Raw genomic sequence first — 66,932 nt, forward strand, 5'->3', positions numbered from 1 at the left:
CCAGCTTATTTTGGTTTTGCTTTTCATTTTGGTTTCACACCACGACACACAAATCAAGTATTAATGAGCAATGTGCGTCAGAAAAGAAGGCAGGGAAGTTTGTTTCCAGTTTAGAGTGCCAAGGAGAAAAATGTGGGTTTACTGTGATGATGTGTCTGTTTACACTAAGTGCAAATAGCCCACCTTGTTGGCAGAGGCCATTTACACTAACTCCTCCCAACATTGTCTGATTGAGCCAGGAAAACTGCTAAAGAAACCTGTCTGATAACAGAAGCGGTGGTGTAGAGAGTAAGGCAGGTGGTGTGAGCTTTTGTCACGACCGAGTTCGAGTTTACCTTTTTCCAGACTCATTCATCTCACTTTTTTACCATCACACATCAGCTCAGAGAGGCATTTATTTTAAATAAAAATGAAGAAAATATTGGAAATAAAGTGCCTAACGGGTAGAGTGAGGGCTTTAAGGACAGGGACAATAAGGCAGCATCCAATGAGCTTCTTCCCGGGTTGGTAACATCACAAACCCCAAAATTTACATAAACCCCGCCCCCGAGAACACACAACAAAGGGGGCGGGGCCATGTTGGGCTGCTTTAGAGAAGAGGAAGAGTTGTTCACTGCAAAAAATGCTGTTCTTACTTAGAATTTTTGTCTTGTTTTTAGTCAAAATATCTTAAAGTTCTTAAATCAAGAAGCGATTTCTTGACAAGTACAAATTATTTTCTTGTTTTCAGGAAAAATAAATCAAAATTGAGTACTTTTTTCCTTAAAACAAGCAAAATAATCTGCCAATGGGGTAAGCAAAATAATCTTAGCCCAAACTGAAAACAAGATTATATATCTTATTCTTGGTTTGAAATAAGATTATTTTGCTTACCCCATTGGCAGATTATTTTGCTTGTTTTAAGGAAAGACTTACTTAATTTTGACTTATTTTTCCTGAAAACAAGAAAATAATTTGTACTTGTCAAGAAAATGCTTTAAGATATTTTCACTAGAAACAAAACAAAAAATCTAAGTAAGAACAGCATTTTTTGCAGTGTTGTAGTAGAGGGTTGTTGTCATGCTGTCATTTTATGCCGGACTGCTTCACAAACGAGGATCAATTCAACACTAAAGATGAACATGACGGCACATGCTAGTGGATGAGTTGAATCAACTCCACAGCAACTACATCAATTTATCCACTAAACATTCAGAAACGTCTAAAAGTTCTAACTTCTTCCATAGTCTCTCCATCAGTGTCGACTCCGGTTTGAACAATGTAAGGCTGAACACTTTCTTAATTTTGGCTGCGTGAGATTCTCCAGCTTTGTTGTTGCTGAGCTGTTAAAGCTCCGCCCTCTTCTGGAAAGGGGGCGGGAGCAGCAGCTCATTTGCATTTAAAGGGACACACACAAAAGCGGCGTGTTTTTGCTCACACACAAATAGAGGCAAATTTAACAAGCTATAATAAATGATCTGTGGGGGATTTTGAGCTGAAACTTCACAGACACATTCTGGAGACACCAGAGACTTATATTACATCTTGTAAAAGGGACATTATAGGTTCTCTTTAATATATATAATCATATAGACTGGATATGTTGTTATAATTTCATACCGTTTTATAATAGGTGCATATAGTATCTGCCACTATATGCACTAAGTATAAATAGCATCTAACTACTATTTACAGGTTCTCATTATTATTCTATTCTATTCATAACTTTTCCTCCAACATAAAGTGTTTCTGAAACATGAAACATCTCTCAACTATCTCCTGTGACCTCACAATGCTGGTTGGATTGATGTAGTTTAGAAAGTAGGGTGCCATGAAACAAGTAATGTAGTATGTGTGTTGGGTCAACAGCAGACTTGGCAACATATAAACTGTGCATCCCCTTGATGGCAGTTTTGTCCTCTGTTTGCTATCAAAGAGCCAGTCCTAACTAAGTCTCAGTCTTTCTGTGGGCCTGCTGGAAGCTCTGTGCTGCTTGGGCCATCATGTCCTTGTAGAATTGCAAGTCTTCTTTCTTTTCCTTCAAGGTGTTCCTCAGAGTGGTTCTCAAGTTTTCATTTTCTTCTAGTTGCAGTGCCAACCTGCATGGACAAGATACCAGTGCATTTATTTACAGGTCTGGAACAATCAGTTTGCTTGAGCAAGCATCACTATTACAACTCTTCATATGGAACATGATTCCCAAATAGTGTTGCTAGTTTAGGAAAATGGGCTATTATGTTCTACGCCAGTGTTTCCCGACCCTGTTGCTGGAGGCTCACCAGCAGCACACATTTTGGACGTCTCCTTCATCTGATCCATCCATTTCAGGACTTGGAGTCTCTACTAACGATCTGATGAGTTGAATCAGGAGTATTTAATTAGGAAGAGTTTAAAAATGTGTATTGTTCGTGTCCCTGCAGGAAATGTTGATAAAACTTTCAGATACTAATTAGACCGCAGCTCATTCAGCTCAGCGCAGCATATTTTACTGTAAATATCTCTTACAATCAGGGCAAAATGTGTCAACAAATTGAGCATTTCTGTGTTCTAGGTAATGTGACAGTTCCGACAGAGATCTTTAAGTACTAAAATGAGGTTGCGTGTGAATATTAATGTTAATTTCATCAGATTTGTTTTTAAATTTAGTCTTAGTCCTGTGTCAAATGCACTTTTTATCATATTTAGTCGATGAACATTCATAGCTTACATGTTAAAGAAATTAACATGAGCTGCATGATTCTGGATAAATTGAGAATCAGGATTCTCCCACGATTCTATGTTAATTGCTGTAGTCTATTTAAAATGTTTAATCTGAATGAATTTTTTTTTTTATTTAAAAAATCAGATTGAGTTAATGATTCAATGACTCACTCATAAAGACTTCACTTATTTCATTACTAGATGAATCAGTGTTTTTGAACGAATCTCTTGAATAAATGGTTCAATGACAAATACATTTTTTACATATACATTTTAAGTCACTTGTTTCCACCTACTGGTGTAACGATGTAATTGATACAATTATCTGAAGCACCAGGTTACTTTCAAAAGGTGATTTGCTCTATTTTGATCACTAACGTAGACATCACTGTTTATAAACTATAAACTTTTATACAGTACTTTTGTGATAATATGAATATTCACTTTGATTTTGTCATAGACACAGGCAAGAGATGAGATCGATTGGGTGATCACGATCTTTTAACGAATAATCGTGCAGCTCTAATTAACACTAGTGAATATTTTAACATTCAGGAACAAAAGACGTACTGTGCTTTGAGTTCACTTAGTTGAGCATCACGGCTGACCGCAGAGAGGCTTCTGGGAGACGAGCCCTCCTGTTTCTCAGGGAGACTCAGAGTGCTGCCCGAGCTTCCTACATCAATAGAAGAAAATACAATGGATTTCAGTCTGAGATGGCTAGTTAATCAGATATTCTATGGACCTAAAACTGGTTTTAGTGACACTCCTAAACCATGAAAAACATGATTATGCTAGTTTCAGTCTATATGAGGCCATACAGAACCTGTTCTGCTCCGAAGCATTGCTTCTTTCCTTGAGTCCAGTTTGGCTTTCTCCAGCTGCTGCTCCAGTGAGACTGAACGCTGCCGTTCTTGTCTGAGTTTCTGCTCCGCTTCTACACACTGGCGCTTGGCCTCTTCTTCCCTGTAGACCAAATTAAGACCATTAAATGATATAAAGTGTAGCCGTCCATTACAGCAATTACATGTGTAATTCTGTTTAGCTAGCATCAACAAACAGAATTACACAAATAATGACTTTTTAAACAGTCGTGCCATGGTGAAGTTAGAGAAGCATATGCTGTACTGTTTTTAGTATTTTATGTGCTCTAAATGTATGATTCCAACATAATGACATAATAACATGAATATATGCCTTTATTTAGATGCATTATCTTTAAGTCGTTACGCTTGTTACCTGTTAGTTTTCTTAATGATTTTAAAAATCTTTTATTAGTTTATAAGGCGTCACATGAACACTTTCACCAGATGACTTAAATAGCTCTATTTGTAAAGAATGATTCATTCTAGAATGATTTTGTAGGGAAGTGAATCTGCATAGACAATAATAAACAAATTAAAGAATAGGTAAATACAACAGAACAAAGATACAAATGAAATAAACAGCACTTTATGTTTTTCAGGTAAGTCTAACAGTATTCAGGTACAGAAATTGAATAATCAAATGCAAAATAACACATAATCTTCACTGTATAAATGAACAGCGTTGGATAAGTTACTCTAAAAAAGTAATTCATTACAAGCTACTAATTAGCCATGTGTATTGAAACACACTGAAGCTAAATTTCCCCAGGGGGACAATAACACTCAATACAATAATTACATCTTCAACAGTGTAATTAGATTACTGTACTAATTACTCTCTCAAAAAAGTATGCCATTACTTATCACTAATTACTTTCTAAATCCCATATCACCCTCAACCAGATAAACGATACTTTTACTTTTTCAAAGTAAAATAATGAAATTACAGTAACAGTTTGCATCCAACATTGCAAATTAAATATAAATAATCTTTGTTAAAGCTACAAAAGTGATTTTCTCTTTGATGATTAACATTAGTCACACATCAGCAGCAGGTTTATTAGGCTGCTGTCACTTTAAGACCGAATGCACGGATCTAATATACTGACACACATGCACTTTCTTTCTCAACTGTTTACATTCTACGAGGATGGGTATTTTGGCATAATTGTGTGTATGTGTCTGTTCAAGCACAAAAAGGTTTGAGAACGGAATTTGGTGTTCATGTGCTGTCTGAGATGCAGCTGTGTGTGTGCATAGAAAACAGTGTGTGAGTTCTGAATTCAGTTCTCTTTCGCTTCTTGTGCTTTTTGTGTCCTTTCACTCAATGATGGTTAAACTTTTCAATTGATCCACGAATCATATGCGTTCCAAACGGGTGGGCCTGGTCTGTACAGAACTACGATCCCTATTTAATCCAAAAATATACTTCGGCCAAAAAAGAAAAAAAAAATACATACATTTCAATGATTTCAAAGCATTACATGTTTTCAGCTCTTTTTTGTTTTTTGTTTGTTCCAAAATATCTATGTATAATTTAAAAAGTAATTTATTAAATGTGAAAAATCTGGTTTGCAAAGAGCTCACTTCTTTTTATTTATATGCCATTTTCCTAATAAAATAAACAAATCTGTTGTTCTTTTGCGGAAGAGGATTAAGGCCAAGCAATAATATAAAAATAAAACCATCTCGAGATTAAAGTTGTTAAATTTAGAGAAAAAAGTCGAGATAAAATGTTGAGAATAAACTCGTTAAATTACGAGAAAAAACTTGTTACATTTCGAGAAAAAAGTCAAGAGAAAATGTTGAGAATAAACTCGTCAAATTACGAGAAAAAACTCGAGATAAAATGTTGAGAATAAAGTCATTAAATTATGCCAAAAAAGTCTTTTAGACTAAATTACTAGAAAAAATTTGGTAAATTACTTGAAAAATGGCGTTAAATTTCAAGAAAAAAGTCGATATAAAATGTTGAGAATAAAGTCATGAAATTATGAGAAAAAAGTCGTTAAATAACGAGAACAAATTCGTTAAATTACGAGAAAAATTTTGTTAAATTACTAGAAAAAAGTTGTTAAATTACGAGAAAATATTCGTTAAATCATGAGAAAAATGGCATTAAATTTCGAGAAAAAAGTCTAAATAAAATGTTGAGAATAAAGTCATTAAATTATGAGAAAAAAGTCATTAAATAACGAGAACAAATTTGTTAAATTACGAGAAAAAATTGGTTAAATTACTAGAAAAAAGTCATTAAATTACGAGAACAAATTCGTTAAATTATGAGAAAAATGGCATTATATTTTGAGAAAAAAGTCGAAATAAAATGTTGAGAATAAAGTCATTAAATTATGAGAATAAAGTCTTTAAATTACAAATTTGTTCTAGAATTTAACGACTTTTTTCTTGTAATTTAATGACTTTATTCTCAACATTTTATCTCAACTTTTTTCTCGAAATTTAACAACTTTAATCTCGAGATGGTTTTATTTTTTTATTATTGCTTGGCCCTAATCCTCTTCCGTATTCTTTAAAGTTATCATAAAAAAAAATAAATAAAAAAAAAAGCACATCAGATACACAAATTCATATCATACACTCCGGTTTTCTATTGATATAGATTTCTAAATCTTTCCAAAATATTCTTGAGTAGATACCGTAAGAAAACATATGTGAAATAGTTTATTTTTCCTCCCACAAAATTCACAGTTATGTAAAATATTGAGTTTGCTTAACAGGGTAAAGTCTATGAAGTATTTTGTAAGACACTTCCTTAATTTTGTTATTGACAAAAAACTTATTTTGCAGTTTCCGTGCTTTGTCCCAAGAGATATTACCAAATACAGAAGACCAAAGAAATCTTGCTGCAGGAAAAGACACAGAACAGAGAGAATTTCTTATAATATTATTTCTACACTGATGTTTCAAAACATCAACATTATCAATGTAAATATTTCCACAAGGATTATCCATGTTGATTTCCACTGAACTAGTGATCATTAAAGGTAACGTCACAATCTTTGGAATCGTGTCAAGAACAATAGCAAAGTCTCTTGGTTTAATTGGTAATTTTTCAAGAGATTCAGTATATGACAATAAATATCCATTGGAATTAACTAATTGCCTTACTAAAATAATCCCTTCATTGAATAAAGTATAATTGAATAGTGATTTTTTTTTTAAATAGTATGTCTTTATTATTCCAAATGAAATAATTGTGCGGTGAGAAATTGTGCTTGTACCGCTTTCCATGTTAGCCGGGCTTGTCTGTGAAAACTGAAAATTTAATTTTGTCAACAGAAAAATATTGAATGCTTTATAAAAATCAATAAATAAAATAAAACTACCATCAATAATCTAGTCAAATATTGTTCCTGATTGGCCATGAAGCCAAACTCGATTAATTTTGTCTAAAACTTGCTTCATTCTTCCAGCAAAAATCATTGCAAACAACTTACTGTAATTACTGAGCAAACTAATTTTGTCCTTATTAGGTTTGGGAATCAATGTTATGACCCTGTGTTTTAATGAAGTGGGCAATTCACCTTTTTGTATTGCTTCTACAAATACTAATAATAGAAAGGGTGAAAGATCTCAGAAAAGGTCTTATTAAAATTCTCCTGTCATTGCCTGGAGATTGATTGTTTTGATAATGCACTCTATTGATGTCCATTTTTATCACACACACTCTGAAAGTTCAGGTCTGTTTTTCTGGTGTCACTGTCAAAGCTTTTAAAAAAGTATCAATGTTGGAAGTAACCAATCTTTTATATTTTGCTTACAATTTTCCTTGGTTAATGGTTGCCAAGTGAAGATGTTTTTTAGAAAGTTATAATTTGAATGTCTATAAATTGTGTCCTACCTGGTTTGCTGTATTTTGCTCAGCTCCAGCAGTCTGTCTCTCTCCACACTCGCAGCTTGATAAAGAGCCTTATACTCCGCACACTGGGCCTGGAGTGACGGGATTTTAGCAGCACACTCTGGACAGGCCGCTTGAGCATCTCTGAAATAGTACAATGCTTTCACTCATGTTAGACAGCAGGAAGTGTGTGTGTGAAATTCAGTGCAGGACAGGACTTAAAAATAGACTTCTATTGTAAATGTACTACTGTAAATCTATGTAAAATGTGTTTGAGGTGGTCTCTCACTGTCCCAAATCAAAAGATCACACCATCTCTATGTCTCAAGTCCTTCCTTGAATGCAAGTCAGTGGGACTTTTTCATGCGAAAGGTATATATTATACATTTAGTAAAGTAATAGCATATCTCTCCTCATCAAGGTCAGGTTCATTATACAGGGCCCTAATAAATAACTGAAATGGATAGACTAATAGAAATGAAAACACAAATATTAAAGATAAAAAGACAGAAACCAAAAATGGTTTGCTCAGAAATCTGATGACAAGAAAGAAAATCACAGTTTATTTATTGTTGTGGACTATTGGCCAGATTTACTAAACAGGGCAAATGAGCGTGAGACTGCAATCCCATAAAAGCTCTGTCAGGAGGGTAAAATTGTGCAGCTGATCTACTGAAAATGAGCAAATGAAAGAACACAGACGCAGCAGCTCATTTCTATAAAGACCAACACAATCTCGATCAGCGTGAATAAGCACAGAGCCGATGATAATCAGGTGCAGGTGATCTACTAACAACACAGAGGCAGCAAATTAAAAATAGCGTGGCTTGGCAAACGATGTGTTTAAATAACATCTTCCTCTGGCCTTCCAAATAAATGAACACGAGTGAGAATATTCTCTGTCCTCTCTCACACGCTCTCTGATCTCTGCGCTTCCTCCTCCTACAGCTGCTGTCGCAGCACGTCAAGAGCTAAATGGCTTAAGACATGCTCTTTTGGGGCATTAAAAAAGCAAAAATACCATTTATCTCCTATAAATTTTCATCTGAAAGGGACATGTTTAGTAAATCCTGACAGTAGTGTTTTAACGCCAAATAAGGGTTTGTGCTGAAACAAGCCGTTTACATGACACCGTTTTCAACAAAAAACAGAAACGTTTTTATGCGTTTTGGCCGTTCATTTACACGACAATGGCATTTTGGTTGTATGAAAACACAAACTTTTGAAAACGGGTTTCAAAGTGTTTTTGAAAACGTTAACATTCATCTCTGTGTAAACTACAAAAACGGTCATGCACATGCGAGTTACATATTCAGTCGCCAAGTGACATCGCCATCTACTGGCCAGTCATGCATAATACAGCGATTTTAGTCGTTTTTGTGGATCTGTGTGAAAGTGGATCATTTAGACAACCTTGTTGTCTGTATGTGGAAAATGCAAAGGAAAAACTTTCTGCTTTTATTACATCATTGTCATCATTTTTTCTTGGTTATACAGATGTTAAAGGGTTAATTCACCCAAAAATGAAAATGATGTCATTAATGACTCACCCTCATGTCGTTTCAAACCCGTAAGACCTCCGTTCATCTTCAGAACACAGTTTAAGATATTTTAGATTTAGTCCGAGAGCTTTCTGTCCCTCCATTGAAAATGTATGTACGGTAGACTGTCCATGTCCAGAAAGGTAATAAAAACATCATCAAAGTAGTCCATGTGACATCAGAGGGTTAGTTAGAATTTGTTGAAGCATCGAAAATACATTCTGGTCCAAAAATAACAAAAACTACGACTTTATTCAGCATTGTCTTCTCTTCCGGAATCTTTTCCACTGAACTGATTCCACTGAATCCTTTCATCTGTCGGCGTTGGTAATGCACTTTGCATTATGACATGAGGGTAAGTCCTTAAAGGTCCCGTTTTTCGTGGTTTTTTGAAGCTTTGATTGTGTTTATTGTGTGCAATATAACATGTGTTCATGTTTCGCGTGTAAAAAAACACAGTATTTTTCACATAATTTACTTATCTGTATACCGCTGTTTCCACTGTCATAAAAACAGGCTGATGACTTCCTTCTTCTATGAAGTCCCTCCTTCAGAAATACGTAACGAGTTCTGATTGTGCCAGCGGTTCCTGTGTTGCTATTCGACAGCAGTTTAGCGAACCTTGCCTGGAAAGGTCACGCCTCTTACCATAAAGTGGAGATGCATGCGCTCAGTGTTATTGTAAACATGTCTTTAATTTTACCCTATCAATTTGAGCCGGAATCAGACCCAGTGATTGGACTGCGGGATGAAAATAACAGCGTTTTGACGACATGGCGACAAACACACTCTACAAACGCAACTCTTGTGTATTCCTGTGGGCGGAGGTTAGTCTAAAAACTGTTTTAGTGACGTCATTAAAGAAGGAAGCAGAAGGATGTAGTCCAAACTGGCCGTTCGATGTAGGCGACTTCTGTTAAATAAAATATCTCGCTTGGCATTGAACTTTGAGCTTTAAAATTTTACAGATTTTATTTATACTCTAACAACAACATTACACACTAACTAAAGTTTGAAACATGGGATCACGAAGAACGGGACCTTTAATGACAGAATTTTTATTTTTGGGTGAACTAACCCTTTAAGGAAACTTTCCATTTTCTCATTCTTCAAACATAATGGGAACGTTACTTTTGAATGTTCTTTGAACGTTCTGAAACATGTAGTAACATTTAAAAAACGTTAGACGAACATCCAACTAAAACATTTTAGAAAATAAAGTTCCAAGAACGATGTACAAATAAAGTTTTTGTGCTAACATTTTGAAAACATTAAAGTCCCCACAAAATCAAAATGGACGTTTTTTGTCTCTTAGTATGAATATGTTAGCCTTACTCTTATATATAAAGCTAGTGTGCTCCAAAACAATGACAAGATTCACATTTAGAAGATATATATTATAAGCGTTCAAAACTTCCACCAATATGAATCAATGATTTTGATGACATCACTCTGCACTTCAGCTTCCCATCAGATTTTCTGACCAATCAAATGCTCTCTAGAATCTAAAGCGTCCCGCCCCCCAACATTATAAATAGACGCTGAAGCTGTTAGCAAAAGTCAAATGTTAGCAAAAGTTCAGAGTTCGCAGGGAAATCTGGCCCTAAGAATGTCAATACCTGGCAGAGTTGCTGTTGTCTTGTCGTGATGTCAAAGGACTGGTGTTAAGTTGGCTTTTACTCTCCGACTGCTTCTGCACCGGACACACAAAACGTGCGTAAGCATGAGAAAGAAAACGCTGATGCTGATCTGATCAGATGTGTCATACCATGAGGGCGAGCTGTTGGATCTCCCGCTCCAGCTCTTTGACCTTGTTCTCCTTCTCTGACACCATGAGTTTGAGCTGCTGGATGAGGGAGGCGTGTTGCTGGGCCTCGTTGTGCAGCTGCCTCTCCAGGCCCTGCTGAGCCTCCTCACGCTGGGACCCTTTCTGGCTGAGATGACCGAACATGGCCTGCCACTTCGACTGTTGCTTCTGTCGGAAGAGGGAGTCAGAGATTAACCCAGCATAAAATACTCAATAGCATCATTTGTCTGTTTAGGATTTCATGTTCTTTATGTAGACCAGTCAGTAGTTTATATATTCTGTATTGGGTATCAATTACCAATAATGCGTCGACCAGCTCATCATCATGTTTGCCCTTATCCAGCAGAGTGCTGATCTGGCTCTTCAGGGCTTTGATTTCTGTGCTCAACACTTTGTTCCTGGCTTTGGATCCCTCCAGTTTCTTCTTTATGTCTGAGTTCTCTTCAAGCAGAACTTCATAATCCATAGTAAGCTTCTGAAAAGACACAAAATGTGGATAATGTGGAAAGTTATGACATAATCAGGCCCATAAAGATGTTTAATCAATGTGCACAACCTCCAGTGCCTCCTTCCTCTCCCTCTCTTTGTGACGGATGTGGCTGAGGTTTCTGTCTTGTGTCTTCGGTAAGCCTCCCATTCTCGAGATCTCCTCTTCAAGGCCTTGATCACATAGCTGTTTCCTGTGAGATGATTGGCTGAGCTGTTGTTCCAGGTCTCGCACCTTCAGCGTATAAAATGTTTACAGAGGACCTATTAAGATTTATTGTGTAATGTTGTTGCTCCCATATTTTCTAATTATATCTCCCAAGTGTACATGCTACCAGGGCCTAGAATTAAAGGTGCACTATGTAATATTTTCTGTCCACTAAAGGTTGCTAGAGACCTATTCAAAACAAAAGCGTAGCTTAATGACGGCAAGTTTGAGCGAGGAATCTTGGGACATGTGGTCTCCATCTCAACGGCTCAGGAAGAAATCATGTTCATGGATGCGATTATTAACGTTACTGTAGTATGAAGAAGAGCAGGAGTGAGTGTTGTGGAGCTGAACGAGGAGCTGGAGCGATTGATCAACACACGCCTCACGAGCAGCGGGACTTTTATTATGACACAGTCGCCGGCGCCGCTGCCACTTTTCCGGTCATGAGTATGAGGTAACGCAGCTCTGTTTATCATATTAGATACATTTGAGAGTGTTGAAAATTATGTTATAATGTTACTCTGTGCGTTCGCCCGGCGGCTGCTGTGCTGTGATTTTGCTATGTTAGCTACTTGACAAAATAGTGTTTTTCTCTGAGGCATGGTAAAGCATGGTACTCGCAATAAGACTAAACGTGTTGAGCTATATAACAACAATTAGTTTTCTGTCTATAAATATAAATAAACAGTTATTCTCTTGTCTATTAAAACATGTAAATATTAAAGCGTCTCTGGTGTTTCCATGGTTTCTACAAAATAAAAGTGGAAATCGAGGGTAACGCGGGTATGACGCCATTGACAGGCGACTCCTCACACGTCCCAGAGCCTTGGGTAAAATTGCAATTTTCTCACGATTTACAATTAGTTGCAAACATTTGGGATATTGAAAGTACTCAAGTGAACAAAATATATAACACTGGCCTAGTGGTTTTTGGATATTTTACTGCAAAATTCGTAGATATTGCACCTTTAACACTCGTCACGCACCAAATGCGGTGTCACTCGCCAGTTGGCCGGTAACATTTTTATGAATTTTAGTGGACAAATTCACATAAAATTATGTCAAAAAATAGCAAGTACCCTAGTAAAGGTAGTCTTTTATGTCTTAAGTGAACATAAACAGTTGAGAAAGTAAATGCATGTGCACCAGTATCAGTATATTAGATCCGTGCATTCGCTTTTAAAGTGACAGCAGCCTAATATTCCTGCTGCTGTTTGTGTTTTTAATGTTAATCAAACAAACGACCAAGAAAAAAATCACTCTCTGCTCTTGACTGAATAACTTTTGTAACTCTAATAAGGATTAATTAATAAGGATGTTTAATTTATACAGTGAAGACTATGCAAAAAACCTGTCGATCAATTAAAAGTCGTCAGTTGACTCACTCTGTTCTGAAGGCCGAGGATCTGCTGAGAACGGCCTCTCCAGCCTCCCGGGGTACACAGTATCTGCTGAATATTGACGTCCTCACCCACCTCACAGCTCAACACCTGACAAAACACCTGAACTAGATCATGTTGTCCACTCTAAATAACTCAAGCACAAACCTCGTTGAGCACAAACCTTGTGAGCTATTTTTAACTCTTGTTTTAAGGTCTGGATCTGGTTGCGGTATTCAGTCATTTTGAGTTGGGCTGCAGATAGTTTCTCCTGCAGTGATTTCACTACTGGGCTGTTCTGCACAAAAACACATTGAAAGTCATTTGAAAACAGTTACCAGTGTCTAATCATGCAGCGAATGAGTGATGACACAAAATTACCTCAAGACAGTCGTTCACAGTCCTTGAAGTCTGCTTTTTGTTTGTCGTCTTTGCAGGATTAAGTAACAGTGTGGCCTGAAGCTAATAAGAAGATATTGAGGAAATGCCACATTGACCAAAACAGCTTTCAAGTAAACAGTTCTGTTTCTTCTTTACCTCTTTCTCCAGTTCTTTGACCCGATTGTTAGCTTGTTTAGTTTTGGTCTTCTCTCGCTCTATTTCAGCAGCTAATTCTCGATTCTTTTTTGACAGTTCCACGATCTTGGTTGCCGCTGCATCTCCTGCCAAACCAGCAGTACCTTGAGGGAAAAAAGGATTGTCACACTCATTATATAACAGACAGATATTCAGTGGACCTCTAAAACTATTCGGGCACTTAATGCATGAAAAACATGATATGACAAGCAACATTTCACAAGATACATTTTGTTATATATATAACTCTTCAAAAATTGTGGATCAGAAAGATTTCAATTTTTTCTTTTAAGAAATAATATCTTTATTCATCAAGGATCAGGATAATTATCATTAACTAAAACTATTTAAATATTAGTTTAAATACTTGCACTAAAATTAGAAACGTTCCCTTGGCTAAAATAAGTTGAAATACTAAAATTATTAATTGGAAATAAATAAAAATTAATTAAACTAAAATTAACTTGAAAACTAAAAATATGAAAATAAAACCATAAAACTAAAAAACTGTCAATAATGCATTAAATTGATTTAAAGTAATGTTAAATACATTTGAACTGAAATGAAAATAAATTAAACTAGAATTAACTTGAAAATTAAAAATATAAAAATAAAAGTCAATTCAAATATTAATAAAACTACAATAAAAACTAAAAAAGTCAATAATTCATTAAATTGATCAAAAGTGACAGTAAAGACATTTCTACTGAAATAAAAATAAATTAAACTAAAATTAACTTGAAAATTAAAAATATAAAAGTAAATTCAAATATTAATAAAACTATAATAAAAACTAAAAAAAACCTCAATAATGTCATAAATTGATCAAAAGTGGCAGTAAAGACATTTAAACTGAAATAAAAATAAATTAAACTAAAATTAACTTGAAAATTAAAAATATAAAATAAAATAAAATTAAAATGTTAATAAAACTATAATAAAAACTAAAATAACTGCCAATAATGCATTACATTGATCAAAAGTGACAGTAAATACATTTATAATGTTACAAAACTTTTTTTAATGCTTTTCTTTTAAATTTTCTATTCATCAAAGAATCTTGAAAAATAAAATGTCTGACGGTTTCCAAAAAGATATGAAGCAGCACAACTGTTTTCATCAGAAATGTTTCTTGAGCATCAAATCATCATATCAGAATGATTTCTGAAGGATCATGTGACAATGACGACTGGAGTAATGATCCTGAAAATTCAGCTTTGATCACAGGAATAAATAACTTTTTACAATATATTCACATAGAAATTTTAAACTGTAATATTTCACTGTTTTACTGTATTTTTGATCAAATAAATGCAGCCTTGGTGAGCAGAAAAGACTTCTTTCAAAAACACAATAAAATGCTAGTACTAGTAAAAATATACTGACTACATACAGCCACCTTAGTCAAGGACACTAGAAAAGCTTTATTTTCATTTGTTTGCAGATTCCAAATACAATGACATTCATATACTTTTAATATCCACTGTATATACATCAACCTCACAAACAATAATGCACTGTTTACCTGCTAAAGCCAGCCTCTCCTCCTCTCTCTTCTTCTTCAGGTGTTTTATCTCAAAGTCTTTCTCACTCAGCAGTTTGTGGAGTCGGCCGTTCTCGTCTCTCAGCTCCCTCAGACGATCATGCAACTGTTCGTTTTCATTCTGGATCACTCTGAATTAAAGTACAATTCATATTTTTTATAACACATGATAAATATGTGGTTGATCGGATTTGAAGTTGTCTGCAAAGGTACACTACACCACCTCTCCATGTGGACAGCATTTGCAGAGCAGTGCAAGATGAGCATTTGTGGTTAAAAAGTATATACGTTTTTATTTTTTTAGAAAATGATCAATGTTTATTTTAGATAAGAGTCTTATTCCTCATCTGGGATCATGTAAAGCTCTTTGAAGCTGCACTTTAACTGACATTTGGACCTTCAACCCGTTGGTAACTAGTCCAGTCTATTGTAAGTCACACTGTCTGCTAAATTCCCTTTGAATAATTAAATCAGGTCTCATTTCTGGCATGATGAACTGTGCTGTTGACCTGAAAGGATCTAGTTCTGGTAATGACCATAGTAATTATATTTGTGACAGCAGCACTGTGAACTCACCTTGCGTTGAACAGATCCATCACGTCCCCGTCCTCTTCCATGAGGTTGATATTGTCCAGGCTGCTGAGAGGAGAAGTCTTCTCTGTGTCCGTCCGTTTCATCTCCAGTCTCCTCCGGATGCGCAGCACCTGTTGCTCCTGAAGAGTCTGAAACTGAAGCCTCAGGTGCTCCTTTATCTCCTCACTGTCTCCATCCATCACTGAGACATCAGAGATGACAAAAAACAGCATGAAAGCCTGTGTATGAACATTATAGATGATTAAATGAGGATACAGATGAGACAAACACATCTGGAGTGGTTTTTAAAGCACTGAATGTCTATCAAAATGTATTTTCCTCATCTATTTTCATTCATTTTATATTTGTATTGATTTTTATGTCGTTCTTTACTCTGTGTTTGTTTAAAGCACTATGAGCTCAGCTGTATTGTGCTAGTTGCAAATAAAATGCAATTATTTTTATCACTATCAGCTTCCATGCATCATGTGTATAATATTAGAGCAAGATCAATGTCGATTATTTGGGACAAATTAACGTTTGATCTTCATCATACAAACTCTTAAACTCAAGCAGTCAGTTTAAGACTTACCAGACGAATTTAGTACGATTTCCGTCAACCTATTTGGGAATTTATATGGTTTTAAGTCATTTTATAAAAATACAAAGATATTAAGAAATATGCTGAAGGATTCGCGAGGTGTTTTCCGTCCATTTGTATACGCGACCGTCTCCGTGGAAACGCGTCGCCAGGAAGCGCGTGCAGAGACGCGTTTGATGACCTCCGGAGAGTCGCGGGACATCTGAGGCTGTTTCTCAAGACTGGATTTTCCAGAGTAATAACTGGACAGAAGAACACGAGGATGCAAAGTCTATCTCTGCCCATTCCTGCACATGTTTAAGAAGCGGGACAGCAGCACCACCCAGTGCACGATATTATTGCATCACAGATGACATAAACTCTTAAAACATTTGTTATATTTATCTATATCTTTATTTTACCGTGTGTATTTGTGTAAATGAGTTTGTATGTGTACTTAATGTTATCTATGCTTATATAAAAAGGCCAATAAGCCAAACATTTTTTCCAAACAACATTTTCCGTGAAATGATTCATTATGCATTATGCAAATCCGTAAAATCTCTTTTGTTCTAATGGGAAAATTATTCCTTAAAGGGATAGGTCACCCATAAACACAATCAGAGATGTATTTGGGTCATTGACGAATAAGGTTTTTAAAAGTGTAAAAAAAAAAAACAAAAAAAAAACGGAGATATTTAATTAATTTTGTTAAGTGTTAAAAATGAGATTTAAAAATTGTTTTTATAATCAATTATCACTGCTTTTGTCATTTTTTACAAGATGGAAAAAATTTGTCACCAAAAAAAGTCATTTGGTTTAACCAAAATTTCGGTTTTACCGAATGACGATATTTTCAAACAATGCTAACAGGCTTGATATCTAGCTAACTAGCAAAAGAACAGTAGTTGCGTCCCAAATGACGCACTATACACTATGCACTTATATACTATGTACTTGTGCACTATGCACTCATCCATGTAGTGCGTGAATTGTATAAGGTTATTTTGTCATTTAACAACGGAGTCTGATCCTCCCTTCCCCTCCACTACGTGAATAAAGCTGCGACAGTCGAGTGCACAAAGTGTCCAACATTCCACACTTCGTTTTTTCCGTTAATTTAGTGCATCATCCGGGAATTTAAAGTGCACTTTTTCTTTTTGGAATTTTCTGTGTTAACGCACTACTCGCACTATTTGTACTTAAAAACATCATAAAATAGTGCACAAGTACGCGAATGATGCACCTAATCAAACATTTTATATTTAGTACAAGTTTTTAAAATATTACAACATTTTCCATGTTTTATAGCGGCTGCACCGAATGACCTGATGTTTTGGGACATTTTTCAAATAGTTAAAAGAGAGTTAGTTACTTTGCTTTATGACCATGTGGTCCTTTGTAGGTGTCTGAATAATGTCACATCCTGTCACATGATACAGACTCCATGACTTGATCTAAAATGGTCCCTTTATATTGGTTACGCCGAATGACATCAATGCAATTAATTTTTCCGGACATTATAATCTAAAATAATTAGCTTTCGCCAGACGACCGTACGCATACTGCGCCAAATGAGTAGCGATGTATGACGCAGGATGTAGGAATAGCGTAAGTAGACAGTTTAACAAATACGGCTAGGCAATAAACTCAAGATCCTCTCATATTTCTCTTTAAAATTTCACATTTTAGACTTCTAATATGAGACCGGTGTTTTGTTTTGCTCTATCCTCTGCGCTTCAGCGTTTGTCATTGCGTCGGGTCAAAATCACTTTGTTTCAGAAGGTCTTTATTAACCCCCTGGAGCCGTATGGATTATTTTTTATGATGGATGGATGGATGCATCTATTTTGGGATTCAAAACACGCCCCCGTTCACTACCATTATAAATCTTAAGAGAGCCAGGATATTTTTAAATATATCTCTGATTGTGTTCATATACACCTAGGATGGCTTGAGGGTGAGTAAATCATGGGATAATTTTCATTTTCGGGTGAACTATCCCTTTAATAACTTATCAAATTATGAAAGGACCATTGTTGATTGTTTGGTGTCTAAACAACATAAGGGGGGGGTAAAGTGTTGCATAGTTCCCTAGTGTTACAGAGATATTGTAATATGCCAGAAGTGCAAAAAAGCAATTTAAATTAAATAACTGATCCACCGATATAACGCCATTATCAAACCAATATTTAAGAAAAAAAGATTTGTGTTTATATAAGATGTCCTTGTTGTTCCATTTGGACACACAAACCGGATCTGAACACAATGTGGGAGTCAATCATTTTAGATCAGATTCCAATTGGATATACACAAATAATCGGATTTGGACTGACAGTGTGACGTAAACATATGAACAAAAAACAGAACTAAATGTTTTTGTTTCTATCCTCGTTTAAGTTTTCATCAAAGTGCAAACCATGAACTGTGTTGTTTTTAGCAGCCTTCCACACTGCTTCCCTGAATCTCTTGATGGTGAAAACTTGAGGCCTTGACTCGTTCAGGCACTTGGTGCCCAAATTGTGCATGACATCAATCACATCTGGCATCTGATTTCTTTTCTTGCAGTAACACCTCCTGACAGATTCATTTCTTTGCGAACGTTATTGTTCTCCACTTCTGGGATGCCATGAAGTTCTCATATCTCTACCCATCTTTCAGTACAGTTAGTCTTTCCTTACAGGTCCTTGATTTCTTCATGTGTTTCTTCATGGATTCTGCTCTTAATCAGATTGGCATATTTGGTATATGACATATGCTCATCCAACTTCAGGTTGCCTACAGAAATTGAAAAGTGTAGTTTTTTTAGTTATTGGAGGCATACTTTATGTTAAGGGAAGCAGAGGAAATTCTTCTTTGTTGTCCAGGTTGTGAATCACACAATTTTGTATTTTCTAACTCGAAAGATCTCATCTTGGCCTGTCCCATGTGTTACATTATGTGTATCTACTCCAGTCTGCTTGTTAAGCGAGAGCCGTGAGGGAACGGTGCGAGGCCAGTGACGCGAGTGATAATGAGCTTCAGCTGCGTGTTGCACCGGTCTCGAGTCTCTCACGGAGGAGCTCCGGAAGCATAAAATGGGAGCGACGACAGTGAAGGATGAGAGAGGACCAGGCCTAGACTTTAATTTATGTTTTGTTATGTTTGTGTGTGTGTCCATGAGGAACTGCCGGCATTTTACTTTCATTTTGTATTTGTTTATTTTTAATTAAAGTTATGTTGAACGTTTGCCAGTTCCCGCCTCCTTCTTCCCATATCTACAAACTTTACTACAGTATCAAATATGGTTTCCAAGTCCAAACTTACAGAATACCAAATTTCAACAGCTGTTCATGAGCATAATTTACTTATAGCTCACATTTAAACTTTTAAAAACTCACACACTACAGTCTCCTGGCTCACGGTGTCCCAGACAACCATATTTTAGTGCTCCATTATACTTTTTAGGATATTGCAATTCATGAAAGGGAAGTTCCCTTGTCCTGTGTCTCCATTTCAAAAGAAGTGCACTATATTTGTCTAAAATATGTGTAATTTTCCAGTGGGCCTGACTTAGAATCCTTGGGGAAACACATTGTTCACATTTGTGTTCGATTATCATTCCTGGTTATCAGAGATGTGTAATCCATCTCATTATCCATCATAAACTGTCTATTAAAAGTACCTTTGATACTAGCAATATCATTTCCTGAGATATGATTCAGTTGCTCAGAACCTAGTCCAAGTCTGATTGTGTTACTCATCTCCTCCATTCCCAACATCACCCATCTCAACCTAACTATGTCAAAACTGCCATTACTGTCTGATTTGTACAATGGATGGTGCTAGTTTATATGTAGTTTGTTATAAGTATTTCACATTGTTTTGTGTGTCTCCTGTGCTTTAGTCTTATACTTGTTATCACTCCAGAGCAGGATTAGTGGTGCTTTTGCACTGTGAAATGATGCAGTGCTAGAATGTTACTTAGTAACCAACATCCAATCACATGTCTCATATTCACATGCTTTGGACAGTCACTGAAATACTGCACGTTGTATAAACAATCGTTTCAGGGTAAAATGTCAAATAGTAACAGATGTGACAATTTAAGTTAAGACGAGACATTTCATTTATACCAAATTGTCCAAAAAGTCCATTCAGGATAAACTTGACAGCAGTCGGCAAACTTTAATATGAGGATGTGCAACGCCTTTATGTAAACAGTGCATCACAAATGGAGATGAGCATTTGAGTGTGCAGTTAAATTATAATCTATAGCACCATCTACTGTTAAAAACTAAACTCAGAATCAATTTGGGATGCATGTGGAAAATATCAGAAACGATCCATGAATCGCAATGCATCGGTATATTGTCCCAGCCATATAAACACGTCTTGTGCTGCGTTCGTCCAATCAGTCAACATTGACACCACAAGTACGCAAATAAAAACATTAATCCAGGATTTAGGAATGTAAAGTGTGAAACATCAGTTTATGGATACCCAGGATTAATTGTTAACATAAATAGGCCCCTCATCTGCCACAAATACTGCTAGAGAATGACTGTAGCCGCCGACTCTCTTCTACTTTCAAGGCGAGGTGCTCGGCATCTCAAACGAACATACAGATTGGAAAGATTACTCGCTTGAAGTCAGGAGAGAAGCTTCTTCTTCATCTTCCGGTGGTGATGATCACACAGTGTTTGCTGTCTTTATTGCAGATGAAGTTGGTTAGATGTATTGACAATGATGTCAGCATTTGTCAAATAAATAGATGTTCATTCAATACTTGTATTAAGCAGTAGCTACAAGAATAAAGTTGAACAGAATAACCCTATATATGTAAAAGAAAGAAGAATGAAAAAACTAAATGAAAACAGCACATACCAGGAACCAAACATACAAAACAAAACAGATAATCTCCTCCCTCGCTCCCACCCTAGGGATCAAATCATGCCACACTAATGAGGCGGTCAATGCCACAGAAATACTCAACCTTTGCTATCAAGATTAATGGAGAAAGGGAAACTAAATCTAATTAAAATGATCCGATTTGTAATGAAACAAAAAGTAATGAATTAGTATCTTAACCATTTCTTCCAACCAAAGTGTAACAGATGGGATTTCTGTCTTTTTCCAGAACCTTAGAATAAGTTTCTTTGCCACAATACGTCCATAGGACAGAAACTGTTGTTGACCTTTTTGAATTGAAGTGAGTTTATGAAAAATTCAAAATATCACCAGAAATGGATCAATCTCTAATATACCATGTAAAATATCTGACAGAATTTCAAATATATCAGTCCAGAATCTAATTAACTTAAAACAGAGAACATAATATGCAAGAGATTGACTTCATCAATCTGACATTTATGCAATGTTACTAAGCCACCATTTACGAACTTGAGCTTGCTTATGTGATCACTTTCTATTTTCCTCATTTGTTTGGCAGCAATTGTTGTACTTTTCTTTTCACCTAATTCAAAACATTTTAGTTGTGCAAATAGGAATCCCCTAAAAAAAATGGTCTGAAAAAAAAAAGTTCTTGTTATTCCAATTTATGTGGCCATTAAACAATAGGCTACTGCATATTTTACATAAAATGTTAATCAACTTTAATGCCATATAGTTTTACCTCAATAGTTGTACCCCAATTCACCCTTCGTCAGGAGTTTGAATGACAGCTGATCTGACCAATCATAATGCAGAATCCACCATTTTGTCCTACAAACAAACCAGACAAGAGTTTGATTAACATCAGTGGAATTTAATTTGAAAATGGTGTATTAACATTTTTACACGATTTAAACAACATACCTACTGATGTTCATTCCTGTTTATTACACGTTATAGCTAAAAGATGATCGGTCCATGTGCCGCTTGAACAGAGGCACTACAATCTTAAAGAGACACACAAACTTCAACTTTTTGAAGCACTTGACAGGCAAACGTCCCCCAGTCATGTTTTTTCAACTTTACTTTGAAATAAGGGTTACATATATATTTTTAAATTAAGAGTTTAAGTAATAGTATATACATTTACTTATTCTCTTAGACATATAATACAATTTATTGTGATACTTTTTTTTAATGTCTAAAACAATTCAATTTATGTCCCTCAGACACCAGTCCAGCCTGTTATATTGGTGCTACTTGCCCTTTAAAATCTTGAGAGTATTCCCAAAGTCACATGACTTGCTGGAAGTGACAATGTAAATGTGAAATATTTGGTCAGGATTATTAGGTTATACTAGCCTGAGTATGACCAGTGTGTTTTATGATGTCACCTGTTGGAGTTTGGGTTCCTTGCCGCTGTCGCCTTTGGCTTGCTTAGTCGGGGACACTTGACATTTGACTTGACATTTGATATTCAACAGTATTCTTGACCTTTATTCATCAGTGCTTTGATCTGCCTGCATTGACACTATTCTTTAAGAGCTGCTGTGCAGCAAAAATTATGTACCAGTTATCACTGTAAAGCTGCTGTGACAATCTGCATTGTAAAAAGTGCTATATAAATAAAGGTGACTGACTTGACTATGATAAGACAGACATTTTCTTCCTCTGACAAGAGTAAAAATAGTTGTTTAAAAATGTTTTCAACGAACCTTCTCAGTCCAAAAGCAGTACTTATAACTTATTTGTTCGTTCAGCCAGCAGGGGGTGCAAAAAGACACTGTCCTTTGGATAAGATGTTGAACTGCTGGCCTTGAGTCTCTACAAATCTCAAGGTGTATTAGTCACTGCTGACTGACGTTTCTGATCAGTGTCTTATTCACTCGTTGTCTTGTGAAATAAACCTGATTAAATGTAATAAACAGAGATGGAGAGAGAGCTGTTGGACATTAATCTGCAGTTGCTGGATCTGACCGGCTGTTTCAGGACTTCATAAGCCATGATGAAATCTAAATGATCTAATAAGGCAATGTCTGTCAGAACAGTGACTTACGCAAAATTCACTCATTCCTGGAATACAGAAGCCTGTAATAAATTTCCCTAAGTGTGCTAATGGTACATTCCATTCAAACCTGTTTAAACTTTCCCATATAATTTGTTCAGTATACCATTACCTAAGAAAATCCTTCCTGTCCTATAATATAAAAAAATAATCAAGAAATCCTAATGTGATGTGTCAGATTAAAGATTTCTGTCTCTGCTCTTGTTTAGCTTTCGAATTAAACCTGGCATTGTAAACTACAAATATTGTTAGAACTGCTCATGCAGTTTCCTTTTAAGTCACTTTGGATAAAAGTATTTGTGTGAAAACGTCAGAACATTTGGCAGTCTGACCAAATAATGTTTTAACAAGGTGAATAAGGTTCATTTACACTGTTTTCTCCACTGTTTTTCTGTTTCTGATTTTAACTGAATAATGACCGTTTATTATTCTTTTTAGAGCTGCTTTATTGCAGAGTTGAATTCTGTGAAGAAAATGTGTATTGTATTGTATAGGCCTAAGTAAGGGATAATCCACAACTAGCTGTGCATTAAATGATTATAATGTATGACATGGAATGCATTCAAATGATTTAATACACAGCTAGCCACCATAGGCCTCCATAGACAGCAATAACACACCCTTTTTCAATGCCCAGACAGCTACTAAAGATGTATTTAAAACAGTTCAAGTTACTACAGCGTTTCAACCTTAATATTAAAAAGTGACGATAAAATAGCAATCACTAGATGTTGTTGAATAAAGTCGCTATTTTGTTTTTTGCGCACAAAAAGCATTCTCATCACTTTATAATATTAAGGTTGAACCATGTAGTCACATGAAAATGTCTTTAATAGCTTTCTGGGCATTGAAAAATAGTGTTATTGCTGTCAATAGAGGCCTCGTGAGTCATCAGATTTCATCAAAAATATCTTAATTTGTGTTCTGAAGGTGAACAAAGGTCTTACGGGTGTGGAACGACATGAGGGTGTGTAATTACTGACTGAATTTTCATTTTTGTGTGAACCCTTTAAACTTGTAACTTCCTGTGCATTGAATGGTTTTCATGCACACCTTCCAGCCAATCAGAATCGAGTATTCAAGGATTCACTGCATTTTGTAATGTGATACTATAGTAATATGCCCTGCACAACTTGGCTACATAATAGGGCATCCTGGAATCTACACAAAATCGGCATCTCATCTACAGTAGTCAACATTTGAAGTGGACCAAAAATATTCATCAAAGTTGTCCTAACAATTTTGGTTTTGATCCACTTCAAATGTTGACTAATGTATATGGAAAATCTGCATACTGTATACAAACTAATAAACATCACAGAACAAGAGCGCGAACACACACAAACATCTCAGATCGTACACATGAGTCTGAAATAAAAAGTCTTTATTGGAATTACAATATTTTTATTGGCAAAGATAAACAGAGCTGTAGCTGAGATCCTCAAAATATAAGTCACTCTAAAGGTATAATATTATGAGTTTTATTTGAAATATGAAACAGAAGGTGCAATAGTTTTTTCAATAAATCAATCAATCAATCTACAAAAGAACACACAACTCTCGTTCATTCCTTCCACTCACACACACAGACAAACTTTAAAATGACCGAGCAAACATGTGAGAGAGTTGGATCAACTCCTGAATATTCTTTAAAACTAGTACAATAAATAATTTAGCGGTGGCGAAGTCCCCTCATTGTTTTCTGTGCGTTATACATTTCACAGATATTACTAGAATGATGGTTCATTGAAGGTTGTTGTCCTGGAATTTAGTCTGCTTAAATGATACAAGAACAAATCTTGAATGAATGACAAGGTACGAAGGTCTTAACACCACACCTTTCTCTGAAACCTCGACATAAGAGCAGCAGCCTTCAACATAATTCAATCAAAACATTCAAAAACAACCATTTCATACTGTGTTCATCAGTTTGATACCGATGTGATACATAAATAGTAGTTGGCAGATACAAAAATAGCTACTTTTCCATCCCTTAAAATGTTTCTCAAACAAGCCAGGCAACATAATGGATACACTAACCTCTTTACTGAGATTTATTTAATGTTTAAATAGGAAACAGTGTAAAGAAATGAAAAAAAAAAAAAAGTCCTAAATTATGTCAGCAATAAATAAAAAAAAAATTGACACCTTAATGTGAGGCAGTATTAAGGATATCTAAGGAATCAAACACATTTCTCTTTACTTTTCCACTGCCTTCTGCTCCAAAGCTTTCTGCGCTTGAGCTGGTTTCAGAACGTACTCTTTGTACATGGAGTAGATCACTCCTGCCGACAAAAACACAAAACATGCCTTTAAACCAGGGTTTTATTACACAGGCAGGGTCTGTGTGATTGAGAGCATCACCTTACCTAAAGTCATGGCTCCCACCACAAAACCCTGCGCCGCCACACGCATGTGAATCAGGTGCACGGACATCTTCGTGTCTCCTCGACTCTTCATCTTGTACAGCCTGTACGCCACAATGCCGAAGAACCCGGCCATCCCTGAACAGACAGCGAGAGATCGTACGATGAATGAAACAGCTGGGTTGACGTCAAATGTGTGCATTTTCTTAATTTAATACAGAGATACTGTGAGCGAGCGACAGGTTAGGATGTTTAAAAGAGTTTACCTATAGGGACAAATGGATTCTCTTTGGCTTTTCTCATGAACTTGGATTCATTGTCTTCGTATTCCATGACGGTCATCTTGACTAAATGGGAACAATTACAAAACATGATTAGATGTCATAAATGAAAGGACATTCTCTGATTCTGTACACAGACAAGTGTTATTAAAGGTGCCCTAGAATTGAAAATTGAATTTAGCTCAGCATAGTTGAATAATTAGAGTTCAGTACATGGAAATGACATACAGTGAGTCTCAAACATCATTGTTTCCTCATTCTTATGTAAATTTGATTTGTGCAAAAGACCTCTGAAGAACAGGTGAATCTCCACATAACACCGACTGTTACGCAACAGTCGGGAATCGGGATCATTAATATGTACGACCCTAATATTTGCATATGCCAGCCCATGTTCAAAGCATTAGACAAGCCAGTATTAACGTCTGGATCTGTGCACAGCTGAATCATCAGACTAGGTAAGCAAGCAAGAACAACAGCGAAAAATGGCAGATGGAGCAATAATAACTGACATGATCCATGATATCATGATATTTTTAGTGATATTTGTAAATTGTCACAATTGGGATGTAGCAAGGGTAGGGTTTTTTTGAATGTGTGGTTTAAGTGATGTTGTGTAAGACATGATTGTTGCAAACATGGAAAATATACTGTGATGCAAGAAAAATTTCAGACGTTCTGACAATAAAGTATTATATCATATCATATAAAATAAATAATATACTTGCATGATCTGATATGCTGCATGACAAACACTTTGTAAAGATCCATTTGAGGGTTACATTAGCTGTGTGAACTTTGTTTATGTAAAGTATTATAGAGTTGCGAGCTCGGGGGCGGGGAGCGCGAGCATTTAAAGGGGACGCACACAGAATCAGCGCATTTTTAATTATGCCCCCCAAAAAATTGAATAATAAAAAAATCTATGGGGTATTTTAAGCTGAAACTTCACAGACACATTCAGGGACACCTTGGACTTATATTACATCTTGTAAAAAAGCGTTCTATGGCACCTTTAAAACATTTAATATGTTAAATTCTAATAATAAATGGCCAAATATCCATAATATTGAAGACACACATATATCCGCCAAATAATCAAAAGCTAATCACCAATTCCAAATTATTAAATTAAATTCCAACTGATCTGTTCAATAGTTCTTGAAGACACACATATTAATAGATTGGAATGTCATCATCTCCGACCATTATAAAAGAAGAAGAACTCGTGACTTTGTCAAAAGTCCTTCTCAAGGAAATCAATCAGCATGGTTCACCAGTAAAAGTGATACTCGTGTCATGTTATATATGAAGGTCAAACGACACACATAGGTCATTTAAAAAGCGACTTTATATGGTTTTACTTAGATAACTAGTGTTTATGTGTAATAAAATGTAAACAGCCATGACAGCTTTTTCTAGATCTTTTTTTTTTTTTTTTTATCAGCTTCAATTAAACAAGATGCGCCATTTCCTCAATAGATAGTTTAGAGATTTCTCTCTGAAAACACACAAAATGTCGTCCTATGGTATTTTAACATAATATATATACAAGCAAAATATTCATATATTAAATAAAATGTCTAACATACCTTTTCTTGTAGTTTTCTGCTGCACAATGGAGTTAAACTGCTCTTCTCTTGCCGGTTGAACGTCTGTACGTGACTGACAGCGTGATGGGAACACTATGATGTAACATTTCTTACGTCAAAGTGACGTACTGTACCGGCAATTCGTTTTACAAAATAAAAGTCGTCAAAAAAATGACTGTTCAGCGTAAACAACCAGAACAATACGTTTTGTAGCTATATATTGTATATTGTATATATTTTTAATCCCAAAATAAATTGAAAAAAATGTAAAATATTGAGAAACCCAACACGTAATTATTTTATGTTTTTATGAAATTGTGTATATTCCATCTGAAATTTTATTTTGAAGAAGTCGAAGAAGATGTTCCTTCTCAGTGAGGGGGCGTGTCTACGGGCGTGACCCTCGCGTGCTGTGCGTCTGAGTTCAGGCGAGTTCAAAGCGTGATTACAGCCTGTATTTTACATTCTGTCTTCAGGAAAGGGCGTTTATCTTTGTCCCAACTTGTCCTTTATTTTTACGTAAATTTTTATTTGTTAAAATAAATTCACATTAGGTTGTGTAACTTATTTATATTTATAAATATGATCAAAATAAGTGGTATTTCAATGTATTCGCTTGTATGAGGTATTTTCCTGTCGAACACTATTTACTGCAGTTCTGCTGCATCAGCTGCCTTCTGTTCAATCACTGCACATGATGTTTTATTTTTTCCAGTTTTACTATTGATGTAATAATCGGGGTTAAATACATAAAGAGACAGGCATCTGTATGTATGTGTTGTCTGAACTGAAATATGACTAAATATTCAGTGTTATTTACAACATGAACAGTCGCTATATGACTGTATATATAGTTTATATATAGTTTGAAGCTGAGTCATCGTGAGTCATGACTGTACGCTGTGATACATGCTAGTACACAACGCGTAACAATAAATGTATTAAATATTACTGTGACCTTACATGTAACATAATGTAAGCATGCGTTATGTTATGTTAACATATATGGTATATACTGTATGTTGACATACAATATATTAGTAAGGATGATTCAGCCAAATTGAAGGATGCAAGTCATGGTGAAAACCAAAGCAAAACAGGTTGTGCCAACTCTCGCTGTCTCTAGCTATACATCATCATATAAATCTAGACATACATCATTTAAATAATACAAGCTGGAACTGGAATTTACTCTCTGCGATTCATGTGCATGGTCTAAAATATACAACAAATAAATAAGTGTATTAACTAACTCTTCATGGATTCACACAAAATAACAGCTATTCATGACCGAGACTAGTGGAACACACTTTGCTTGGAGTAAACATGGATTTTTGTCATGAACAATTTAAATATTTGAGGTTGCATTTGATTCCCCACACATTGATGTTATCCAGACACATGCAACAAGTGTCCAAAACATTTGTCTTTAATTAACTGCTTCTGCTATTCTAAAACAAGATCAGCAGTATGTTGTATTGATAGACTAAAACAATACATAAAGATTATATAGGCCTATTAGATATATTACGCATTTAAGAATAAACATGCACACACTTTTTGAGCATGGACAGCTAACTTACAAAGATTTTCATATTCTTCATACTCTCTGTTTTGGTCAGTTCATTAGTGACAGAAACCATTACCCAAATAATTGGGTGCCAATAATTGTGGCCAATGTGAACAAAAGAAAAACATTTATTTCATAATGAGATTTTCCCCCTACTTTCAATTGTTTTACTTCAATGAAAAGATAGAATTTTGTGAAATCCTTGAATTAAAGATTAAAAGGATAAACAATATAGACTTATTTTCACAGCCGCCTTTGATCATATTTAACAAGGGTGCCAATAATTCTGGAGTTGACTGTATAAGGCCTTTTTTATAAACTTATTAAATGAAAGCATCATCTTTTATGTAAAATCCCTACATTTAAGTCCATAAATGTAATTAAAAACTATAGAGATGTTACCAATCAAATAAAACCCAGTATAAACAAAATTAATTTGCACCACTGAAGTTGTGCAGAAGATGCATCTGAAATGCTTTATGTTTTATTTTAAGGTGTCCTTACACTAAATTATACATTAAAGTAGCCTGAGTAATATTGGGTTAGGATTAGAGCGTGGTTTAGGGTTTCTTGTATGTAATTACACACAATTTATCCTAATTACTGTAATAAGGACATACTGTAAAATGAAGTGTTACAATGCTTTTTATTTACATTATTTAATGCAAAAGTTTGTCTTAATGCATTTACACATGCTGTCATAATACTCACCAGTCAATCAGACCTCAAATGCACTGCCAAAAATGCAAACTTTTTCTAAGGGGAGAATCTTTACCCTACAAACTTTTTGTAAAGTGTTGCTAGCATAAATTACAACCCGACTCTAATATACATGGGTCTGCTTTCATATTCGGAAGAAAGGAGTGAAGAGTAAAAATGAATTTCAAATGTGATGCTATAAGAAGACTTTGAAACCATAATAAGTAACCAAGATAATGGCAGTTTATATTTTAATAGTTTTTATTGTTTAAATTGCTCCATATAAACACAATCACATCAAATATTCATTCATTAAAAGCAAATCTCAAAATATATGATTTCTACTTTGAAATTAGTAGATCCATTTCGATACAAAGTCAGCAGACGATTTAGATAAAAACAGTACTTGTTTCCTAATGTAGCGTTTTTATATGACTAACATTAGCCGCTTTCCCTCCGTCAGGCCAAACTGTCCTCATTGCTTAACCGTGCCGATCCGGCCCAGCCATACGGCTTAATTTTCCACTCTGGGGCTGATAACGGAGCTCTTTGTGATGTAATACAAATGAGTCGGTCGCTGCATTAAACAAGAGTTTACAGATGATATGAGCTGTAAATAGCATTCGCGTTATGGAGGATGATCAAATATTTACAGAGAAAATGGCAGCCAGGCAACAGAAAGTGACCAAACCTGAGTGGCAATGTCACCATACGTATACTACCAGCACGGTTAGCCAACAGTACTAAGAATTCTGGGCCGAGAATGGTTTTTAATCGTGCCATGCCATACCAGGCTCAAGTGGAAATACAACTGGAACTGTTCTTCAGCCCAATGGTGGAAAAGCAGCTATTGGCTCTATGCTGTATTGCTAGAAGTGTCTGCTACAGTAAATGAATACATGTGAATGTAATGTAAAATGTAAATAAACATGCAAATGAAAACAATCTCAAATACCGAATAAACAAAATAAGAAATAATGAAAACACTGTTAAATGTCATGACAAATCTAAAATTCCCCTTGTGTAAATAATGAAAAATACCATTAATCTAAAAGACATATTAAACTCCCAAGAAAACTGATCAATGCTAGTAAAAGTGAAAGAAGATGTCAATCTACGTTCTGTATCCCAAACCCATACTGAAATACTCTTGAATATAAAATCATACTTAAATTTAAATTGTACATACTAAGCATAGGAATCATGACTAACTGTATAGCTAAGATGAGATGTAGCTGTAAGAAACAGAGGAGGTGTAGTCGACACTGCCTCTGCGTGATCCACTTCTTGAGCCAGTGCGAGATCCTGCTCTGGACCCTGTGCGAGAGCTTGGTCCTGACAACACGTTGTAGGGGCTGCTTATGCCTTTAGAAGACATAGAAGTAGCCTGGAGAATCTTCATGCCATTGTTCTCCTCCACCATGCAGTTATCCATGGCCTCTTTGTATGAGATCTTAAGTTTGGTTTTAGGGCAGGTAAGGTTCTTAATGTAGTTCCTTGTATCCTGCAGCTTTTGAGCCCCTTTGCCATCAAGCCATCCTCGTCGTATGGACTCCTCAATGCTGACCCGGCGGCCAGTTTCTGGATCTACAAGTCCACCTGTCAGGTACTGGAACTCCAGAAACCTCTGCCCTGCCTCATAAGGCAACCATTTTTCCTTCATGGCCTCGGCAGCAGAAAGTCTCCTCTTGGTCTTCACATCTTCAAAACCTGCATAAGCCTTCTGTGCTGGTTTTAGCTTGACAGCCATGTCTTCATCAATAATGCTTTGTTGTACAGCATCATTCAGAGAGAGTCTCTGGCCAGTGGAAGGATTGACAATTCCTCCGGTGCAAACCTGGGCTTCCAAGAGCCGCTGAGCGGTGATGTTGTCCACTATTCCACGTCGTTGTGCCTCAGGGATGGTTATCTTCTCTAGGGTCTCTGTATCAAAAATGGCTCCCACTGGGCTCTGGTCATCAAAAATATCAGTCGGAGGGGAGAGTGTAATGGATACACTGGCAAATCGTTTGCGGACAGTTGGAGATGATGGCGCGATCTGCGTGGGACTACTGCAAGTAGCAACATCCTCAGGACTGCTGGAGCAGATGGCAAGCTCCGAACTACTGCTTTTACTTGTGATCATAGCTGCAAACTCAGTGAGTGTCACGGTCCCTGCACGGTACTTGTCAAAGGTTTGTTTATCTATGACTCCCCTATTTAGGCACTCTTGAATGTCATACTGCATTCCAGTTTTGCGATCAACAACAAGCAAACGCTTGTGTCCATCAGATGTTTCGATAGTGATCTCTTCCCACTCACACTCTTGTTCGGAAAGCTCCAGAAAAGTGTCATAGTCGATTAACTCTCGATGGAAGGCTTCTCGAACGGTCATCTCTTTGCCATTGTCAGGGTCTACAATCACCACTCTCCTCTTGCGCAGTGTGTTCTTTTGAGATGTTGTCTGCTTCGGCTTCTGCTTGTCCTTCAAAGGCAAAAGGATAAGCCCAGTCTTAGGATCTGTGATGCACCTCTTTTTCAAATCCAGATATGTGAGGTTTTCATGGGTATTGGGGTCAAAGAAGCCTTTGGTGTCATCACCCTCATACGACAAAATATCATTCATTTCACGGTCAAAGTAGCCTTTCCTGTACGCTACTTCCACATCAATTCGATGACTCCCTTTAGGATCTATGATGCCGCCACTGGCTATCTGAGCTTCCAGGAGTCTAATTCCATGACCTTTCTCTATGATTTCTTTCTCAATAGCTTGAAAGAGTGAGATGATATTTCCCGTTGCAGGATCTTTGTATCCTGTCACAGCTTTCTCAGCAGACAGTAGCTTGTCTTTAAACTCCTTTCCCACAAGAGCTCTCCTCCAAGCTTCTTCAACCGTCATGCAGACATTGTTGACTGGATCGATTATGAAACCAGATGCAGCCTGGGCCTCCAGGAGCTCCAGTGTGGTTCCCCGTCGAATTAGACCTTCTTTCATGGCCTGATAAAAGGGCATGACCCTATCCTTGGCCTCATCATAGATACCAGCGATGCAATCAGAGCCACCCAGGTAAGATCTGAGTCTTTGCTCGATATCTTTGCCCGTTAGTTTTCCTTGGTTTATTTTATCCAAATCTGTTTGATCAAGCAAGTTGGAATCTACTAGCTCAGTAAGTGAGACCTCACCACGCAGACCTTTCACTGTGATATTCTGGACAGTACTCTCACAGACAGACTTGGAAACTTCATCAGTCTGAGTATGTCTGCAGGATGCAACTGGACGCTGTTGCAACCTCCTCAGTTCCATTTCCAAAGACTCCTTCCTCCGAGAGAGCTCTGAGATTTCCTTTTCTGAGCTGTGAAGACGATTCTTGTAGCGTTCTTCCACACTCCTCAGCTCAGCTGTCAATCTTTGGATCTCACTCAGGAAGGAGGCCCTGTCTCTCTCAACTTTGTCTCTATCTACCTCACTCTGTCTGATCTGCCCCTCTTTTAAATCATATTGGCTTTTCCAGTACTTGAAATCCTTGGTAATTCTATCAACTTCATCCTGGAGACGTTGCTTCTGTTTCGTCTCAGATTCCAAGGAGAGTTTGATGCGCCTGAGCTCCTCTTCATACCGCTGATGCTTTTCTTTGTCCTGTTGTGACAGCTTCAGTTTGATTAAAAGACTATCTCTTTCTTGCACAATCTCTTTGTAGTTGGCATCAGATCGCTGGATCATCATAGATGTCTGGAAAAATAGAAAGAGAAATAATTTTGATTATAATTAGAGGATTTAACAAAGGAAAGATTTATGCATCACTATTTCAAAATGATTGATAAATGGTTAGAATAAAGCAACAAAAATTAGGATTTTTTTTAAACCAGAGAAAATATGAAAAAAGATTGCAACCATGCAGTGTTATGCAGAAAATGTGCTTTCAAAGGTCATTATGCAGCAAAGCATTACCCAGCAAAGCCATTTTTATATTAAAATGGTGATGATTTTTTAAATTCAACTGATTTGGAAAAAAAATCAGTTGTGTCGCTCAGAATAAAATACCTCCGTGAACTGCTTTTGGATTTGGGCAATTTCCACCCTTAAACTTTCCCTCTCTTTAGTCAGTTCATTGATTAGTTCCTGCAGTTCCAGTGCTCTGTTATTGCTGGTTTGTAACTGGAACTGAATGGCAGACAATCGGGAAGCACTTTCACTCTCAATGGTGCTCAGGCTTCTTTTCGCATCATCTCGCTCTAGTCGCATACTCCTTAGTTCCTCTTCTAGCCGCAGACGCTCTTTGGTAAGATTCTGAGTAAGGCTCTGCAGCTTCTCAATCTCGCTGGTGCTCTCATTTAGCGCTCGACTCTTGTCCTCTATTGTCTTGTAGAGGGAATCGTTTCGTTGATTGGCCTCACGGACAAGGGCCTGTTCCCGTAGAAGCTGCTGTTGCAAAGCCTTCAATTCTGCATTCACTCTGGTCAGATTCTCTACGGTGACTATGTACTCCTTCTGGATTTTCTGTAACTCATCCTTAGAGCTGCGAAGCTCCTGCTCATACCTGCGTCCAGAAGTACTTTCCTTCTCTTGATGGACCCGTAGTGTGCTGATGGTAGTGGTGTATTCCCGGCACGTCTGGTTCACCTTCTCCAGCTCCGTTTCCATTCGTTTTCTCCTCGTGAGCTCATCCTGACTATTCCTCTTCTCTTTCTCCAGTTCAGCCTGCAACTCGGTCACCTTGGACTGCAGTTCACAGATGCGACTCTGCAGTCTGGCGGCATTCTGTTCCAACTTGCTCTTATCGTTTTTCTGCATCGCTATCTCTCTCTTTACAACGAGTAGCTCTTGCTCAGAGATCTTCAACTTGTTAATGACCTCTGTGCTTGAAGTTTGCTTAGCCAGTATCTCAGCCTGAGACTGTCTGAGACTTTGATTCTCAACCTCCACGGCTTTCCTACGCCTTGTCTCGTCTTGTAGATTCTGGGTCAACAAGGTAATCTCACGGGCCTTTTCCTGAGCAACTCTGTTGGCATCTGCCAGTTCCACCCTGTGTCTTGTTTCAATCTCTTCCTTCTGACGTGTTATGAGATGAATCTGTGTTTCCAGTTCCCTCTTGCACCTGCTTCCCTCGCTCGCCGAAGACCTCTGCTGAAGTGCGTCCTCTTCCGCTTTCCTCCGTGCTGCTTCTGAGTGGGAGAAAGAAAGCTGTACCTTTCTTAGTTCCTCTTCCAGGTCTCTTTTCTCAGAGGTTAACCTATCCATTTGAAGTCTTAGAGTTGCTGATTCCTCCTCCTTCTGCTGTGATGTCTTGAGCACAGTGGTCTTGGTGATGTGGATCTCAGATTCATACGTTTGCTTTAGGCTATTAATTTCCTGGTTCAACTGCGTTCTTACCTTTGAGGTCTCAGCTTCTGCTGCGCTGCGCCGGGAGGCCTCATCGTCCAGCTGTAATTTCAGCCGTTCAATCTCTCGTTCCTTTTCTTTGATGGCCCTTTCAAATTGGCTTTTGAACATACTGAGCTCGTCCAGTTCTTTCTGTCTCTTGCGGATAGCAAGCTCATACTCCTCCTGCTGGTTGGTGTATCGCTCCTCAGCCAGCCTCCGCTTGCGTTTCTCCTCCTCAATGAGAAACGTGAGACGGGACATCTCGTCTTGTAAGCTCTTCAGCTGATTATGGGTGCTGTCCAGGCTTTCCTGAGCACTACTGCACTGCCTAGCCTGGGTTCTCTTCACCTCCTCCATAGATATAAGCTGCTCTTTAGACTGGGTCAGCTCCAGCCGGTAGCGAGTCAGACTGTCCTCCATTGACTTGTTCTTAATGATTTGGTCTTGGAGGTTGTCCTTGTGGCGTCTCAGTTCTTCCTCCAAAAGCTCAATTTTAGTGTTCCGCATCTAATTCAAAACAAAAGTCCACAGTGAGTAGTAGTAGTAAACCAAAATAAATAAAATGCATCTTAAACAAGTGAATGCAATTTAACCTTGCCAAATATTTCTCACTTTTAAGAAAGCGTTATGAGGATTGTACTTCCTTTTTGTTTCCTATTAGTACTACACTTAACTGCCTTAACCTTATACCTGCTAACTTTAATCATATGTAGTGTAATATTTATATCTGTATTTTTTTTTTACTTCAATTAATTAATGTTTTAATAGTTTGAGTTTTAGTTAATGATAATAACCCTGCTTATAAAAGCACTATAATAATATAAATTATTAATTTATATGTAATTTGGCACTGGCATCTAATGAACTCCATGCTGTCGTGAAACCCTGATTTGGATTTTCAATTGGAAAGATATATTCACTACATCTTGTCTTAGACACAACATTTACCTTTAACTCCTCCATGTTTTTTAGCATTTCTCCAAGGAATTTGTAGTAGTCACTTGAACGCGTCAAGAGCTCTATGTAGTGTGACTGCAACTCCATTGCCTTTAGTGAAGGTAGAAAAGATATGTTGAGTACTCATAAATTCAAAATAAAGTAAATCAGGTGAACTGTAATTTTAAAGTGATAGTTCACCCAAAAATTACAATTCTGTCATCATTTACTCGTACTTTGGAAGTCGATGGGATCCATCCACTGTTTGCTTACCCATATTCTTCAAAATATCAAAATATCTTGTGTGTTCAGCAGATGAAAGCAATTCATACAGGTTTGGAACAACTTGACGGTGAGTAAATGATAACAGAATTGTAATTTTTGTGTGAACTGTCTTTTAGTTCACAATGTTTAGTGCTACATGTGAAAGGTTTCGTTACCTCCTGCCTCAGTTCAGTGGCTGGAGACTGCAGCATAGTCTTCTTGATGGGAATGTTGAGCAGCGTCTCCAAACCTGCACTGTAGGACGCCAGCTGGAGCTCGTAGTCCTGCAAAAAACAGTGGTATAAGAACTCAGATTTTGTACCATTTGTATATACTTTTTGTAATAATTAAAACAAAATAAATATGAGTCTCACCTTTATGGAGGCAGCACAGGTGTCTGCATCTTTGACCACATCATCCACTTTTTCTTTCTTTCCTTTTATCTCAGAATACAGTGCCTGTTGGTTGACAAAATATTTTTCTCAATATAACATATTTTATCCAAACCACACAGCAAAATCAACTTAGTTAATCAACTCTGCGCAGAGTACACATGTTATAAATAGTGACAAGGACTCATAATTTTTTTGCGAAACAGACAATGTGGCTCATGCTGTGTATGTTGTTATATGCTTGAAACATTGATGTGCCCTGATGAGTTAATATCTGATGAATATCTTTGGTTTTACATGAAAGCATCTTGTCAACTATTTGTCTATATGTCAGACTAAATGTAACCTAAATTAAATTAATTAAATTAATGCTGACTAATTTAACAAATATTGGAAACATTCCTGTTGCTGTAAAAGGGCAGGTTCACTTGATTTTGAAACAGATCTAAGGACATTTGACCAAACGTGGGTATTTAGGAAGTGTATTGAACTGACTTTTTGCTGGTTCAGGTGGTCCATTAAACTATCCACGCTGTTGAATTTAGTAATCTGGAGGGCATCTTGCCGCTGACGTGTTTCCTGAATCCATCTGTTTATCATGTAGCTTGTTTGCTTGTAGTGATTCAGCTGTTTCTCTTGTTTTTCCAGATCCCATACCCTGATAAACAAGCAAGGAATGGAATAAAACTATAATTATGGTGGTGGTGCTTTCTACATTTCTACAACATTTGTTGCTGTGTATCCCAAAAGTGCAACCAGCACCATATCTCTCCACACCTGCTATCAATCTGAGTCACAATCCTGCGCCATCGGTCAGTCATCTGTCCAACGAGCTCTGTGTATCTGGACAGATCAACATCACACTGATGGAAAGATTTGTCTATTTGACTGTTCCAGTGTGCAGCCTTGGACAGCTCCGACTCCATAGCCTTCAAAACAACCTTCTTCTGCTCCAGTTCTGCTTTCATGAGCTGCATGGCACATTCAAATAGACATACATGAGACATGCTCTATGATTTTGAGTCACAAGGACTGAGAGATTCATGTTTTTACACGTTATAACAATACAAGTCAACATTATTATGACTAAAAGTTTGCTTAGAAGTATTTCCTGCTAAAGCAAGGCGCTATTTGACTCTGGTCAAGCGTATCCATAGCAGAATGGAAGTGGCCTTGGATTGCAATAAGCCCAGTGCATTATAGGTGTTGAAGTTCTCCTACCTATTTGGCTAAATAGGTCTTTTTTCTGTTTTCTTTAGTCAGGTAGCACCAATTTCTGAATCTGGAGTCGCCATTTAAATTATTATTCTATAGGAAGAAAAAAGTGCATAAAATTCACCTTCAGAGTCGTGCGGTAATTTTCCACTTCATTCAGATCAAGAGAACTCGTCTCTTTTTCTGTAAGACGAGCCTCATGGACTTTAATGATGTCCTCAGCCTGCAGGATGCTCTGGAGCAGAGCCTGAAGAGCAGTGAGCCTGGAAACACAGACAAACACCTATGAAACTCTACTCATTACTTCTCAGACTAATACTTTCTACTATCATGTATAGAAATAACTATAAGTCTGCCATTCATAGGTTAATTTCCCCATAAAAGTGCCTCTCTAAGCCCCTCCTTTCCAAGAGCCTGCTCTGATTGGTCAGATGGTTCAGTCAGTTGTGATTGGACTACTCTGCTCTGATTGGTCAGATGATCCAGTCTGTTGTGATTGGTCTACTCTGCTCTGATTAATAAGATGGTCATGTCTGTTGTGATTGGTTTACTCTACTCTGATTGGTCAGATGGCTCAGTTTGAACAACATCAATGCCGTTGGTTTTACCACATCAATCTTATCCTTTAAAAGTGCATAAAAGTGGATTTGTTTGTGCAGCAGAAAACAGTGTCTTCTCGACATGAACAACACAAACCAAACCCTTACAGTCTCAACTGACAACTACAGTGTTTGAGGGCGGGTTAAAGTAGATGTTGCTCGGGGCAGCCAATGAAGACCATAGGCTGCCATTATGTAAATGTCTCAAAAAGACCTACCCAAGTTCAAGCAGGAAGTAAGACTGGAATTAGTGACTCATTTCAGGCAATTCAGAATAACTTCTTTCTTTTAGAAGACAAAAACTCCATTTATCTTTGATCTCTGAAACTTTGCAGACCTTTTGTGTTCGTTGTGACTTGTTCGTTCCCCGATGAAACCTCAAGACTACAATAGAGGCATTTGAAGGAGTTCAGTAACAGTGCACACTAATCTAGAGAATAACATCCTTTGGAGGGACTTTGCAGAGCCTTTTCATTCTCAAAACCGCAACATTACACACTAAAGAAAGATGAACATGGAAAAAAGCATAATAGGTCCTCTTTAAATGTTCTTGCCTCTGGATATATGCGGTTGATAAGCCTTGCAGACTGCCCAGTTTCTGGTTGATGATGTCCAGTTCACTGTGCAGGTACTTGGTCTGCTCTGGGTTAGTGCTTCCATCCAGTTCTCTTAAAATCTTCTCCCTCAGATGCAGGTACTCATCCCGGATGGAGTCCAGATCACGATGTACACCCTGACAAAACAGTCCAGAAACAGACCATTATGCAAATGTACTTTTTAATATTGGCTGATAATAGGCTTAGACAATATATTAGTCCATCACTGGTTGTAGTGATTGTACCTGCAGCAGCACAAGTCTTTGGGAGCACTGCTGTACACCATTCTCCTTCAGAGACACGTGGAAATGCTGAATCAAGCCTGACTCCGCCGCCTCTAGTCTGCGTCTGAGAGCGCTCAGGTCTGTCATGAGATTGACATTCAGCCCAGAGCTGACTGTTGTCTTCCCAGGCGTCACCACCTTCTTCCCATCTGTCTCCACCACTTGAGTCACTTGAGTAGTTGTTTTTATTCCACCCAACCCTGAAAGACAAAAACATCTCCTTTGTAAAGCAACAGTAACTTGGGCAACTTCAGTCTTGTATAATAATAAGAGCATGTGACTGGATGTGTAGAACATGTGAGTGTCTTTGATCTTACTATAGCTGGGCAGTTGGATCACCAGCTGGTCATAATGGGATTGTGCTCCTGCGTATTGCATCTCCATCTTTCTCTTGTCATCATCGCCAAACATCTCAGAGCCGAGACTGTTACGCATAAACTCCTGGTAGTGAATCTCCAGGCTCTTAATAATGTTGCGATACTCCTCAGGACGCATTTGTGAGAGCTAAAAGAGACAAATGATTCTCTAAAGCAGCCATAGATTGAGATATAATTGAAACATAATTCTATATGAAACCAAAGATCAAGTCAAAGTGGCTTTACACACCGCAAAATAATGGTTTTATCTTTTTTTGTCTTGTTTTCCAGTAAAAGTATCTAAAACAATCTTAATGTAAGATTCTTAACATTTTAAGTCTTATTTTCTGAAAAATTTGTGAGTTTTTGTTTAAAACCAGAACAAATATCTTTATAATAATAGTCATGTTTATTTGCTGCAGCATCTCATACCATAGAGAGCGTGAGGGAGTTGATGTGCTGAATGTCCTTCATGCAGTACTGCCAGGAAATCAGACTCTTGATGTTGATGTACAGCTGACTCCAGATGGACATGATGGCTTCGTAGTACTGCTCGTTCCTGTCAGGCAATCAAAGAATCAATGCATTTCTGTACACTGTCAGTTGCTCTGTGATCTGTGTGCATGTGTGCTTTTGTCATACTTTTGTGCCAGACTGATGCTCAGAGGGTTTGGCGGTGGGATGATCAGACACACGGATGGGATCAGCATTTCCAGTCCTCCAGGTCCAGTGACATGCCACTTGCTGCGCTGCGTGTTGTCCTTCAGAATGCCTTCATTCCCCTTCATAATGCCCCTCTGTAACACCCACACTGTTTCAGTGGTTCATATGGTTTTGCAGAAACATCAGAAATACATGCACTGTGCATTTACATACAATTTAGTTCTAGCTTGAAATGACACCTGAAACAACTAACCAAGGGTGGACTAGGGCTGGAGCTAAAGGTGCATTCAAGTAATTTCAAAAAGATCATATTTACGAGTTGAACGAACATGAACGCCCCTACAAAGTCATAATAACAAGTGGATTTTTCGAGATGAGGGCGTGTCAATGAGAAACCCGGCAGAATCAAAGGATGCAACGTCACTAATTGAAGGTAAATTTTTGTTGAAATTGAATGTTTACTTGTCTCAGGAACTGAAAAAGTTATTATATGCTTGGTATATGCAGCAATTTTCTAGAAGTAGAGTTAAAAAAACCTTGGTGTACAAACACCGCCATTCGATGGAAGTGACTGGAATCGTAATTACGACTTCCCAAATTGTAAATACGGACTTCCCAGGAGGACTTGAACATACCATAAACTCTGGGTTCTGTTACAATCATTCAAATTATCACAGAAATACTGGGATAAAAGTTTATAATTTGGATATAAACAGTGATGTCTACGGTAGCGATCAAAATAGAGCAAATCACCTTTTGAATGTAACTTGATGCTTTAACCCTTTAAGACCTGAAGGTTTTTTTAGAGTTTTTTTTCTGAGCGACACACACAAAAGTAAAGACTCATAACTCCAAAACTCTAGCAAGGAGAGTCAAAAGGTAGGTATCATTTGATAGAAAACATTTTAAATTTTAAGAAAATATAAATTACATTAAATTTGGACATTTTCTTGCTGAGAAACAGCTGATAAAAGACAAAAAATATATATAATTTTTTAAAAATCATTTTTCTTTTTTTTTTTTTGACATGGAATAACTCAGGAACACAATAAGATCGCTAAAAAATTATTTTGTGGTGATACTCTCCTATATGTGATCTGCATCTGGTTCAAATTTCGTGGTGATAGCATAAAGAATAGTTTGAAAATTGTTGTTCATTTTTTCCGCAGCCAGGTGGCGCCAACGGGCGGTAAACTCCGGTTTAGAGGTGCTTCTCAGCAGTCGTTAGGAGTTTTTCAAAATAGTTAGATGCATTAAAAAGATGAGATTCTAAGATTTAAAATATCATCTATTTTTATTCCACGTTGGAAAACGAACATGGATGGGTCCGGGAACATTGGATACACACTGCATCCCGGAGAGATGAGAGACATGTTTTTAGCCAAGTATGTTAAATCATTCCGTGAGTAATATCTTGTGATCAACGCAATATTTTGGATTCATTTTAATCTTGAGAATCTGCTTTAAATATTGATGTGCATTTTTTTATGATCTGTGCATTTTTCATGAAGTTATGAGCACATGAAATATACATACTTGAATTCAGTTAGCGGCTGTGCTATTTTTGTTGTAAATGTATATTACTCAGACTCAGAGAGTGAAATCAACGCAACAGAAGCATGTTGGAGGCTTGATATGAAAGTTTAAAGTCTCTGGTTTTATATGCAAAAAGAATTTTGTGCTACCTATATGGATTCAGTTTTTATTGGGTTTTAAAGAGAGACACGCAAATGGGAGCGCCGACGCTCCATCCGGTCTTAAGGGGTTAAATAAAAATTGTATTGATTACATTGTTACACCAGTAGGTGGCGACAAGTGACTGTCAAAAATATATTTGTCACTGAATCATTCATTCAAGAGATTCGTTCAAAAACACTGATTCATCCAGTAATGAAACAAGTGAAGTATTTATGAGTGAGTCATTGAATCATTCACTCAATAGATTTGTTTTATATATATTTATATGTGTTTGTGAACGATGAGGCTCACCTGATCCTGTTTGAAGTCACACAGAGCTTTCACGATGACCGGACTGCTGCTCTTCTCCTCTGGGTTACGAGGTTTCAGACACACGATGTTCTTGGACTTACTGACCAGCGTCTGAACCTGCCTCTTACTCTCTATCATCCTCTCCTTCTCTTTCTACACAAACACACCAACATGAACAGAATTTTGTGAGCACATGGTGATTTTTCAAGTGCAGTCACACCATATTCAACTTCACAAGCTATGTGTTTGTCTGTTTAACTCTACAGGTGTTTCACTCAGAGATTTTGCGGCAGTCACCTCCAGGTTTTTGAGCATTTCAGTGAGATTCTCCAGAGGTGTGTTCTTGTCACAGGTAAACTTCTTACGGATCGACTCGTGGTCTTTCTGCAGTCTGTGGTACGTCTCATTGGCCTCCTTGAAGAACTACAAAGGAATAACAACAGAATCAGTCCTCTCAGGCCCAAACTCATTTATCACTGATAATCTTGGTCTGCTACAACCAGATCATTGATCCAGTGTGTATGTTTACATGAATATTCATCAATTACTACAATATACAGTATATCGTCATATGGGCCAGCTCTAACCCTTAGCCATGACCAGTTGTTTTAATCATAAATCAAAGATTCCTATCCAGCCGAAGCCTTACTTGGCTGTACGCAGCGTTCTCCTTCAGGTGAACATCGATGCACTTGGTGATCTGCAGTAACCAGCTCCACTGGGTTTGAAGCGTGTCCATGTAAGCCTGAAAGAACCAGAGAGAAGAGATTATTCACAGTGCTGTACAGAATTCATTATACAGCATTATAATACAACATTACACAGTTATTTTTGTAAACTTAATAAAACGATCTAAATCAGATCTGCGCCTGTACAGTAAGTGGTTCAAGCTAAATTAATTGATGAAAATTCTTAACTATGGAAAACTACTGCTAAGTGATTGTCAAACAATTTAAAAGAGACCATTATATGTGTCTCACTGGCCCAGGTTCAATCTATGGGCTTTTTTCACTCGCTTTATTGTTTGCCAGAGAAAGATCACAAGTCCGAAATCACACTAGCGAACCTCCTGCACGACATGAGGTATTACTCAAATCTACAGCACAAATGTGAAGTTTTTACAGCCTAAACGTATGGTTGCATTAATGTTGTACATCTGTAATGATGAAGTTGCATTTAGTACATTTAAAACTTATTAAAACCCACAACAGTTAAAATATAACCAAGTACTTTACATGTGCTTTACTATGTTAGTTAACACATCAAAATTAGTGCAATCATTCATTTTAGAAGTGTGTACTTGGATAGTCATGAAAGTGAGCTTAAATGTCCTTTTATTTGATTAATATTACATTATCTGTAATTCAGTAAATATTAGATTTGAAGTGCACACTCAATACAGTTAATTGCACTTCTTTTTCACAAGAGTAAGCTAATTTCATAGCTAATATTTTCACATTTTTGCATGACTGAATGGAAATGGCGCACAATAAAAACAGTTCTGATCGCAAGTGGTTGTATTTTTTCCTACTCATTTCAGTGCATGTGTCATAATTCATCTCAAGCACGCTTGTCACCAACACCAGTGTCTCTTCAGTAGCCAAGAACACTAAATTTAGAGTTTTGGTGGAAATGACATCAACTGATTCTTGGTGAGAAAGTGTCTTCAGTGCGAGTTGTGCTTTATTCATCACTAATGGACCTTTTTTGACTGTGAAATTATTTTAAGCCAGAGTTTTTCTGTGTGTTGAGCAGGTTTCCTCACATCGATCTTATCCGACGCTGGGTGTTTGTTCTTCAGGAGGTTGTCCACCTTCACCTTCAGTTTATTCAGCTCTTTCTCTTTCTCTTCCAGATCACTCATCAGTTTCTAGAAGGAAAATAAGACAAAATCATCAGGCACTTACATGATAGTTTTAATAAATATATTATTGTTCATTGTTAGTTATGGGATTGTTCTTCTGCTCAAGTTTAAACAGCATGTGTCGACTGAGTGCGCCTCCTCACCGAGTAGCTCTCTTGTTTGCGGGGGATGTAGTTGTTGATGTTTTTATCGCCCCAGTCGAACACAAGCTCCTCCTCCTCCCTGTCGTTGACCCACATGATGGCTCTTGAGATCTCCTCGATGATGCCCTGCAAGTCTCGCAGCTGAGTTGCACGCATATGAGACATTTTCTACATGCAGGGAAGAAGAAAAGATCACAACATATGAATGCAGTCAACAACAGGTGCAAGATTCAGCTTGTGAAGTTGGACGAGAGATTGCTACTTTGAAGATGGTTGCTTTTTTATAGTATGAATGTATTTAAATTCATAATGTTTATGTTTTAGATACTTTTTTAAACTATTATAATATTTTATTAGATGACTTCTACTTAAGTAATATATTGGTGTTTAACTGTTCAAATGTAAATTCTAGGCTTTTATTCACACATGAACACTGATCAGCGCACATGCATAGAGCACATCAAATATGGTAAACAGAAGCTCAAATGGTCTTGACGTGCAAGAACCAATGAGGTTTGCTCCACAGCCTGGCTATATCAACAGGACAGAACTCTCTTCTTCCACAGGTAATTTCCCATTCAACATAAGCATACACACCCCCTAGCGGTCACAACTGGAACTGTCATAATTGTGCTCAGTCTACTACACTTTCTGTGAGTGTTTTTGGTGTTGTTGATTGTATAACACTGCTGAGCTGCAACTGATTTGAACCTTTAACCCTGATAAAAATGCTTTGGTTACCTTTAAATGGTCATTCTGATCAGGCATATCTTTTAATGTTGGCATGATCACACCATTTACTGAGGCATCTATAGACATCTTTATTGATGTTCTGCTAATTGGCACTTGATTCTAACCTTTTCGAATGTCTATTCAAGCTGTACAAATCATTAAGTAGGGGTGCAACGGATCAAAAAACTCACGGTTCGGATCGTTTCTCGGATCAGAGTCACGGATCGGATCATTTTTCGGATCAGCAAAAAAAAAGACAAGACAAATAAACATAAGTTTTGTCTTTTTGTTTATTAACACTTTTAAATTATTAAATTAAAATATATAAAAAAATATATAAAATGTAATGAAGTGGGCGGTTATCGTCACATAGCTCTCCGTTCCCCTGGACGTCCACCCGTCTGTCGTGAGCGCAACAGAGGATGCTCGGGATAGTTCATCCACAACTTTTTTCTTCTCCTGCTCATAAAGATCTGGCACAATCTTTTCGCTGAAGTGGGTGCGCGACGGGATGTTGTAACGTGGCTTAAGCACTTTCAGCATGTGTTTAAAGCCCTCGTTTTGCACAACCGAATATGGCCTCATGTCTGCACCTATAAACACACCGATAGCGTTTGTGATGGCTTTAGCCCGGTCTGATTGTGCAACAAGGGGCTGCTTAAATGCCGCGGTGATAAGCGGTTGTTGAGCAGCCTTCGTTTTCACTCCTGTCAGTGAAACACCGGTGTGATGTCGCTTCAAATGCGTGGCCATGCTTGATGTGTTTCCACTGTGATATGGCTTTCTTGTGCCACAGTGCTCCCATACAGGGGATTTAAATGACGCGGGGCATTCAAGCTCCTCCGTTCCTCTGCTCGCCATGACCACGCTGTGTGTGGACTGAATATGCGCACAACTTTTTTTTTCATAAATCAATCCGCGGATCACGTGTGTGCCGAACCGAAGATATTGATCCGAACGGATCACGGATCAATGATGATCCGTTGCACCACTATTACTAAGTGTAATTTGTTCAAATATATGCTTGATCTTATCTTTTAACAGTAAAATGCTAATCCAATATCTGTACAGTATGTCCTAAAATGGTGGAAAAGATTACATTTGAACTGCCTGTAATGCAAAATAATAGCCTATATTTTTAATATATATTTTCAGAATCAGAATCTGCTGAGAACAATAAAAGAAGGTAAACAATCATAGACAGAGGGTGTGTAAGGCTAGGCAAGGCTTAGAATCAGGATCTTTATTTCTGCGTTAGTTTGGTTAACTGACCTGTAACGTGTCCCACTCCTGGTCCAGAGCGTGGAGTCCACCCTTCTCTCGGCTCTGCAACTGAAGCACAAACGGACTCTGTCACGGCATGTTCATCACACTCACAATTAAACAACACAGTGTCTTTTTCCCCATTACATATTTTATCATAATCAATCAAATTTCAAGCTTAAACACTTATAATTCGTCCTGTGAAAAGCGTTTTGATATCGGACACTTGTGTTAGCATGCATTTTAGCAGTTTAATTTTTCCTCATACCAGTTCATCCCGTGCTCTGTCCACCTCCAGGCTTCTCTGGATTGAACTGTGGAACTTTTTGTGATTCATGATTTGTTGGCTGATGGTCTCCGTATCTTCACCGAAGGGTGAGGTCTCAATGAGTCTCTACAACACACGCAAACACACGTAAACATATGCACACAAACACAACCATTTTACACTTTTCACTATATAAACACTAAAGGGTATCCCGGAAAGACGTGTTAGAAATTAACCCTCTGGAGTCTCAGGCTGATTTGGGCCCGGAGAAGTTTTGACATGCCCTGACATTTGTGCTTTTTTCAGTTGTTCATAAACACATTAATGACAAAAGTGTCATTACACTGTATTCAGCACAAACTATGCTACAATAATATGTGAGGAACATGTATGTACATGTTTGTGTTTTTGAAGGAATAACGTTTATGCGTGGTTATTGAAAAAACAAAAAACTTAAGTCACTGAAATAAGGTCAAAAAAAGTATAGTAAATCTGTGTTCACAAGACTTCTGGGTATTGGAGGTTGTAGACTAGAGTTTTTACTTCAGAATTATGTAAAAATGATGCTGCCTACTCCTTCATATAAAACAATAGAGAGATTTAGTTTTTGTAAGACACTTTTTGTCCAGAAACACAGTTTGCGTGGAGGCGTGAATCATCATGAATAATGGGTCATTTACACCTGAGAAGACAAAATAATCACATAATAATGACCTGAAATGACTTGCCTATTAATGAGGCCTTTCTGTCAGGTAGGCTGTGAAAAAACCCTCTGTAATCATGTCTCAGCTCGATTTAAAATAATGGTATTTTATTATATTCTTTAAAATATAATGTATTTCTGTGATGCAAAGTGTCAATTATGTAACATAAACAATTATGTTACCTCTATGGCATTTCATATAGGCTTTTAGCTTAAAAGCATGCACATTTGGAGAAATATTGATAGATTCTTATATGTTTATGTCAATTTTCTATACAGAGGAGTAATATTTATTCTATATTTATTGTCATCACTATGAGTGCTGGATACTGTGTTTTCAATTGCACTCTGTGCACATTTAGTCCACAAATCCATATAAAGAAGAACAATTAAACAGGGTAAGTTAAGTCAGAATAACCCAGTTAACGCTAACTTTCTGTTTCAAAATCACTATTGGAAACCACAGGAACTTACTCCGTAAACCTGATCTGCTCCAGAAGTCTGACAGCGCAATAAAATTACAGCAATGTCTATTTTATCCTCACAAATCTCAAACTTTTTGTTGCTTTATATTATAATTTCTATAATAAAAACTGCAATACATATTAAATTATTTTCAGTTCTGTTGTTACAAAAACTCTTGCATCCCAATTCATCCTTGTTTGTGGAATTACCATAATTACAATATTCTGACTTGACATAAATCGTCCTCGTAGAGCTCGTAATTACAACTTGAAAACTGTGAATTTTCTGAGAGCTCTTTGTTGGCTGAGCTTCTGCTTCACACTCAGAAGTACATACTTTAGGGTGCAGTATAAGTACGCAGAATTATCTGGGCTCGCATATGCGAAATCATACTTCCCTACTATATACTAGACAAAAAACAGTATGTGACAAAAGAAGTATGTCTGAATTCACAGTAGTCCTAAGAGTGTAGGCAAAATATACCCGGATGACCTACTACTTCCGGTGAGATTCTGAAGTAGGTCACATGATGATGACAACAAGGCGAATGTAGTAAGTTCAGATTACATTCATACTACACACACTCATAGAACATACTTTTTAGCAGTCGTGAAGTAAGTTATTCAAAATAAGTGTCTACTCTAAAGAATATACGATTTCAGAAGCAGCCTTTTCCACAGTTTTGTTCCGTTGTCTCAACATTGACTTCCTGTGTTTCTTCCTGTTATTCACTGGTTTCCTTGTTTTTGGAATACCTTCATCTTCACCTGTCTCGTGTATATATAACCTCCATTTCCTCAGCTGATTGTCGGGAATTGTCTAAGCATGTTTCCATGTATTCCTGTATTCTGGATTTATCCTCTTATTTCAATAAAAGCTGCAGAAGCAGTTATTTCCATTCGGTGGAGAAATTACACACTTTAAAGCTCATTTATTACAAATTGATTCTTCTCCTATAAAAATGTGTGAAAGCATAGATTTCTGAACACAAGTTAATAATTAGAGCACTTTTTGGCATCATCAATAATGAACTCTAGGTGGCAGTGCTTAATCATTAACACCAGCTGTGGACTAAAACACTCTTTCATGCTGATCTCAGATCAGCAGCTTCTTATATAATCAGGGTCAGGGTCCTCGGGACGGGTGAGCAACAGCGCTGTTGTTTTAGGTGACTGCAGAGATATTTCAAGCATTCACTCAAACAGAGATCAGAATGTTAAAGCACTGCAAACTAGTTTCACCCCAGTCACTTTCACTGCTTTTGTCTGTTCTTTGGCTACAGACACTCCCTGTTTTCCTCCTCCCTCTTCCTGCTCAGGAGAAACAATGTGTTCTCTGTCTAACCTCTGAGTGTGTGTTTGTGTGTGTGTCGCAGGTGGATAATAAATGTGCAACATTTGTAAGCAGTACACTGTAAAAAGTGGTAACCTGCAAAAGTTGGCTTAGAAAGATGTTTTTTTACTTGATTTAACCCATGAAAATGATTTTTTTTGTTATGAATCAGGGGTTATCAATTCCAGTCCTCACACCTCCCCGCTCTGCACAGTTTGTACGTCTGTCTCTTATCTGACACGCCTCATTCAGATCATCAGCTCGTTAAAAGAGAGCTCCTTGTCCTTGGGTGTGTCCCGATTGACAGGGTCCCTACTGCTCCCTCCCTACTCCCTGTTGAAGTTCACTTCATTTGACAAAATGTGTTCCTGCAATCTTATCAAACACAAATGAAACTGAAGTTGCACATATAAGTTTATGATTTGATGCCATTATATACTTTTATAAATAAATTTAATATAAATTACCTTATTTTCATTTAATATAGGCCTACATGTGTATAAAATCCGTATAAATCCATATATTTATTTTATTTATATAGTATGTACATACATATTAATTATAAATTTCACTTAATCTAATTTGTCAAATTCAAAAGCCCTAAACTAAATGCTAAATGTATGTTGTGATTTTTAATATGAAAATAAACATAATTTAGTAACACGTCTCTTTATCTATTTTAACCCGGAATCATGATAGTTGACTGTTGCGTCTCATACAAAGACTTGGGATTTAAATCTCTAAATACACTTTTAAGTCCACTTCGCAGAGCACAAATGGACATTAGGACTGGAATTAAGAGCCCCTGGTATAAATGAATCTACTTACGTTGATTCAGCAATATTAAATTATATTTTTGACTTGAATAAAGCCAGTTAATTAAGATGTTATCATTTTTAGGTTACTAGAGCTGCACGATTCTGGATAAATTGAGAATCACAACATTTTTATTTAAAACAGGGATCACAATGTCTGATTAGACAACTAAACAAAATAATATGTCATTTAGAGCTTCTGGCAAATTGCTGCAGTCTATTTAAAAATATTGAATTTGAATTTTTTTTTTATCCAGATTGAGTGAATTATTCAATGACTCACTCATAAAGTCTTCGCTTGTTTCTTTACTGTGTTTCCTATTTGTTCAGTGTTTTTGAACAAATCTATTGAATGAATGATTCAATGACAAATACATTTTATGAAACAGTCACTTGTCGCCACCTACTGGTGTAACGATGTAATCGATACAATCACTATTTGAAGCATCAAGTTACTTTTGATTGCTACCGCAGACATCAGTGTTTATATCCAAATTATAAACTTTTATCCCAGTTCTTCTTTGATAATATGAATTATTGTAGCACAGGAGTAATGATACTGTGTGGTTGAAGAGAGACGAATCGCTATCATTTAGAAATAAGATCGCGTGGGTGTTTGTATTGACATCGCCATCTTTTAACGATTATTCGTGCAGCTCTATATGTTACCATTTTGAAAGAAGTTTGACTGGACTTGACAACACAACACTGGCTAAATCAATGGAGTGAATTTGGGGTGGAACTATAGCTGCTTTTCCACCGTCGCGTCGAACAGTTCTTAGAATGGTAAGGAACGGTTCCAGTTGATTACAAGCCGTTCACAGCCCGGAATTCTCGGTAGAATCCGTGAAATGACGTCGCCACTCAGGATTGGTCACTTGTCTGTTGCCCGGCTACTAGTTTCTCTGTAGCTGGCTAAGCGCTCTATTTGAGCAACGTAAACATAAAAATAAAAGAAATATCTGATCATCTTCCGTAACACAATATTCACATCTCCTATCATCAGTAAACCGTTGGTTTTCCAAGGCAATAACTGCTGCTTTTGTATTACCTTCCAAAGAGCTCCGTTATCAGCCGCACAGTGGAAAATGAAACTGTAATTGTACCAGCTGGCCCGGATCAGCACAGAATGGAGCGGTTACGCAATGAGAACCGTTCGACCCGACAGGGGGAATCGGCTTATGTTTTCAATTTTGAAGAAAGCTGAAGTCTTTCTTCTTCCACAGTCATTCACAGCTTTGAGACGGCCAGTGAGGCGGGAGTGTCGCAGGAGTGCCGGGTGTGTCTCCTACTGTGGGTGTGTGTGTGTCCTTCTGTACACTAACACAAGTAACAACAAGTCAGGGAGTCTCTTACTCTCCTACTCCCTCTCTCTGTGTATTTTCAGTGGAAATGAGTCAGATTTCAGGGGGTCAGAATCTAAGATAAGCCGGAATCTCATTACTCCCGCAGACACTGAACCAGTCTGAACTCGAGGAGGAGGAGGCTGAGGTGTGAGGGTGAATTCCAGCGAAGTGCTGTCATTATGGGCTGTACTGTCTGTAAACCCTCCACACGTCATTCAGCGTGGTGAGAGAAATCACACAGGCGTCTCAAAACACTGATGTTCTCTAGACAACTCTGGAGATAAACTGACCAACAGATCTGCTGTGCCAGTTCACATACACTGGAAAAATAATGGTAACCTAAAAATGATAACATCTAAATGAATAGGATTTAATACTGCTGAATCAACTTAAATACATTCATTTATACCAAAAAATAAGTTAAATCAAGGAAAAAACAGCTCTTTAAGGTAACAATTGCACTTAGCATGTCAGAATGATTTCTGAAAGATCATGTGACACTGAAGACTGGAGTAATGATGCTGAAAATTCAGCTTTGATCACAGGAATAAATTACACTTTACTATATATTCACATAGAAAACAGTTCTTTTATAATGTTTCAAAGTATTTTTGATCAAATAAATGCAGCCTTGGTGAAGCAGAAGAGACTTTTTTTTAAAAACATTAAAAAATATTTCTAGTTTTAGTCCAACAGTCAGCGGTATTTTAGTTTTTATTGTAGTTTTATCAATGTTTTGAATTAGCATTTATTTTTTATATTTCTAGTTTTCATATTTAGTCATTTTGTTGTGTGCTTTTGTCATTTTATTAGTTTTGTTTTTTAAATATTGCTATTTAGGTTTAATTTATTTTTATAAATATCTATTTATTTTCAGTTAATGATTTTAGTGCTTTAAAAGGCTTTAGTTTATTGCCAAAGTACCATTTCAAATTTTAATTTTAGCCTAAATTTTTCAACTAATATATATATATATATATATATATATATATATATATATATATATATATATATATATATATATATATATATATATATATATATATATATATATATCAATGTATATTATATTTTATTTGAATTAGCTTTATTTCAATGAACAGAAATGTTTTTAATAGTTTTAGTTAATGATAATAATCATGCAAATTCTGATGGTAAAGTACCACCAATGTACTAATATCACAAATAAACTGCAATAGTCAAAAATCTTTTTCAATGTTTTTTTGTTTTTCAAAAAACAGCTGCTGTCTTCGGGTTGTTTGAGATTATTGCCATTGTTGTGTGAGAATAAGGTAGTCAAGACAACAATAAGAGTTATAGATCATAGTATAACCCTTATCTAACCGTCGCCCCAGTGAAAGTGCGCCATGCAATTAAACAATTTATATGACAGATAAAGTTAAACTGTTTGATCCTTAGAAGGTAAACTGACTGTATTCATCTATACACTGCCCGACCAAAACAAAGTTGCTGTTTGGATTTAAATAGATAATTACTGCAGTGATTATTATGTTTCTAGCATGTTATATGTTCGGCAACAGTTCTTCTAACCCTAACAGATGGAGTGTGTAGCTTTTCATTTCTTAAACAACCATGTATAAAGACACATCATGGCCATATTCCAGGACGGCACTTTACATAAATAACATCACAACATTTATTTCCATCAAGAGGTGCATCATTTTTTTGTCAAGATCTTGTATTGACAATGCAAGAGGTGAGACCTCTGTAAAGTCTCCTCCAGCACATCCCAAAGTCTTTCATTGAATTTAAGGTCTGGACTCAGAGGTGCAAAATCATGTGTGAAAATGATTCTTCATGCTCTCTGAACCATTCTTTCACAGTTTGAGACTGATGAATCTTGGCTTTGTCGTCCATGTCTTCCAAAATGGTTGTTTAAGAAATGAAAAGCTACACACTCCATAAATAAGGGTTAAAAGAACTGTTGCCAAACATATAACACGCTAGAAACATAATAATCACTGCAATAATGATCCAGTCATATACTTTGAAGCATTCGCCTGTTTAAATCCAGTGTGTATCCAGTGAATGACTCTTTGTGCAAGACAAGAGCAGGTGTGTCGTTCTAAACCTTTTTCTGGTTGATCCACTGTATTGCCTCCTGGAAGCTCTTGGTGGGATCCTCCCATCCGCTCACAGTGCCGGACCTGCGGAGAGTGGTGCCCGTGATGGAGCTACGGATCTCTGTGTGGATGGCGACACACTCGTCCAGACTGGAAGACACAATCAAGAACCACACTTTGAATTTACATGCCTCTTTATTTTATCCTCAAAAACATTTGGGTGTTTGTTCAACAAACCGCATTAAAAATAAGAGTTTAACTTTGTATTATCATTGTGAATCACAGCTCTGATTTTTTTCTCAGTTGCGATGTCATTTCCATTTTTGTATTTTTGGTTACAGCTTGAGATGAATTTTAACACATGCACTAAAATGAGCATTAAAAAAATCCAATCACATGCGATCAGAACTGTTTTTTTTTTTTGTGCATTTCCAATCAATCTGTCATTTTTAAAATTATGCAAAAATGTGAAAATATTAGCTATGAAACTAGCTTCCCCCTGTGAAAAAGAAGTGCACTTAACTGTATTGTGTGTGCACTTCAAATCTAATAATTACTGAATTGCAGATAATATAATATTAATCAAATAAAAGACATTTAAGTTCACTTTCAAGACTATTTCTTAACACACATTTACAATCTGCACTTAAAAAAATTACTAAAACTTAGTAATAATTTCAAACTAAAAGTCTTACATTTTAAATCCTTATGTTGTAATTTTTTGTCATGTTTTTAAAGAAGTGCACTTGTTTTGATGTGTTGACTAACATAATAAAGCACTTAATTATATTTTAACTGATCAATATTACATTTAAAGCTAATAAATGTACTAAATTGCAACTTTATCATTACAAATGTTAATTTGACAGTAAAAGTATATGGTCCCACTTTATATTAAGTGGCCTTAACTACTATATACTTACATAAAAAATAAGTACAATGAACTTATTGGGTTCATACTGAATTGCAAAACTCTTTTGCTGCTATTGAGGTGGGATACGGGGAAAGCTTTGGTAGTATGGGTAGGTTTAAGGGTAGGGGTAAGGTGTAAGGGATGGGTCAACAGTGTAATTATAAATGTAATTACAGAAATTAATTACAGATGTAATTACATGCAGGTGTTTTTAAAATATAAGTACAATGTAAAAACATGTATGTACACAATAAGTGCATTGTATCAAATGATTAATTTAAATGTATAGTAGCTAAGGCCACTTAATATAAAGTGGGACCAAGTATATTTTAGTTTATCATAAATGCTTGTCAGTACATTTAGCATAACTTTACCCATATTTCAAAGACAATAGAAGTACTAATTATGAAATTACATATGGAGAATTGCTTAAGTGTGTCAAAAAAGTTCAGCTAATTACATTTAATATAAATTTAAACTATAATACATTTTCATATAATTGTACATAACATGTCCAAAAACATCAGTTCACATTCCACACTTCTTTGTCACAAGGGTTGGACATCATTTTCTTAAAATGTCATTTCTACCACATTATTTTTACCTTTCCAGATATTGTGGAAATGAAAATGGTTATTGTTATGATTCATGTTTGTGGACAAATATGTTTAAGCAAGTGTACTTTCAAGTCCACGTTTCCAATAGTGTCTGTCATTGAAGATACGCCCATTCTTGCTGAACAAACGTCACAATATATTTCTGGTAACTGACATGTACTCATAGTGGGCTGGTCTGCATGCTAAAGTAAGCACGTTCTATTTGTTTATGTCACAACACACAAACTCAATCACACACTGACTTGCGAACGATGTTTTCATTGGAAAGACCGGCGTTCCGTAATTCCACGGCACACGTCTTCATCTGCTCTATGGCCTCCGCTGCCGCCATCATGTTCTTGTCCACTTCAGCTGCTGGTGCCATCTGCAAAAAATGACAGAAGCATGAAGAATTGCTCAATCGCTGTGTGTCACATGCATCACAGTGAAAGTGTGTGTGAATGACACCTACGTTCTCCAGCAGGTTCTGCGCTCGCTTCAGGTAGCTAAAACATTCCTGGTAAAGAAACTGAGCTCTTTTCTGAACAGACATGGATGTCATGCTGAAAAACAAATCAAATGAACTGACATTAAAAATATGTAAATTACACTTTGGCAGGTATGCATTAGGTCACTTTAACTATTAAAGGATTTTTAATGTTCTGTTGGATAGAACATTTTCAAATGGGAATAGTAGTTGACATGCTGTGTTTAAAAACAAACACTTTATGAATTTCATCATGTACCAATGTGTCTTAATGACATTTAGATGTCGCATCAATAGAAAAGTGATTTTACACACATAGAAAGCTCATTAAATGCAAGTAAAATGCCTTGTTTTAAGGTTTCAAATACGTTTTGGGAGAATAAAACGTCAAAATGCGGGTGAAATAATGCTCCACTGTCATTCAGTGCAACATTTATATTTGTGTAAAAATCAAAACAACATTCTTAGTCTGACCTGTACGTATTAAAATATATAAAAGAATAAGTGAGAATACTAAATTCAATTCTTGCTGACAAATGAGCAAAGTTTAAACATGTAAAATTAGCCTTTAATATGGCATAAATACATTTTTGTTGTAAAAATCCCCGACAAGATTGTTAATGACATGTTAGTGGGCGTCTAAATCAGGTTATGATATTTAATTTTTGCTTAGAAACAAACAGATTAAACAGAACCCATTCTGAAAAACAACAATTCAAAGCTGTATTACACTTATTGTTTTGATTCTCGAAACCCTTTTCCGTCTTTGACCCTCATGCATTGAAGTCCAGTGCATTAAGTTTGACCACAGCTGAAAGTACTATTTACATTTCAGTCAGTGCACAGTTCTTCCATTGTTAATGGACAGTTTCCTGTCTTGCGCCACAACAGAATAACATTCACAGGGCAAAAGGTCATATCTGACACTGCCAAGTTTCTATTGCTAAAATGTTACTCTTTCATATAGTGTATCTGGAGCTCTTAATTGTTTCACACTGAAGTATCCACCTCTTATCAGATGTTTCACCATCTTGCAAAATGTAAAATAAACAATTGTTGAGATATAGTTAAAGTAGAGATATAAAATGAACGTGACTGTATAGCTCTGATAAGAAATATTTGAGTTCGACTTCTTATTTCAGACTTTGTTTATAAATAACGCACAACTTGATCATTTATTAATGGAAACTTACCCCTGCATTCCTCCTCCTCCTCCTCCCAGTGAGTTTTTGGAGAAAGTGTGTGTTGTGGTCTGCACATAGCCATCATTGAAGTCAGAATGGTATCCATTTCCACTCATGAAAAACTGCGCTCCGTCATTCCGGGGTAAACTGAAGCCCGCAGCGGTGAGGTCCGGCCGGGAGCTGGATCTGCGGCCGATCTGGTGGAGCCTGGTCTGAGATCCGGTCAAACTCATCTCTGGAGAAACTGCAGCACCAATTCAATGACCGGTTTCAACAAAACAAAGCGCAATGAAAGTTGTAAAGGTCTTCTCCTCTGCTCTTCTTGCGCGTCTGTGCCTGTCGGAGACTGCGCTGAAACTGGCCACTGCCTTCTGGATAGTTCCGGTTTTGCAGTTAGACCACACCTGCGCAGCCCCACGAGCCTCGGTTCGCCCGCGGTGAGTTCTCCCATGAGGTGCGGCTAATGACGCATCTTCCCACTTTCCCACGGAATTCTGCGATATGGCCAAATTAAGGATTCGTTGTTTTGTTTAGTTTTTTCCCTCAAATCTTTTTTTGTCGTAAAAACATGACTTAAAGTTCAGCCAACTTTGTTAACATGCATGCAATTTATGCGAATTGTTTTTTAAAATAACTTTCTATCAAAAGCTGAAGATGTACTGCAATTTTTATTATGAATTTTGTATTTATTATTCATTCGAATTAATTATTCATTAAATGGTTAGGTTCCAGTGCAAAATAAGACTAATGAAGTCACCTTTATTTATATAGCTTTTTACAAGGAATGCACAATATCGGCTGCTATATGTTCATTTTTCATGTTATCGTTATTGATATATTATAGCTATTAAATAATGGATTATTTCCTTCAGCTGTGCGCTGTTTGCAATGATGATTTTGAATTGCTTGAAATATGATATGATAAAGGAAAACACAGTTCAACATGTGCAGTGCAAGTCTGTCATATAAGCTACATAAATATTGAAAACATTATAATTGTGCGCTTTGGGACATGGCTTTTAATGGTGAGACTTTTGTAAACAGGCTCTCAAAAATGAAATAAAAATTTGGATTTGGATTTAGATTCATCGGCCAATATGTCATTTATCGGCTTTCAAATATAAAGAATTATCGGTTATCGGTATTGCCCAAAATTTTCAAATCGGTGCATCACTACTTTTTACAATACAGATTGTTTCAAATTATGCATCAAAGTTTGTTTGTGCTGTACTGCAGAACACCAATACACAATGCATATTATGTCCAAGGTATCCCGTATCATTACAGAATCAGTGATGTGGTGAGCATGCGCATCTTACGTTTGTAAAAATGAAGTTCTAAGACAATGAGAGATCACATGGAAACACGCCCTGTCTGACTCAAACACACACACTCACAGTCTGTGGAGGACTTTCGCCTGTGACAGGACACACCCACCTCGCCCAGCCTCACACACCCTTTACAGTCCTCTGCGATTGCAGGGAGGTTTTTGACAGCTTCTTTTTTCTGCTTCTTTTTCATTGGAAAGAAAAGTGTAGCACACTGTAGTACAAAAAGTAATTGTAATTGTCCATTAGCCCGTTTGACAGGTGTAAAGTACCACTCAATCTGCATTAATGAATTGCATTGGTGTGGGAAAGTAGATGTTGAATTTGATAGACTGAAAAATGAGTCATAAGTTTGTCGCTTATGTCAGCATTTAAAACTATTTATTGAAACCAAACTTAATTGCAACATAGTTTGTACGCAATACTACGTTCGAATTCTAACGCATAACATTTTGCAAGGCTCTTACACAAACTTATCTCAACCAACCAGTTTATTTTTATTTTTTATATCTGTTCATCAGTGGCACACCTTCAGTTACACTTAATAAAACATTTGGAGGTTGAAATTAAAACCCTCGGTAACACTTTAGTATAGGGAACACATTAACTACGACTTTTCACTCAAAAAACTCCTAATTTACTGCTTATTAATAGTTAGTAAGGTAGTTGTTAAGTTTAGGTATAGGATAGGAATGTAGAATAAGGCATTAAATGTGCTTAATAAGTACTAATAAACAGCCAATATTCTAGTAATATGCTGCTAATAAGCAACTAGTTAAAAGTTTACCTTTGAAACTTAGTTTCAGTCCAGCCTCACTCAAGATATGTAGACCTTTTTTCTGTTAATCATTAGTGAAAAACTAAAAGATTAAAAAACGAATGCACTATGAAGCCCCAATGTACATTAGAAATGATCAAATATGATATAAAAAATAACGTGTCATGTTTAAATTTCATTATTATATTATTTAGTCTACACTCTAAAAAATGCTGGGTTAAAAACAACCCAAGTTGGGTTGAAAATGGACAAACCCAGTGATTGGGCTGATTTTTAACCCAGTGGTTGAGTTAAATGTTTGCCCAACCTGCTGGGTAGTTTTATTTAAACCAACTATTATTTAAAAATTGCTATATGACTAGCTTAAAATGAACCCAAAATAGTTGGGAAATTAAAAACCAGATGCAATTAGAGGCAACAATAATAGACAAAAGGTGAATAAGCTTCAATATTTTATTAATATAAATTTAATAGTTTAATAGTTTATTAATATAAATTTATTAATAAGCAATTTAAAAAATGTTTATTGTTTAATAATTATTCATTGAACATTAATAAATGTTCATTTCCAACATACTTTGGGTTCATTTTAATTAAGCAATACAGTAATTATTAAACAATAGTTGAGTTAAATAAAACTACCCAGCAGGTTGGGCAAACATTTAACCCAGTCGCAGGGTTAAAACAACCCATTTACTGAGATAAAAAAAAAACAATCGCTGAGTTAAAACAACCCAATCGCTGGGTTAAAACAAACAACCCACATTCCTGAATTAAAACAAACCAATCGCTGGGTTTGTTCATTTTCAACCCAACTTGGGTTGTTTTTAACCCAGCATTTTTAGAGTGTAGGTTAACTAAATAGATAAGAACATTATCTATGTTGTATTTTTCTGATGTTGGCTCTACAAGGACAGCTATGTCTGGAGGGTGCACAGCTCCAGGCTTCATGTGATATCTCATGGTGTCCCCCAAGGCTCAGTCCTGGGCCCATTGTTATTTAGCCCAGGCGTGTCCAATCCTGCTCCTGGAGGGCTGCAGTCCTGCAAAACTTCACTCAAACCCCAATTAAACACACCTGAACCAGCTAATCAAGGTCTGACTAGACATACTAGAAGCGTCCAAGCAGGAATGTTGAGACAAGCTGGAGCTTAACTCTGCAGGACTTTGGACACCCCTGATTAGTGTATGTTTCAATTAGCTGGGGTAATTAATCAATATAACATCGTTGTTAAGTCTGATGCCCCATGTTATTTTGTCAGAGTGCTGTAGTACTAACCAAAATTCATAATCCTAACCTTTAATAAAATCTCGTTGGCCACATTAATCTCTTCTGAATTATTAAAATATTGTTGTCATGTAATCCTGTAGATTGTAATATACATTCAGTTTTTATAAGCTTAGCTTAAAGGTGTGCTATAAATGAGTTCTGCTCATAAATGTCACAGCTCTGTCACTCTCACTAGACACCCACAAATGTGTGTGAGTGCATAGAGAGCATAAATGTGTTAGTCAGAGAACTTTCTGCAAATAAATAAAGATAAGAACGAGAGCTCAGAGAGATAAGGTTTAGTTTTATTGTCTTCTTCTGTTTTTACTGATTACGTTTTTGAAGGGAACTGAGATGCTTTCTGTAAACCACTTTGAAAAGTCCTATATAAATAAAGCTTAACTTGCTTCTCTTTTAGATTATGTGTATAATTGTTTGCAAATGGTAAATGGTTTGACTTGTGAAACACTGTTGCCGTTAATTTTTTTTTTACAGGTAATGTATATATTTATTCTGTTTAATTGTTGACTAATGTTTTGTTTAACTCTTCAGTACAAAAGCTAACCTATACTTATACACTACTGATCGTTGTCTCTGACTGGGAACATAGCGTTTCTCTTAATCTGATTTAACAGGAGTGGCACACACCCACAGACACACCTGTCAAGCCCTTAATCATTTTGTGACTCCATTTCTTTTAGTACAGTTAATAGTTGCACTTCTGGAAAGAGTGTACGCATGAACAAACTTGCCTCTACTGTAAATGTAATGACTGAAAGATCGGTACTGTTCATATACCATACACACTTGAAAAGCATGACAAAACAAGAAAAGAACACCACCCAAACATCACATACCACACTTTAGCTTTGAGTATACAATCTTGGCTATACTTTCAATGTTCCTGGATTAGACAAAAGAGAGAGAGAGAGAGAGAGGAACATTCTCTGATTATGTGCATATGTATGTGTGAACTGGGACTGAAATTAGAAATATTTATTTAATTATTATGTTGTTTCCTCAAGCAAAATCATTATGTGCACATTGAACTTATAATGCTCAAGTTCTCTGATAAGGCTACTGTTATTTTTCATTTAGAAAAAAAAAACTGATTACATATAGGCCTATTGTACAGAGCCCCGGACATGACATGCAGGAAAAAAATAGTAAGCTAAATCGTGAGCACGATTTACTATTTTGTGCTTTATTATTTTTGCATGATCGAGGGAACGAAATAGTAAATCGTGCACACATTTTAGTAAATCGAGGGAATGAATATGTGCGGGCCTCCATACTGTTACTTCAGAGGATGCATTGAATATTGATTTCTCTCTCTCTCGGGCCCGCTGGACATCCCTCAGGTGCGTTAACATAAGCCGGGGTTTGTGAGACGCAGTCCTCGATGCCCCAGGCGATGGACTCCAACATTCAGACTGAACTGCTGCAACAGAGTGTTGGACTTACAATAAATGGAGCATGGCTGGTAAGACAGGATGAACCACAGTGATGCAACTTATTATTTTAAGATAAAGAATTGAACTTCAGGACCTTCTGCGTTGGAATCCAATGCCTTTCTCTCACTGCAATGAAGCACAGCACAACCACTGCGCGACTGAGCTAACATTCTGCCACACAAAGCAACCTTCACTTTGGTAAAGCCTGTTGAGACATCTCCGTCCACTGAGCCGGATCTGGTGCTCTGTTTTTAGTGGGATCAGTCAACGAGCTGAAACTGCCTCATCCCTCTTTGATCTTGGGCCTTAGAAAAGCTAATCATTGCAGTATTTTAATTTGTCTGTGACTCAAGTGGAAACCCAGGTACTGTACTTTCACCCATCCAATTTAACATTTCTTCAGGTTTGGTCTAAACATATTTTTTTTTATGTTCCAGCAATCTGTAAGCTCAACTACGAACCACTCCACCAGGGGTCGTCTTGATGTGGTGCTGTATGACGTGTGTGCAGCCAGGAAGGCAGGAGAATACACTTGGAAACTTGTTCTGCAACTTGGCTACCTCCATGACTTGGGACAGGGAAAGAAGAAAAGGGATGGGGGCGAATGATTTCGAATTGGGACACACCCCAGGTTTGAGCTCCACCTTCTCCATCACTGTCGTAAACGGAGACACTGATTGCCAAACTCCATAATTTGAGGAGATTGAGATGATATATTTGACATGCACACACCCCGAACCATCTGTTCACAACACCTCATAAACTAGATTGCAAACCCACTGTGTAACCTTGAAGGGCTCCTGTCACTCGGTGACTAATTTAGAGACTGAAGTATGGGGTAATATGAGGACTTTCTCTGGTAACACTTTAGTATGGGGAACACATATTCATTATTAACTATGACTTCTGTCTCAATAAACTCCTAATTTACTGCTTATTAATAATTAGTAAGGTAGTTGTAGCATTTAAGTTTAGGTATTGGGTAGTATTAAGGGATGTAGAATAAGGTCATGCAGAATAAGGCATTAATATGTGCTTTATAAGTGCTAATAAACAGCCAATATTCTAGTAATACACATGCTAATAAGCAACTAGTTAAAAGTGAGAATTGTTCCTCATACTAAAAGTGTTACCAATTCTGAGCACCCTTATTGAGCTATATATTTTTTACCATTAACATATGTATTTTTATTATCGCAAGGGTAAACATAATTAGCCTTTCGCATCGCATATGAACACATTTCTGCCTCATACGGTGATCAGAATCCCCATCGGATCACAATCGATGTTAATCGTCTCCTGACTCGGGTAAACTCCGCCATTGTCCTGATCAAACCCCGGAAGTGATAGTGGAGACGTGACTGGCCCTGAAGCCAATCACAGACATGTCTGTTGACTTCTTGAATGCGCTGGCCAATCAGAGGCGTAGTTGGTCAGAATCCACTCAAAACACCAGAGTTTTTGTTCAGCGAGTTCTGCACGCTCACGAATCCTCTCGTTATAACAAAATGTAGTAAATAAGTGATTGATTATGCAGTTTAGACAACTTGATTAAAACGCAACTTTGTGAGATCACTATGAGTCTGAAATGAGACATACGCTGTTAGAACAAATATAAACCAAATAAATATATTCAACAGTAAATTACTTATTAACAAAAACAATTATTGTACCAAACTTACCTAATAAAAGTGACAGTGACCCTAATTGACAGGCAGGCACACTGAAAATTACCTTTTTAGAGCCATGCTGAAATAATATTTACATCACTTTAAAGATCTTAAGTGTCCATTATCTATTTTCTGAAATGTCCATATTCTTTATAAGGTAGAGAAACACTCCTTAATATTTGAGGAGTATTTAACAGTCCATTTCACAGATAAAGCACAACTTGTCAACAGGTCTTTCCAAGGTATTGGTCTCAGTTTTAACCAACACACGTCTTACTTACTTTTTTTATCTGGAAACAGTTCAACTCTTCCATGACGAGTCGTCTATTATCAGGGCAACATCTCCAACTGAAAGGTTTTTCTGTACTTGAGTCCATTTTTGACGCTCCTGGAGCAAAGGTAAATATTCACGCACCCATCGCTTCCAGAATAGGTCAACAAGATACTGAATTTGTTTCCTTGTGACATGCATATGGCTTCTTTTTTGAAAAGTCCAGGAGGTAATGCTGGTTGCCTTTTCATTAATATATAGCAGGTGATTAGGTGTCAAGGGTTCCAGATCTGTGCTCATCTGTTGTAACGGTAGTGGTCTCTCGTTTATTATTGCTTCCACTTTGCACATGCATGCAAGCTCTCATCAGTAAAGGTTTGTTCTTTCAGCACAGATCTCAGGATTTGTCTTTCCCACACTCCACCGAGATGAGATCCAGAGTTGAACATCCACTGCATTCCTTTTTGCATGAGAGTGCTTTCACTTTTTGATTGGTTCCACTTTTTGCACAGTTCAACCTCAGCACCTATGAAATTAGTACCATTGTCACTTCCCATGATTGACACCTGACCCGTCCTGCACACAAAGCGTCGGATGGCATTCAAACACAAGTCTGTATCTAGTGTATGTGCAATTTCATTATGCACAGCTTTTGTTGTCAGGCAGGTGAACTATACCCCATATCTACCTTGTCTGACCTCAAATGGTCCAAAGTTGTCTACCCCGACATTGGTGAAGGGTGGTTGATCCGGTATTATTAGTCATGACTCATGTGGCAACCCTGACGTTTTCTGCTCTGCAGCCTTTGCTCTGATCTTTCTACAAGTCACACATCTGGAGAGGATCTTCCTAACAATGGAGTTTGGAAGAAAGGAAGTCAACTTTGAAAGTATATAGTTCCTTCCGCAATGTCCAATTCTCACATGAATGTCTCTTAAGGTTAAAGTTGTAACATGTGAATCTTTGGGTATAATGATGGGATGCTTTATATGCTCAGGCATTGCAGATTTCCAAGATGACCTCTCAGAAATCCATCCATTTTAGAAAGGAAACTGTTCTTTTTGACAGATGGATTACCTTTTTGCAACATGGACATTTCTTCTTTGAATCTTTGAGTTTGAGTGAAAGTCATGTCCTCCAGTCACCTGTAAAGATAAGACTGTCGATTTGATTCATTCTTCATACTGTGCCTGCATCAATATCCTTTTATTCTCTGTTGTCACTGACCATCTGTGCAATAAAGTTGCTCTGTTGAGTTCATCTCTTGTCCTGTGTATGTACTAGGGGTGTAACAATACATGTATTCATCCTGAACTGTCATGGTTTGGACATCACGGTTTAGTGTATACAGTCAGACGACAAATACAATCAGTCACAGGTGATTCACACTCCAATCCAGAAGGGGACATGTGTGGTAATGCAATGCTGTTTGCTAACTGCCACAACAGGAAAAAAGAGCAGAAGAAGAACAGACGATCTATGTATAGAAATGTTTACATGTATTCTCTAAAACAGCTTGAAAATAATATCTCACAAAGCATTACATTTACCTCAGGCATTTAGTGTCCACAGCATGTTAGTTCACTGGAGAAATGAACTCTAGAGGACCATTTCACTAAATATAGTAGTCAAAACGTTCTTCTTATGACATCTTAGTGATACACTTTTTGATCCACTTCAAATGTTGACTTCTGTATATGCACTATATTAGCTTATATTCATTATATTTACTTTACCTGTTAGTAATGTCTTAATTATTTAATATATTTAAATACATTTACGAACAACAACTTGCTGACAGCACATTAGTTTAAAGGGGAGGTTGATTATGATTTCACTTTTTTAACTTAAGTTAGTGTGTAATGTTGCTGTTTGAGCATAAACAACATTTGCAAAGTTACGATGCTCAAAGTTCAAGATATTTTCTTATCTCAATGTGCTTTACATAAACCCCGCCCCCGAGAACACGCAACAAAGGGGGCGGGGCCATGTTGGGCTGCTTTAGAGAAGAGGAAGAGTTGTTGTAGTAGAGTGTTGTTGTCATGCCGTCATTTTACGCCGACTGCTTCACAAACGAGGATCAATTCAACACAAAAGATGAAAATGACGGCACATGCTAGTGGATGAGTTGAATCAACTCCACAGTAACTACATCAATTTATCCACTAACCATTCAGAAACGTCTAAAAGTTGTAACTTCTTCCTGAGTCTCTCCATCAGTGTCGACTCCGGTTTGAACAATGTAAGGCTGAACACCGTTACTGACAATCCTCATTTTGGCTGCGTGAGATTCTCCAGCTTTGTTGCTGTTGAGCTGTTAAAGCTCCGCCCTCTTCTGGAAAGGGGGCGGGAGCAGCAGCTCATTTGCATTTAAAGGGACACACACATTTGCTCACACCCAAATAGGGGCAAATTTGACAAGCTATAATAAATGATCTGTGGGGGATTTTGCGCTGAAACTTCACAGACACATTCTGGAGACACCAGAGACTGATATTACATCTTGTGAAATGGGCATTATAGATCCCCTTTAAACAACCATGATGTTTTATTCTTTTCTAAAATGTTTGATTTTTCAACTCACTATAAGAGTTTTGTAACAAGATATCATGCAATGTGTGTAAATTACTTCCTAAACACAGACATTGCAAACCTCTGTATGGAATAGTTAAAATATAAAATAAATTTAAAAAAAAAAGTAAAATATGTGTCTTTGTTAAACTAAAAATGGATGGAAAACACATCTTTGGGTGGTCAATTGTATAACCGGTTTGTCTTGTCATATTTATTTTCACATAAGACTTTTTATTTAAATTAAATCCAGTGTGCAAAGCACAGCATGAATCACACAATATTTGTCTTTGATCTCGTACAGTAAGTGGCTGATCTATTACCGTAAGTGAGAGCTTTACATTTTGAGTGCACTTATTGCACGACTGCCGCCGCCTACTCTCGCCTACTTTCAAGGTGAGGCATTTTATTTGACATGTCAAATGTGCCTAATGGAATGAAAAGTGTAGTGTGACCATCCATTAAGCCACCGACTAACCGGCAAGGGTTAACACGATTTCAGTCAATTGTTAACTTTCATCATTTTGCTATATATCTCAGGTAATAGGGACATTTTATAAATGGTATTCAAAAGAAAGTTGCTTAGACCATCTTTAATTTCAACTACTAAAAAAAATTGTTTTGGACCTGAATCAACCAGACACATGTTTATACAGTAACCGCTCTACAGAACAAAACTTCAAGATATTACGAGGGATGGGTCACAAAGCTGAGCCAACGCCTCTTTCTTCCTTTCCCACTGCTTCTCTACGATACAGGTGTGGCTGCTCAAAAACCCCCATGCGACAGCTGCTCTGTTACCACTTGTTGTGTTTTCTTTCTGTGCGTTTAAGGCTTTGCATGACAACACATTACTCACACACACACTGTAATCTGACACACCCTTGGCCGCGAATTCTGCTCGTCTAAACTCCCTGGCAAAAGGAGGCATTTTTGATAGGTTTTGATTCAAATTCAAATTTTATATCACTAGAAACTGACAACTGAAGGAGATTTTATCACGAGCAAAAGGTCAAAATACAGAGACATTTGTTTAGAAACATTGTTCATTGACATCGAAACTTCCCACCAGCTGATAACTCATCAGATACCTCAGAAGATGACACACACCTAATGATTTCATCAACCACAGCACCGAAGACTAGCCCGTTTTCACCTGTTCATTAGTGGATATCGCTCTCACTCAATCACACAAGACAAAAGCTGAGTAAAATT

At 36.9% G+C, this 66,932-nt stretch overlaps 3 protein-coding genes and 1 long non-coding RNA gene across 9 annotated transcripts; 1 reads left to right on the top strand and 3 right to left on the bottom strand.

Moving 5' to 3' along the window:
- Window positions 1-988: 988 nt before the first annotated feature.
- ccdc13 (coiled-coil domain containing 13) lies at window positions 989-22,797 on the bottom strand. Of its 4 annotated transcripts, XM_067362295.1 has the most exons (17): window positions 22,688-22,797; window positions 21,897-21,979; window positions 21,715-21,803; window positions 15,524-15,722; window positions 14,930-15,078; window positions 13,366-13,508; window positions 13,210-13,290; window positions 13,013-13,126; window positions 12,835-12,939; window positions 11,309-11,473; window positions 11,051-11,227; window positions 10,714-10,920; window positions 10,565-10,638; window positions 7,408-7,548; window positions 3,506-3,645; window positions 3,250-3,355; window positions 989-2,078 (listed from the first exon to the last, which is right to left on the bottom strand). In XM_067362295.1, the coding sequence occupies exons 4-17, from the start codon at window positions 15,718-15,720 to the stop codon at window positions 1,928-1,930; spliced, it is 1,950 nt and encodes a 649-aa protein (XP_067218396.1). In that variant the 5' UTR covers window positions 15,721-15,722; window positions 21,715-21,803; window positions 21,897-21,979; window positions 22,688-22,797; the 3' UTR covers window positions 989-1,927. The 4 variants fall into 4 exon arrangements, with proteins under 4 accessions (XP_067218396.1, XP_067218398.1, XP_067218399.1 ...); XM_067362297.1 differs by lacking the exon at window positions 21,897-21,979 and having other exon boundaries at window positions 22,688-22,795; XM_067362298.1 differs by lacking the exons at window positions 21,715-21,803; window positions 21,897-21,979; window positions 22,688-22,797 and adding an exon at window positions 16,113-16,249 and having other exon boundaries at window positions 10,565-10,635.
- A 1,607-nt stretch (window positions 22,798-24,404) lies between these two features.
- Window positions 24,405-27,423, bottom strand: higd1a (HIG1 hypoxia inducible domain family, member 1A). Its single transcript, XM_067362309.1, has 4 exons — window positions 27,277-27,423; window positions 25,670-25,750; window positions 25,407-25,541; window positions 24,405-25,322 (listed from the first exon to the last, which is right to left on the bottom strand). Exons 2-4 carry the CDS (start codon window positions 25,743-25,745, stop codon window positions 25,237-25,239), a joined length of 297 nt encoding a protein of 98 aa, XP_067218410.1. The 5' UTR covers window positions 25,746-25,750; window positions 27,277-27,423; the 3' UTR covers window positions 24,405-25,236.
- A 2,294-nt stretch (window positions 27,424-29,717) lies between these two features.
- On the bottom strand, window positions 29,718-56,747 carry dspa (desmoplakin a). 3 transcript variants are annotated; one of them, XM_067362278.1, is made up of 24 exons: window positions 56,385-56,747; window positions 55,177-55,267; window positions 54,968-55,089; window positions 53,204-53,345; window positions 46,451-46,576; window positions 46,192-46,251; window positions 44,188-44,355; window positions 43,946-44,050; window positions 42,830-42,925; window positions 42,478-42,603; window positions 42,181-42,333; window positions 40,171-40,325; window positions 39,961-40,087; window positions 39,490-39,676; window positions 39,134-39,372; window positions 38,847-39,025; window positions 37,818-37,956; window positions 37,256-37,449; window positions 36,974-37,136; window positions 36,461-36,544; window positions 36,263-36,370; window positions 35,835-35,933; window positions 33,567-35,393; window positions 29,720-33,254 (listed from the first exon to the last, which is right to left on the bottom strand). In XM_067362278.1, exons 1-24 carry the CDS (start codon window positions 56,606-56,608, stop codon window positions 30,765-30,767), a joined length of 7,404 nt encoding a protein of 2,467 aa, XP_067218379.1. In that variant the 5' UTR covers window positions 56,609-56,747; the 3' UTR covers window positions 29,720-30,764. The 3 variants fall into 3 exon arrangements, with proteins under 3 accessions (XP_067218378.1, XP_067218379.1, XP_067218380.1); XM_067362277.1 differs by having other exon boundaries at window positions 29,718-33,254; window positions 39,134-39,676; XM_067362279.1 differs by having other exon boundaries at window positions 29,721-33,254; window positions 34,896-35,393; window positions 39,134-39,676.
- A 4,763-nt stretch (window positions 56,748-61,510) lies between these two features.
- LOC137002571 (uncharacterized) lies at window positions 61,511-63,402 on the top strand. Its single transcript, XR_010891891.1, has 3 exons — window positions 61,511-61,569; window positions 61,643-61,836; window positions 63,176-63,402. It is a non-coding gene; the product is annotated as an uncharacterized lncRNA (long non-coding RNA).
- Window positions 63,403-66,932: the final 3,530 nt, after the last annotated feature.

The sequence above is a fragment of the Chanodichthys erythropterus genome, chromosome 16 (genome assembly GCF_024489055.1).
Source record: "Chanodichthys erythropterus isolate Z2021 chromosome 16, ASM2448905v1, whole genome shotgun sequence".
In the NCBI taxonomy this organism is placed as follows: domain Eukaryota; kingdom Metazoa; phylum Chordata; class Actinopteri; order Cypriniformes; family Xenocyprididae; genus Chanodichthys; species Chanodichthys erythropterus.

Coding starts and splice junctions, on each gene's coding strand:
- ccdc13 (XM_067362295.1), bottom strand. CDS start 15,720: ATGGATGGAGACAGTGAGGAGATAAAGGAGCACCTGAGGCTTCAGTTT. Junction 15,079..15,523: donor ATGGATCTGTTCAACGCAAG/GTGAGTTCACAG, acceptor ACTTTAATTCAG/AGTGATCCAGAATGAAAACG. Junction 10,921..11,050: donor AGCTGGTCGACGCATTATTG/GTAATTGATACC, acceptor CTCTTCCGACAG/AAGCAACAGTCGAAGTGGCA.
- dspa (XM_067362277.1), bottom strand. CDS start 56,608: ATGAGTTTGACCGGATCTCAGACCAGGCTCCACCAGATCGGCCGCAGA. Junction 37,450..37,817: donor ATTACCGCACGACTCTGAAG/GTGAATTTTATG, acceptor TGTGCCATGCAG/CTCATGAAAGCAGAACTGGA. Junction 35,394..35,834: donor AAAACATGGAGGAGTTAAAG/GTAAATGTTGTG, acceptor GTTTTGAATTAG/ATGCGGAACACTAAAATTGA.
- higd1a (XM_067362309.1), bottom strand. CDS start 25,745: ATGACCGTCATGGAATACGAAGACAATGAATCCAAGTTCATGAGAAAA. Junction 25,542..25,669: donor GAATCCATTTGTCCCTATAG/GTAAACTCTTTT, acceptor CTGTCTGTTCAG/GGATGGCCGGGTTCTTCGGC. Junction 25,323..25,406: donor GGTGGGAGCCATGACTTTAG/GTAAGGTGATGC, acceptor TTTTGTCGGCAG/GAGTGATCTACTCCATGTAC.